Source organism: Helianthus annuus, chromosome 1 (assembly GCF_002127325.2).
Source record: "Helianthus annuus cultivar XRQ/B chromosome 1, HanXRQr2.0-SUNRISE, whole genome shotgun sequence".
NCBI lineage: Eukaryota > Viridiplantae > Streptophyta > Magnoliopsida > Asterales > Asteraceae > Helianthus > Helianthus annuus.
Window position 1 is genome coordinate 63,319,928 of NC_035433.2, and position 70,584 is coordinate 63,390,511.

Consider the following 70,584-nt stretch of genomic DNA (forward strand, 5'->3'; position numbering starts at 1 on the left):
CTTAGATGTCAAGTGGTTGAGGCTGAGAGAAAGTTGCAAGAGGAGAAGGTATATAGCCTTTCTCCCCCCCCCCCCCTTCCTTTTTTATTTTTTTATTTTTCAAACCGTTTTTTGGATTTTTTGTAATGTTTCCTGCCCAGGGGGCTGGAGCCATGTTGGAGTGGAAGGAGCAAGCTTGGGAGAGGGAGATGGCAGTGCTGGTGGAGGAGAAGGAGGAGTTGGTCGCTGAGTTAAAGCATTTGAAGGAAGTTGGCTCCGTTTCCTAGGAGTAGTTGAATACTATGTATGCAGATTATGGGATAACTTCTGATGATAACCAGCGGTTGGCTAGGGAGAAACATTGGTTAATCACTGAGGGTTTTGGGGCCTTCCTTTCTGTCGTTTCTCAGTCAGAGGAGTTTAAGAGTGGCTTGGAAGAGGTGTATAGGGTATACCGGGATGTTGGCTACAAGGTTGGGCTGAAGGATGGCTATGCTTATTCTGCTCAGGGTCTTGGTAGAAAAGAGACTCCGCTTTACAACTCCAAAGCTAAGAAGAGACTATCCAAGCTGGATGAGGAGTTTGGGAGTAAGACCACGGCCATTCTCAAGAAGATCCTGGAGCATCCCATGATATCGATAGATGAATTGAAAGCCCTGTTTTCCTCTACTGGTCATTCGTCTCCACCCTCTTTGTTTGGGGATGCCCCCTAGTGATTTCTAAACATTTGCTTCTTTCGATATGGTTGTAGCCTGGATAATTACTTTCCCTAGAATACTTTAAACTTTTTGGTGTTTGGAGGGGGAAACTTTGTGTAGGGGTTCTCCTTAGTATCTAATCATATAACTTATGACTGTATGCTGCTATCCTGCCTCTTGCTTGCTTTTTGGTGTGTTTTTTGTTTTGCATGAACCTTTGCCGAGGATCAAGTCGGTGCTTCCCTAAGGACCTTTGGGCCGTTTTGCAGGAAGCTGTGCTTTGGTCTTTTTTGTTGAGTTTGTTGTGTTTGTTGTCTTGTATGCTAGCTGCTTTTGCGAAAGTAATTAAGGCCTTTCCTTGTACATTTGTTTTGCAAATAAATACAGAAAGATTTCTTTCTGTAGTTTGTTTACAGAAGTGTGTTGCACTTATGGTTTGTCTGGTAAACCAGGATTGTCTGTTCGAGGCCAATCGCTGGACAAGTTTATAACGTGAGATTATGTTTTTGGTTTGTTTTGTCCGCTTTCTTTGGGTTAGCTAGACCCTATTTTGCCCCACGGCCGGCTTTTGGTATGTTTGATATACCTTGTACACGTGTGTTCATTTTTAGTTAGGCTTTTATAGTGTTTCTGGGCACGTCTGCCTAGATATAATATCTGTTATTTTGTCAAAAGAGGACGAGTTAGTTGTCCGTTTGTCATTCATTTCTTGGGGATTAAACTTCCCAGCATAAGTTGTTACAAAAGGTCTGTCCTTGGGGGCAAACCCTAGACTAATAGTTAAATATTACAAAAGTGGCTCCTTGGCCATTTTTCCCGGGGGTTCACCCCTCATATGTGGTACTTTCTAAGTTGCATGAGGTTCCATGTCCTGGGGACCTCCTTGCCTTGGAGTGTTTCCAATTTGCAGCTTCCTTTGCCGTTTGTCCATATGACTCGGTAGAGCCCTTCCCAATTGGGACCTAGTTTTCCGGTGCTCTCCTGTAGGCTGGCTTCGTTTGCTCTTAGGACCAAATCCCCCAGGACGAGGCTAAGTTTTTTCATCTTGGCATTGTAATAGCTTTCCAGCTGTTTCTTGTACTTGGCCTCCCTGACTGCTGCCACCTCTCTCCTTTCCTCCAGCAGGTTCAGGTTCATCCGGAGGTCTTGCTCGTTTTCCGCCTCCCTGAGCTTCATCCTTGCAGTCGGGGATCCTATTTCGACTGGGATGACTGCCTCCGTCCCATATGTTAAGCTGAAAGGAGTTTCCCCGTTGCAGTCCTTGGGGGTGGTCCTGTATGCCCATAGTACAAATGGTAGCTCTTCCAACCATCCTTTTTGTTTCCTCCCGAGTCTCCCTTTCATTCCCTTAATAACGCTTTGATTGGCTCTTTCCACCAGTCCGTTGCTTTGGGCATGAGTGACGGAAGTAAACACCTGTTGTATGTGCATCTGTTCGCACCAGGGTCTGAAGGGCCTTCCAGCAAATTGGACGCCGTTGTCACTTACCAGCTCCTTTGGAACCCCGTATCTACAGATGATGTTGTCTAGTACAAATTGCCTCATCTGTTCCCCGGTTATCTTTGCCAATGGACTTGCTTCTATCCACTTGGTAAAATAATCGATGGCGACCACCACATACTTGACCCCTCCTGGACCCTCCGGGAATGGCCCTATTATGTCGATGGCCCATTTTTGGAAAGGCCAGGACGTTGAGACGGGTATCATTGGGTGTTTGTGTCGATGAGTCATAGGTGCATGTACCTGGCAATTGTCACATTTCTTAATCTCTTCGGATGTTGTCTCCTACATTCGAGGCTAATAGAATCCCGCATTCATTGCCTTTGCTACTACCGTCCTTGGCCCCGAATGCATTCCACAAATCCCCTCATGTATCTCTTTGATCACATACTCAGCTTCCTCCATGTCAACACACTTCAGGGATGGGCCCAGGTATGATCTTCGATACAGTTTCCCATCAACCAACTCATATTGCAAGGCCTTTACCCTCACCTTCCTGGCTGCCCAAGCTCCCTCGGGTAGAGTTCCGTCTCTGAGGAACTTTACAATTGGTTTCATCCACATTTCTTGTGCGTTTTCAACTGTAGCTACCTCCTCTGTTCCGAGGGAGGGGGAGGTCAGGACTTCCACTTTGACTTCTCTTGCTAGGTGATCAAATGCTACTGAGGCCAGCTTGCTGAGGGCATCAGACTTTCTGTTTCTCCCGCGGGGGATGTATTTCAGCTTGAAAGTTTTGAACATTTCGGCCATTTCTTTTACTTTTGCCACATATTGAGCCATGGTGCTGTCTTTGGCCTCATACTCTCCTTGGTACTGCTTGACCACCAGTTGTGAGTCGGTGCTAGCTTCCACGTGCTTTGCTTTCATCTTTCTTGCCAGCCTCATCCCCGCTAAAATGGCTTCATATTCCACGGTATTATTGGTGTTCTCAAAGTCCAGTCTTATGGCATAGGTTAACTCAACTCATTCAGGGCTTATCAAGGTAGCGCCTGCTCCACTCCCTTCTTCACTAGAGGCTCCATCTGTGAGCAATTTCCACACAGCCTCGTCTTCTTCTCTTTCCAAGGCTTCCCATTTTAGGAGTTCTTTTTCCTCATCCTCCGGGACTTCTGCTAAGAAATCGGCCAGTATTTGTCCTTTCATGGTTGTCCTGGGTTTGAACTCCAAGGAATGTTCTCCCAGTTCGACGGCCCATTTAGCCAATCGTCCTGACAGCTCCGGCCTCCTAAGTACCTTTTGGAGGGGCTGATCTGTCATCAAGGTGATCTTGTGTCCCTGGAAATACCTCCTGAGTCTTCGGGATGCAAAAACAAGGGCCAACGCTAACTTTTCCAGGGGCATGTAACGTTCTTTGGGGCCTTTGAGTGTCCTACTGACGAAGTATATTGGTATCTGCTTTCCCTCCCGTTCCACCATCATAACCGCACTTATGGTTGTTTTCGAGGCGGATAGATACAAGAGCAGATGCTCCCCGGGTACTGGGGTGGCCAGGGTTGGGAGCTGACAGATGTAGGCCTTCATTTCTTGAAAAGCGACTTCCGCCTTAGAGGTCCATTTAAACCTATCTGTTTGAAGGCAGTCCTTCAGCACCTTCATGAAGGGAAGGGTCCTGTCAGACACTTTTGATAAAAGAAATGGTTTAATGCGATTAGCCTTCCGTTCAGCCGCTGGATGTCTATCAGGGACTTGGGGGATCTCATTTCGGCCACGGCTTGGGTCTTTTCCGGGTTAGCTTTGATTCCGCCATTAGTAACCACTGCCCCCAGGAATTTCCCTTCTTCTACCCTAAAACAACACTTCCCAGGGTTCAACTTCATATTCACATCTTGCATGGTTCGGATGGTCTCGGCTATGTCATCTATCATAGCCATTTCAGTCAAGCTTTTGATAACAATGTCGTCCACATATACCTCCAGGTTTCGTCCCCGTTGTTCCCTGAAAAGGGCATTCATGAACCTCTGATAGGTTGCACCCGCGTTCTTGAGTTCGAAGGGCATTTTGGTATAGCAAAATGTCCCCTCGTCTGTGATGAAGGCGGTCTTCTCCTGTACGTCTATCTCTGGGAGGGGGTAGCAGTCCTTGGGACATGCTTTGTTTAGATCTTGAAAGTCGATACACATCCTCCATCCCCCGTCTTTCTTTTGGACCATAACCGGGTTCGCGACCCAGGATGGGTACTTCACTTCCCTAACTACTCCGGCTCTGAGCAGTTTCCTGGTTTCCTCACAGGCTGCCCTCCTTTTGCTGGGGCCCATGCTCCGCTTCTTCTGCTTGATTGGCTTTGCCCAGGTGTATGTATTGAGTCGGTGTTCAGTTAAGCTCCTTGGGATTCCTGTCATATCCACGTGCTGGAACGCGAATACATCTATGTTGAGAAGGAGCAATTCCTTAAGGGCACTCTTACACTTGTCACTCAGGTGACTCCCTACTTTAACCGTCTGCTCTGGGAACCTGTCACAAAGGACCCGTTCTTCGACCCCCTCCATCCGGGGCTTCTCGGATGCTTCCCCCTCAGACACAGAAGAAATTACTTCATATGCGGACTTTACCCAAGCCAAGCCCTTTGGCGTCTGGAACACTAAAGCTCCGTGTGGGGTGGATGCATGTACTTGCAAATCCCCAATTCCAGGTCTTCCCAGGATTGCGTTGTATTTTGAGGGTACTCGGACCACTGTGAAAGTTAGGTTTATATGTCGAACGCGATCCCCTACACCAACTATGAATGGGAGTCTGATTTTTCCCAAGGGGTGTGACACACTGTTGTTGAATCCTACAAGGGGGATAGAATCTTCCTCAAGTCGATCTCTTACGTCCCTGCCAAATCTGAGGAAACAATGCTCGTATATAACTTCTACCCCTGATCCCCCATCCACGTGTATTCTGGCCACCTTGTGGCCGGCTATTATGGCGGAGATGTTCAGTGGGAGCCGCTGTACCTCGTTTTCCTCCAAGTGTGGCATAAGGATGGGAGCTTTCATGCAGTCCGGGGAGCCCATGATTCTGGCCTTTACACTTCTGGTGGTATCAAACTCGTTCCTCCTTCTGATCATGTCTACATCTACCCTCCCAGGCTCCCTTGCGTCTTTCCCTTTGAGGTCCCCCCTCCTTCCTTAATTTCCTTAACCAAATGGGCCAGTCTTCCCGTTTTCACTGCGGCCTCTATTTCTCTCTTTAGATACATGCAATCATCAGTTCTATGGCCAAACCCTTTGTGAAAGTCACAATACTCACTTGGTTGTGCCTTTGGCCCAGGTTTTATGAGTGGTGGCCTTGGGAAGGAGTTCTTCACCCTCTCAGTGGTTAATATTTCGCTTGGGGTTTTGGTGAGAGGGGTGAAACTGTCAGAGTAGGGGGCGGGCCTCTCCCCCAAGGCCTATATGGGGAGTACGAGGGCCTTGTTCTATCATGCAACATTCTATCAAAAGCAGGTTTTCTGGAGTAAGGTGTACCTTTATCAAGAGGTTTTGCAGCCGGGGTGACCCTTCGGGGCAGGGTGTCCGTCTCCTTAGCTTTGTTGATGGTGTCTTTGCCCCTGACAAAGGCTCTGACCCTATGCATGAGACTGTTAAATGAGTGTGGGAACCCTTCCCCCAGTTTCTCACATAGTTGTGCATGCTTTAATCCGTTTATGAAACTGTTGATCTTCATGACCTCCGGGACATCCTTAATGTTCATGCTTTCCTTGATAAATCTCTCCATGTATTGGTCTATCCGCTCGTTGTCCTTCAGCCTTATGTGCAGAATTTCGTTTGGATTTTTGACCACTTTTCTCTGCTGACCAAAGTTTCTCAAGAACTTTTCACTTAGCTCTTCATAGCTGTCAATCCCTCTTGGAGGGAGGCTGTCAAACCAGAGCCGGGCTCCCACCGTCATGGTTTGTACGAACATATGGCACCAAACCGGCATGGGCCGCTGCCCTAGTTGTCTCGCACCCCTGAAGGCATGAAGATGATCTTCAAGGTCTCTCGTCCCATCGTACCGGTCAAAGTTTGGAGGTAGCTTCGTTTTGGGGGGCATCGGTGCTTCTGCAATCCTCCGGGTGAATTTTGAGACTTCAGCTAAGTCCCGTGGAAGGTAGGGTTGATCTAGGCCATCATCGTTTTGGTTTTCCTTTTCTTTTTCTATTCCTTTCGGTTTCTTTCTAGTGTTGATATCCTCTCTTTCTTCCGAAGACATTTGTCTAAGGGCTGTCATGAACGTTGATACGTGGTTGAAAACTGGTTATCGTTTGTGCTTAAGCTAATGTTTTTACATAGCTTTTAATCTTGAATATCCTACTTTTAATAGGATTCGTGTTTTACAGGTCTAAAAGAGTTTAAGGAGCTAATCGGGAGCTAAACGGAGCACCGGGACGTGAATCGGATCAACCGGGGATGTGAAATGAACAAAACCGAGTTAATCATGAAGATTTGATGTGTTTTGGGAATGTTAATGGATTTAAAATGAATATATTGGAAGATGGCATGATAGAGGGATAAATTACGAGTACGTGGGAGAAAACGGTAAGTAAAACGGAGCTATAACGAAGACGTTATGAAGAAAACAGTTTCGGACAAAATAGGAAAAACTAGAGGCCGTCGGGGACGGGCTCTAGGTCGTCGCCGACGGGCTCTAGAAAGTCCCGTCGTCAAAAGGTGCTCGTAAACAGCCAAACAAGCCGTCGGATGGATTTCAGAGATCTGGAGGCCGTCGGGGACGGGCTCCAGGCCGTCGGCGACGGGTTGTGGTTTGCTGAAACGCGAAGTTTGGTGTTTGGGTTGTTGGGAACGATTCTAATTGGTTGGGGAGCCATTAAACTCGTAAGTTACAACTTATGAGGGTTTGAATCTTCATCTTGGAGCCATCAAGCACCTATCTTTCATTACCATTCCATCTACCATCATCTCTACAACCCGAATCAAGAAGGATTTCAACATCTCAATCTTGATTCCAAACCCTAGCCATCAATCCATTCATCCATCCATTCATCATCATCCATCACCAAACCTTCATCATTCACCAATCCTCCATTCAAGCTTCAAGATGATCTTCATCAAGTTCCAAACATTCGGTGATCAAGCTTCTTCAACCATGAGCGGCTAATCTTCTCGGTTTCACCCCGGTATAGGTAGTTGTTTAATTTAGGGTTTCGAATTGTTTCTTGCTTCAACTTTGTGACAAATTGTGTTTGATTTTTGAAACCATTGACAATAGTTTACATTTGTTTCGTATTCGTAAATTGTCGAACGATGTTAAAAGTTATGACTTTGCGAAATGGTGATATGTAATTGTGCATTTTCTTGGTTAGGATTTACTTGTGTTGATTACAAAGTGTATTCTTGTGCGTTCTTCGGGACGTTGATAGTTATTAGCACCTAAGTCACGGTACACTAAATCCACTAATCATATGCATTTGAGTTGAATCTACAACATGTAGAAATCCTAGGTTAGCAATTACTGAAACCGGGTGTGATTCTTTTTTCTTATTATTGTTCTAGTAACCAATTTTCTCGTAAGCATTAATCATTAGTTGTTAATCAATTTAATCAATTCATTTAGTTTAAACTCACATCTCTCAGTTAAACAAAATCATAAAGATATTCTAGCAAGCTTCATAAAGTGTGACATTTGTTTTAATTCAATCGAATCCACACACAAACCACATAATCTTCGTGGTTCGACCCCTTGCTACCACTAACACATAGTTAAGGGTAATTTGGGCTTATAAATATTATCTTTGACCGGAGCGCGACACTCCGATCAAATTTTGGCGCTGTTGCCGGGGAGTGCGTGCGCTTTGTGTTTGGATATTGTTTGAATTTGTGTGATCATCTGTTTAAATTGCATAATTTCTTTTCTTGTACTTTGTCTTTTTCCTTGTTACTTGGGGTGTGTTACTTGTGCAGGTTACAGGTAGTGCATGCATACGCGGAACTCCGGGAGGACTTCACCTTTAGTCTACGAACCGGAAATAGAAAGAGTAGCAAGAAGAAACCTAGCAAGCCGGTTAGAAGCAACTCTTGCTTCTAATCAAACCAACCAAGAACCACCACTCACACCGACCATTGAAACCGATTTGATGGCAAACCAAAACTATAATAATCCAAACCTCAATCAAAATCAATTCCAATCCCGAGGAACCTTTCATCCCGCCCAAAATGTTCAACCTATACCTCAAGAACGACCGGGTGGTAACAATAACAATGGACCACCCACACCACCTTTCCAAAACCAAAATCCCAACAACAACCAAAGAACACCCCAACACCAAAACCTTTATCGACAACAATCCTTACCCCTAAACTTTGATGACCGGAATGTCAACTCCGACCGTCGAGGCAACCGAGATCGTCGCAATCCCACGAACGAAGACCCATTCTTCAACATAGACGACTTGAGGAACGCCATCCCCGATGACGAACCTTATAGTGTTCCCGGATATCAATCACCGGAGCATGTGAGTCTTCATACAGAAAATTCGGATGACGGGGGCTACTATGATGATCGAGTTAATCATGACGAAGATTGGGGGTACTTGAATCGGTGTAATGGCTACAATGCGAGAAGGTATGAAGATGACGAATTTGGCTACCAAAACACCAATTATGTTGGGGATGATGATTATGGATATGGGGATGGAAGAAATGATGGTTACGAGAACAACCGTCAACCACGAAACAATTATCAACGGAACCGGAACGATGGTTTTTACAACAATAACAACAATGCTAACCATAACCGGATTCCCTGTTTCGTGGGAGGTGGCAATCAAGGAGGTAATCAAGGTAGAAATCAAGGTGGGGATAGGAGGGGTGAGCGAAGGGACAACTGAATACCGGTTGATCAAGAAGTTAACGGTCCGCATCGTCGTCAACAACCTCCACGGGGAGTAAATGACCGTTTTAGGCCGGTGGTCACCGAGAATGATTCACCAATTGTTTGTGAGAGGAGGATGTTTGATTGTAAACCTCATTACATCAACATACTTCCTCATTTCAATGGAAGGTCTAACGACGAACCGTACACGCATTTAGCGGAATTCTCCTCTATATGTAACACAATCGGAGGGCACAATTTTGCATTGGTGGAAGTCAAGCTTCGTCTATTTCAATTCTCATTAAAGGACAAAGCGAAGCAATGGTTCCTTACTCTTCCGGCTAATAGCATTCGCACATGGGGAGAAATGCAACAAGCCTTCCTTGATTAATATTATTCAATGGCAAAGACCGATGATGCTCGTGATGAAATTAGGTCTTTTCGCCAACTATCGAGCGAGCCGTTGCATGAAGCATTTACAAGATTTAAAGAGTTGATGCGAAAGTGCCCACATCAACAAATAGAGAAGTGGGATTTAGTCAAGTGTTTTGTACGGGGTCTAGATGACAACACATATAACCGCCTTGAATCAACGAGCAACGAGACTCTCTTGAGTAATCACGAAGACGATGATTGAAAGTTTTTGGAGCGGATGAGTAAACGGTCAAAAGAGAAAGAATCGGCCGATAGAGCTAAAAAACATCCCATTTCCCGGACGCTTCCCGATCTTGATTCTAAGGATCGAATTTCAACCTTAGAGCGGGAAATGGCTCGCATGAAGAAGAAGGAAGTGAACGCGGTGCAATTTGAGGTGTGTGAAGAGTGTGGCGATATTGGACATAGAGCTGAGCAATGTCCAACGGGGTCGAGTGACTACACGGAGGAAGTAAACTAAGTGTATGGGGATCGGAAGCAATATGACATGAACTCCAACACTTACCATCCAGGTTTGAGAAATCACCCTAACTTCCGGTATGGTAATTCTTCGAATCAAATGAACCCGAATTTTCAATCGGGTAATCAAGGTGGGTCCTCGTATAACAATCGTCATGGTGGTAACCAAGGGGGTTACCAAAGGAATTACAACCAAGGTGGTAACCAAGGGTATCAAAACCGTGAAGGCAACTATCAACGAGGTTACAACCAAGGTGGAAATAGGGGTGGTGCATCTAACTCCCAAGGTGATGATTCGATTAATTCGAAACTAGATGCTATCATGAATACTATGAGCACTCTTACCAACTCGCATCAAGCTCTCATGAATTCAAATCAAGAAATTAAAACTAAAATGCGGAAAGAGTTTGAAGTGAGGGATAAATCCCAAAAGGCATTAGAGAAGCAAGTGGGGCAACTTGCTCAAGAGATGGCTCAAATTCATGGAAGCGGAGGACGACTTCCAAGTGATACTACGATGAACCCGAAGCATCAAAGTTCAAGCACGGGCATTGTGAGGAATGTACACATTAGTGTGGTAAGTCTTCTTTCGAATGATGAAGTTTATAGTAGTGTTGAAAGCATTCCACCACCACAATGCGTTGATGGTGTAGTGGGAAATACAAGAGATGAGTCGGAAAATAAAAATGAACAAGACACGATTTCACTAGTTAAAATTGAGAAAATGAATAAAAAGTCTTTTTGTGAAAATTGTTTAAATCAAATTAAACCAATTAATGCATCACAAGTTGAGAAACAGTACCCACCGAAGGACGAGGGGTGGGAAAATTTTAAACAAGCAAAAATTAATTTACCGTTACTAGATGACATTAAAAAGGTTCTGGCTCATGTGGAATGCTTAAAGGAGTTAAGCATCGAAAAACGGCACGACAAATTACCCGAACAGGTTGATTTGATATCTCATGTGAGTGTCGTTTTATCGAGTGCCCTTCCCCAAAAAGCCCAAGATCCGGGAGACCCTCTTATTCCAATTCAAATTGGAACATTTAAAATCGAGAGGGCGCTCCTCGATCTTGGAGCTTGTGTGAGCATTTTACCCGGGAGTTTGTATGACCAATACGATTTTGGTCCATTAAAAAAATTTGATACTCCCGTGGTATTGGCCGATCAGACTCCCACGCATCCACGGGGGATGGTGGAAGATGTGATTGTTAAGGTAGATGATTGCTACTACCCAGTTGACTTTTTGGTAGTAGATTATGTTGGATGTGTTGAGGACACCCAACCGATAGTCATACTGGGTAGACCGTTCCTTGCAACAACTAATGCCATAATAAATTGTGCAACGGGAACGGTAAGCATGAAGTTTGGGGACCGGGAATTAAATTTAAATGTTTTTCCAAATTTTACTAAGCCACTCGGTGAGGATAAGTGTCCTGAAAAGGACATAAATCCAAACAAAAAGGGGTGTGCTATGGTTGGTAGGTTTGGAGAAACAAAGAAGAAAACGGTCAAGAAGAAAAAGTTGAAAAAGTCACCTCTAGAAAAGAAGAAGGAAGAGGAGGTGAGGAAGTTTGGACCGTTTGGCAACAAATGGTACGAATCACCGATGGGTGATTTCGAGGAGCTCGTGGACGGCAAGCACGCCATTCGACCACCATGAGGTGGTAAGTCAATTGTTGTTGTATATTTTATTTCACATTTCGTTTTAGTTTTCTCTGTAGTCTAGTTAGTATTGTTGTTGTTGTTGTTGTATAATTTTGTTATTTCGTTTTAGTAGTTAAATGAACGTTGTGGGTGTGTTCCCTATATAACCCTCACGAGACCTCTCGTCCTCCCAAGCTATTGGGAGGTTTAAAAGGGCTTGTTTCATAAGCTAAATGCAACCGTGATTCCTACGAAAGTGAGTTAGGCTTGTTATTGTTGTAACTTATTTTTTCACAAAAATCAAGGTAATTTAACGCATGATTTGGTAACACTTTTATAAAAATGGTAGAACTAACCACCTAACAAATTTCAATGGTTGTGAGAAGCATGCTTCTACACAAGGGTTAGAATTTGTAGGTATATGATGTTCGAGAGACAAACGTTTTTATGAAGAGAGAAGAAGATATGGGCATCAAGCGACAAAAATCAGGTGCATGTGTTTCCTTTTTACCTTGATTCTTAGTTTTGTAATAAGTGGATTGTATTTTGTACTTTATTTTTACGGGGTTAAATTTTTGGAAGGTTAGCCATGTCACATCCGTTGTGCGTTTTCAAACTCTAGTTCTTACACATTGAGGACAATGTTTACCTCAAGTGTGGGGATGGGGGAGTAGTAAAAGTTTTCGATTTTGACCCGTTCATTTAAACACTACACATTGAGGACAATGTCTACCTCAAGTGTGGGGATGGGGGAAAATTTCAAAAAAAAAATCAAAATTTTCTTGTTTCAAAAGCGATCTTAAAAGCACAAGTAACTAAGTCAACGAGGGATGGCACAACCCATTTGGTCTTTTGTCATGGTCAAGTTCAAATTAATAAGCATAACGGGTATTTAGCGGGTGGTTATTTGGGAATAATTCGCCTAAGGAACTAGCATTTTATGCATATCACATATCATACCCTTATACGTGAGATTTTGAGCCACTTTTATATCATAGATTTACATATACATGTTTCTTTGTTTGAGTGGACCATTAGTCGCGTATTGTAGAACTTGCAACTTTGGATACGTTCGAGACCATAGACCGAATACAAGCACGTGAATGATTAAGGCATTAGGTAAACCTTTTCCTTTTACACCAATTCTATATCCTTACCCAAAAAAATTATCCCCTGGTAGCCAATTTTGAGCCTAATCCCTTTGTTTGACCACCCTTTAGCCCATAACCTTAAAACCTTTTTCTTTTAAACCCATGTGATGGAAATTCGATTATAGTAGCAAAGTTTGTATAGTTGTATTTGTTTATTTGCAAAAAAAAAACAGAAAATGTACGAAAAGAATAGAAAATCATTGAGAAAAGAAGAAAAAGATGTGTTAGTAGTTGTTGAATAAAAGGTGAAAAGTTGTTGCCTCATAGTTGATGTTTATATTTAGTTTTGTTTAGTTTAGTGGTTTGTAATAAAAATCGAATTTACATTAGCCACTTTAAAATATCCTATTCCCTACCCTTAGCCTTGCCCCGTTACAACCCTTACAAAGACCTTATGACTTGTGCTTACTATTCGTGATCGGTGGTGGAGAATGATTGAGTTGCAAGCCTATGCGGGTACATGTTCTAATCGGTTTTGAGCGATTAATTGATTGAAGTGCTAATACATTATACACATTAGCTAATTTATAAGCCGAGTGGAGAGAACATTGTGAGGGATGTGCATGACTTATTAGTTTACAGGCGGGTTAATCTTGGATAACCATTTTTTTTGTGTGATTAGTCACTTCACCGTTAAATATGTTGAAAATTGTAAGGAGTTTGAACTTTAGTATGACAATTGACCTTAACCTTCGTCTTGGGAATGGGGAGTGTATTCTTTGTTCGACCCACGTGAAAGTGAAAAACAGATTTGCTTGAGGGCAAGCAAAAGACAAGTGTGGGGATGTGATACGTGGTCGAAAACTGGTTATCATTTGTGCTTAAGCTAATGTTTTTACATAGCTTTTAATCTTGAATAGCCTACTTTTAATGGGATTCGTGTTTTACAGGTCTAAAAGAGTTTAAGGAGCTAATCGGGAGCTAAACGGAGCACCGGGACGTGAATCGGATCAACCGGGGATGTGAAATGAACAAAACCGAGTTAATCATGAAGATTGGATGTGTTTTGGGAATGTTAATGGACTTAAAATGAATATATTGGAAGATGGCATGATAGAGGGCTGAATTACGAGTACGTGGGCGAAAACGGTGAGTAAAACGGAGCTATAATGAAGACGTTATGAAGAAAACAGTTTCGGACAAAACAGGAAAAACTAGAGGCCGTCGGGGACGGGCTCTAGGCCGTCGCCGACGGGCTCTAGAAAGTCCCGTCGTCAAAAGGTGCCCGTAAACAGCCAAACAAACCGTCAGATGGATTTCAGAGATCTAGAGGCCGTCGGCGACGGGTTGTCGTTTGCTGAAACGCGAAGTTTGGTGTTTGGGTTGTTGGGAACGATTCTAATTGGTTGGGGAGCCGTTAAACTCGTAAGTTACAACTTATGAGGGTTTGAATCTTCATCTTGGAGCCATCAAGCACCCATCTTTCATTACCATTCCATCTACCATCATCTCTATAACCCGAATCAAGAAGGATTTCAACATCTCAATCTTGATTCCAAACCCTAGCCATCAATCCATTCATCCATCCATTCATCATCATCCATCACCAAACCTTCATCATTAACCAATCCTCCATTCAAGCTTCAAGATGATCTTCATCAAGTTCCAAACATCCGGTGATCAAGCTTCTTCAACCATGAGTGGCTAATCTTCTCGGTTTCACCCCGGTATAGGTAGTTGTTTAATTTAGGGTTTCGAATTGTTTCTTGCTTCAACTTTGTGACAAATTGTGTTTGATTTTTGAAACCATTGACAATAGTTTACATTTGTTTCGTATTCGTAAATTGTCGAATGATGTTAAAAGTTATGACTTTACGAAATGGTGATATGTAATTGTGCATTTTCATGGTTAGGATTTACTTGTGTTGATTACAAAGTGTATTCTTGTCCGTTCTTCGGGACGTTGATAGTTATTAGCACCTAAGTCACGGTACACTAAATCCGCTAATCATATGCATTTGAGTTGAATCTAAAACTTGTAGAAATCCTAGGTTAGCAATTACCGAAACCGGGTGTGATTCCTTTTTCTTGTTATTGTTCTAGTAACCAATTTTCTCGTAAGCGTTAATCATTAGTTGTTAATCAATTTAATCAATTCATTTAGTTTAAACTCACATCTCTCAATTAAACAAAATCATAAAGATATTCTAGCAAGCTTCATAAATTGTGACATTTGTTTTAATTCAATCAAATCCACACACAAACCACATACTCTTCGTGGTTCGACCCCTTGCTACCACTAACACATAGTTAAGGGTAATTTGGGCTTATAAATATTATCTTTGACCGGAGTGCGACACTCCGATCAAACGTTTCCAGTGGGTCACTACCAATGCCCTTGTTTTGAGGGTTTGTCCCCTCCTGGTTGGAAGGTGTGTCGAAGGATAGTCTAGCCCTAAGGCTGTTAAGCTTTTCTTGCCTCTCTAAATCCTCGAGGCACTTTTTTAACTTTTCCCTGTGCATGGCTACGAAATCTGGAGTTATAGGTTCCTCTCTTTCCAGATTCCCCACTTGATTCTCGTTCTCTTCTTCATGAGTTATATCTTCCATCGTGACCTTATCATGATCGTTCTGTACCGTCTGGATGGTACGTGAGTTGGGTGGAGTTGTCATGTTGTTGTTCGCGAAACGGGCTACCCTTAACGTCGGAGTTCAGTATGGAGACACCGATCAGGCTGATGTCCCACGGATGGCGCTAATGTCGAATACCCAAATCCCGGCTGACGTTCAATGGATCTTCGCTGACGTCAAGGTATCCCTGCCTTCGTTGCTACAAGAGAATAAACCGTTAGCCTCGCCACGGAGGACCCCGGGAGGGGGATCCGTGACCAAGCTCTGGCGTGAGAGTAAGTAAACTTGCCGGAGAATGAGAGGAGCCTATTCCGATGAGTGTGATCACCGGAATATTTCCTCTAAGGTGTGAATCCAATAAATGTTCGTGCGTGTTTAGTGTATAAGAATATTGGTCGGAATCAATGAAAGGAGAGTAAATGAGAGAGTATTAAATGTGATACCTTCCGATGCCTCTCATTACCGTTTCCTTCTTCTTATATAAATATATGACCTTATCCTGCACGTGGGATATTTGTTAAGGTGATCTAACGGATTCTGACAATCTTCGGGGGGCTCAGACACGTGTCTGACCCCCAACGGTGGGATGGTGGCCTCATTTAATATTTCTGGCTGGAGAAGTACAATGCCAGCCAAGATGTTCTTCACATCGGACATTAAATACTTCTTCCCTTTTCTGAATCCTCGTTTCCCGCCCATACTCATATGAGGGAAACCTTAATGGGGAAGTAAGCTTATCTGTGGGCCTTGTCTATGGGCCTTGTCTGTTGGGCTTTTGTGGCATCAGCCCAAGTCGGGTAAATGGAGCAATCCATTGGGCCGTCGTCAATGGTCAAGGGGAATGGTGATGGTGATGATGGTGGTGGTGGTGAGGGTTGTTGATCTAGAGGGGGCGGCCGCGGGTATGTGCGTATAGTAGGTTGTGGTCATGGGTTGATGAGGTTTGTTGTTTTTTGTATTCAGTCGATCGAGGCAGTCGCTAGTTAGTTCGGTGAGTAGTTGTTGTAGTTTGTAGTTTTGTGTTCGTTGTTTTTTGTATTCAGTCAATCGAGGCAATCGCTAGTTAGTTCGGTGAGTAGTTGTTGTTTTAGGCCGGATTTCGTAGTTTGTAATTTTGTGGTTCGTATATTAGAAACCGTGTGAGTAGTTGTTTTGGGCCGCGTTTCGTAGTTTGTAATTTTGTGGTTGCTATATTAGAAATCCGTGAATTTCGTGCTAGTTTCTTGTGAAATTGACATTAGTGTTACTCTTTTTTCATTGTTTCATATGGTGCTAATATTAGTGACAAAACTGAAGAGGTAATGAAATTATAACTAAAAAAAGAAAATAATAATAATAATAATAATAATAATAATAATAATAATAATAATAATAATAATAAAGAATGGGAAAAGAAATATTATTACCTATAAATAATCAACTACAATTGGCTTTGATAAGTTGTACCATATGCTTGGGGTGTGTTTCAAAAAAAAAATTGTGGTTCTCATTGATCCATTTGTGACCCCATCATACAATCATCTTTATCAATATCTGCTTATGCCCTGTCTCTTTCACCACTCTCTCGATCTCCATCTCCATCTGAGCATTCTCTCCATCTCCCCATGTGAGCACTCTCCCCATCAGGTAATGTTTGAGTTCTTTATATTTATTTCTGGTATATAAATTTGAAATCAAAAGAAACCCCTTCTTCTTCATTGAAAGTTGAAAGCATATATACAAACAGACTAACAAAACCCCTGATTGCTTCTAAAGTTATAAAGCCCTAAAACTAAAAGATTAAAGAACCAACAAAATTAGCCACTGTAAATGTAAATATACTAAATATATACTAAACAACTTAAACCCATGATAGAAAAAAAAACAAGAATTTATCACAATGTAGCAACAACTGCATACATCTATGAACTCAAACTGTAGAATAATAATACTGTCTAAATATTAAAGAAACTTTTTAAAGATTCCCTGAAGAAATGTGGGAAACAAAACAATGAAAACGTTAAACCACATGATAAAAATTGAGGATTTGAAAAGAAAAAATATAAATTGTTTATTTGTTGGAAGTGAGAATTACCTGAAGAAGAAGATATCCCAAAATACCCTTAACCTTTCCCTCTGATTCCTTCGTGAAATGTTTTGTGGTTATTCGATTTTAGAAGTTCTCTCTTTGAAGAAAAGGAACACAGATCAAAGGAAAAAAGCAAGTATCCTTCGTACCGGAGGGATGATGAAGGTACATATCCTTTTTGCCTTGCATATGCTTCGTTAAATATGTGTGAGATAACATGTGTACATGTTGCAGGAGAATGGAGTTTGTTTGATTTTGTCAACCCCCCGCGGCATGCTGCATTGAAAGCCGCGGACCGCGTGCTTGGTGAACAGGAACCGGATGTCCTGAAGGTTCACGTGGAGCAGTTTGTACTGCCAGCTGTGCCGGCGGATTCGGCTGCTTATATTTCTCAGCCTTCCACCAGCGGAGGAAGTAATGTTTCTGCCATAGAGAAGAAACCGGTCAGGATAAGAGTCACCGGGAGGAAATACATGGCCGCGGGAGCCGCTGCTTCCTCGGTTAGCGTGACTACACCCGCTGGGGGTGCTGCCGTGGAGTTGACAAGTTCGACCAATGTATCGAAAAAACGCAAGACTTTTACTGTTCCTGCCCGGACTGCTTTCGAGGCTATGCAAACTGCTTACGCCCTGTCCCTTGGTAAGTAATTTTGCTTGTGTGTTCGATTGTGGACCTTGTGTTTTATGTTATTGAACTTCTGATTTAATACAGGTTCCACTACTGGGGTCCAGGTTGAGGGTGTGTCCCCTGCCCCATTGACGTCTTTGGGAATTATACCTTCCGTTGTTGGCGAAACCAGCCTATCAAAGCTTATTTTCCAGGAGAGTGTTAACGCCACTGTTAGTTGTACTATGCCGCCACCCCTGCCTACAACTGCTGTGACCGTGACAACTAGTCAAGTATCCACACCACTACCTTCAAGTGTCACGCCCTTCTCCTTGTTTGATTCTCCATTGAGCATATTTTCTGCCACCGAGAAGGAGATGCCCACAGTGGCTGCTGCCCATGAGGCGACTAGTGCAAGAGGTACCGCTGTTAGCGATGCTGGGGGGTCCAGTAGTGGAATTGCTGATGATGGGGCCCGCTTGGGTGATGATCTTTATTTGCCTACCATCAACTGGGATCCCAATATGCAAGATAAATGCTACCAGCCCCAGTGATTCAGCACTAGGTTGAGCAGGCATACCCCCGGCTGAGTCGGCATATGTTGAGGGGTTGAACAATGAGAATTTGATGAATTCCACCATGGTGGACTCCGTTAGTCAGCCCCGGAGGCTTGCAGAGATTCGCCGTAGGTGGATGCATGATAACAACGAGCTCCACCAAGCGCGGGCTGCTATTCAGGAGTTGAAAGATTAGAAATACCTCTTGGAGACTCAGCTCCAAGCTGCTGGCTTGAGGGAGAGCAGGTTCTTGTCAGAGAAAAATAAGGCGGAAGATGACTTGAAACGTGTGACTGCCCACCTGGCTGAGGAGCGGATAATATGGGCCCGCGATATAGCGGAGAAGGATCGGGTCCTTGCTCATGCTAAGAATGTGCAGGAAGCGTTGGAGCGTAAAGCTATTACCGAGGCCCAAAAGGTGAGATCTGAAATGTCTGCCAGGATGGAAAAATTCCGAATTGACACTGACTTTGTGTCTCAGGTGCAGGAGCGATACTAAGCTTTAACTGTTGAGGTGGAAGCATCTAACGCTAAGGCCCGGGCCAAGCAAAAGGAGTTGGAGGAGTGGGAAGAGCACCTTAGAAAACTTCAGAAACATTGTGATTCCCTTGTATCTGAAAGGAATAAGCTTGCCCAATCCTCTGTCACTCATTAGGCGCGCCTTAAAGAGGCGGAAAGTGCCCTGGAGCAATCAAACGTTGAGGTAGACAGCCTGACTAGCCAACTGGCTGCCTTGCGGGGTGACAGGAATTGGCTAATAACCAATGGCCTAGTTGGGGTGTTTGAGTATCTCCGTCAGTCGGGACCTTTTACAGCGTTGATAGATCGCCTTTCTGTCGTAGCTTATCAATCTGGCCATCACGATGGTATTTACAAGGGCTACTTTGAGTGCCAACAATCGGAGAAGATTACTCCCGAGTTCCACACGGCGGGGGGCAAATTTCAGGGTGACATGGCAGATGCACTCGAAGCGGCGTAAAACGAACCGCTGCCCGCGTATGCCGATTTGATGGACAAGGTGAACGAAGATGGCATAGATTCCTTACGCCTAATGTTGGACCCTGCGGAGTAGTCGGAGGAGGAATGAGTGTTTTCGTTTTGTTTATTATGTACACTATTCCTCAAGATATTTTGTATGAACACTGTTTTACTTGGTTTTTGCGCAAATACTTGATTTGTTTGTTAGACATTTAATGCTAATGTCATGATTGACGACGCCGCCGTTCATCTGAAATGTGGCGATTTGACGTGTGATGACTATTTTTCATTAACTGTGTTGTCGCCATCACTTTCAAACTGTTTATACTTCTATAAATTAAGTTTCTTTTTCCAAATTTGGTAATTGATGCGTGCTAGTGTGTATATGTTTTAGATGTATATTTAAGCCCTTTTTACACTTTTAGCCAAGTTTTAAATTTATAAAACACGATATTCACTAACACTAAACACACATATGGGCAAGTGCACCCATCGTGGACGTAGTATAGTGTTGGTAAGATACCGAGGTCGTCCAAGGACACAAGAGCTTTTAGTACCGGTTTATCCTCAACGTCTAATCAAATCAAAAAGTTAGAAAAGATTTTTAAACTAAGAAAATGAAAACTAACTAAATGCTGAAAAATAAAATAAAAATAAAAACAGATAGACAAGATGAATCACTTGGATCCGACTCGTGTATTAGTATAACCTTTGATTATTTTCGCACTTTTGCACTTGTTTAAGAGATTATCTTAGTTATTGTAGTAGGCCCCTCTTTTGAAGGCGACGTTACCCTCAACCCAGTAGTTTGAGTCAGCAAGGATACATTCCTAAAGGGTCGGATTATTGAAAGATAATGAATTAAGTTATTAATGCAAATTATGGTAGGCCCCTCTTTTGGAGGTGACGTTACCCTCGACTAAGTAGTCTGAGTCAGCAGGGATACAGTCCTAAATAGCCGGGTTATAGTATTAATAGTAGTTAACTTATGAGGGGGTCAAAGAGTTTGGATCCCCGCCATCCAATACCTATGGGTATTGAAGGAGATCCTACTAAATTTGACCCAGGTCCCTTGCAGGACCTCTAAACGCTGAACAAGGGCAAGACCCTTACCAAACCGTTCCCTTAACCCCCGACCAGGTAGCCAACATACCTCCATATAGACCGTGGAGATATGAATGGTGAAAATCTTTTATTTTATATAGACAGTAAAATAATGCCAAGACACCACGGACAAACAATAAGGAAAGATCACCTTCAACATAAGCAACTAGTTATTAAAGTCATTAATACAAAACCAAATAAAAAGTGCAAAAGATTGAAAATAAAAAGTATTATACTAAACACTTGTCTTCACCAAGTGATGTAAGAGACTTAGGCAAACATGGCCTTGATTGTCAAGAACTCTTACGATCAATCTTGGATCCCGAGACGACTCACACACTCTATGATGGACAATGGATGATGGTGGTGGATGATGGTGTTATGGTGGTGGTGGGTGGTGGATGAAGTGTGGGAGAGGTGGTGTGCCAAGGGATGAGTTGCAATGAAACCAAGCACTCCTATTTATAGGCTGAACAGAAGGCTGGGCACGGCCCCGTGTCCGCTGGGCACGGCCCCGTGCCTGTCTGACACTCTCTCTCTTCATTAATTGTAATTCGCAATTACAATTAATGCGCCTGCTGTACTTTCGCCACGCCCCCGTGTTCACTGGGCACGGCCCCGTGGTGGGCAATAGAAGCTTCTATAAGTTTGTCTTTTCTGCTGCTTCTTGGGCACGGCCCCGTGCTGGCTGAGCACGGGGCGTGTTCAGTTTTCTGCCTTCTCTATTTTGCTTAGGAGGATGCTGTTGAGGGGTCGGGCAATCCACTTATCTTCCTTTTCTTGTATTTATGTTAGATTTAGCTGTCTTGTTGCTTCTTTTGTGAATTTGAGCTCTTTTAATCCTGAAAATACAAAAGGAAGACAAAAACACTCTTTTTCCAACATTAGTACTTAAAAAGGGTTAGTTTTATGCCTCATTTGATGTAATTTATATGTTGCATTTTACACACATCAAATACCCCCACACTTGAATTTTTGCTTGTCCTCAAGCAAAACTCTTTAATGTGTGGCTTACACTCCCAAATGGAATGGGTAGAAGAGAAGGTTTTGGCTTGTCATAGAGTGTCGGGGAATCCAAGATTTTTTTGGGTTTTATTTTTATTTATTTACAATCCTATTCGTTATGATTTATTTAGAACGTTTCAAAAGAGAAATTACTTATTTGGGCATAACATGCCTTTTTAAAATTCCATTTATATACAAGTTCACATACCTCACGGGAGAAATCACTCACACTCGGCCGAAGGTGTATTTTTTTAGTGAATCACTCGAGAGCGGCGTGGAACTTATCCCTACCATAGGCTTGCCAAGCAATCAATCATCCTCCTTTTTAACTTGTTACCTTTGTAAATATCAAGAGGACTTTTTAGGTAAAGGCTTGGGCTAAAGGTGGGTAGTTGGGTTAGTGGTTAGTAGAAAAGGGCGAAAAGCGTAAAAAGCGTCGGTTTTCGTAAAACATTTTGTTTTAGTGACTTTTTATTTTTAATGAAGTATTTCTTCAAACAAGCTTTTGTTTTAAGAGCTTTGTTTGTTTATTTCTAACTTCATCATTTTTCTCTCTTTTTTTTAGTCACACGAAAACCGAGTTTGTTACTAAAATAAAGGGTAAAAATAAAAAGGGTTTTGGTGGGTAAAAGGGTTTTAGGGTAAAGAAATGAAAGGTTTAGGCTCAAAAGGGGTTAACTAGGGGGAGTTTTTGGGTAGGTGAAAAGAAAAATAAAAATAATGGTTTTGAAAGAAAAAGGGTTAGTCCTAATGCCTCCATCATTTACTTACTTGGGTTTAAGTTGGTAAGGACCGGGAATGAATCGTCGTGGCAAGTTCTAGAGTCGTAAGAACCAAGCGGCTATTCACACAAGAAACGAAAAATGAGCATTTAGTCTAAAGATGTGTATTTGTATGCTCAATAAAGGCTCAAAACTCACTTTTTGTGGAAATGGGTTTTTCTATGTGATCAAGTGTATATAATCGAATTTTAACTAAGCTTGTCATGCCGTTCCATAATTTTCTTATGTTAGTTCTTTTTATCACGACGCTATCGGTTGTAAACTTGTAAAAATATAACCTTATTAATCTTAGAATTCCCAACTTAAACTTTAGACAAGTAAAAAAAATGAAAATTTTGAAAAAATTTGGGGTGATTAGCGGTTCCAATAGAGTTTTGTGTAAGGCTTGTTATTAGGACTTGCAAAATTTCAAGGTTTTAGCATCCCCCCCCCCCACACTTAAATTACACATTGTCCTCAATGTGTCCCAAAAATAAATTTTTAGGTTGATTAAATGTATAACATGGTTTTAAAAGCAAAAATTTATGTTACTGGCAGTCTGGACACGGCCCCGTGGGGACCGGACACGGCCCCGTGTTCAGGTGCCAGTAACGATAATTAAGAAAAAGAAACGGAAGCCTGGACACGGGGGCGTGTCTGGTGAACACGGCCCGTGTCTAGTTACCTGAACTGGGCATTTTTCTGCAGGGGGTTCAGCACGGGGCCGTGTTGGCTGGGCACGGCCCGTGTTGAACCTACTGTAACGGAGAAATTGTCGACGTGTGGCCTTGTTCTTGTGCATGTGGCCATGTTTCTCATTTCCCTTATCATCCTTTATCACCATGAGTGTGTTTTATTTATTATGAACCATTCAAACCATCATTCCATTGAAATCATAGAGAGATCTTGCATAGTCCTAAATTTATATTAAACTAGATAAGAAAACAAAGAAGCATTAAACCATGGAGTTCTAGCCTATACTTTATTTTAATTAGCAAAATTTCCAAAAAGGTAGTAGTCTTGGTTAGATATGGCCTTTATAGAACTCCTTCTTTCGGGTGTGGCTTTCCTCATATGTCGGCGAGCCACTCCTCCACCTCCCTTGGAAGGAGAAAAGAAGGCTCATTAGCATTAGTTTGAGGAGTTTCGATTTCCACCGGGATCTCTTGTTGGTGCTCCATCGGAGGTTCCGCCGGAAAGTCGTCCCACCCGGTAGGGTTAACTCCGAGCGCCAGGTTCCAATCCTGTTGAGGGAGGACCGGTTCCATCGGGGGTGCTACAAGAATATTTAACCTCTGGTGCAAGAGGTTAATCTCTTGGAAGCTACTCTCGAGTCCCACCGTAAGATCGTTAATACGGTCGATTAAGACCTCCTCTACTGACGTCATTTCGTCGATAGCCTCCCTTAATGCTATTACATAATGCACAAGTGTAGCTTCAATGGAGGGCCTCCTTCCTCTTCGGTTGTCTGATGAATGCACGGAAGATGTTTCGCTGTTTTCACTTGACATTCTACGAAAAACAAACTAAAGATAGTTTATTTGCTGAAACAGTAGACCGGACACGGCCCCGTGCTCAATGAGCACGGCCCCGTGTTCATCTTTCTGCAGAGTTTTGGAGCAGGGAAGCTTGAATTTTTAAGTTATTTTCTGAACTTGTGGGGTCTTTTTAAAAATTAGTAACTTAAAACAATGTTATACAACATATTTTTACTAAGATTCCCTGATCAAAACTCATCAATCCCTACCACAAAGCTTGTAAAATTCAAACTTTAATGGAGGTTCTTGGAGAAAGATGAAGAAGAAGGAAATGGTTAAGAGAGGAAAGGACAAGATGGGTTGTTGGAACCTTCTTTTAGAACTTACCTAGGATAGTTGAGAGAAGATTCCTTCAAATCTCTGTCCCAAGTTGGTCCAAATGTGCAGAATTCTTGGCTGCATTTATAGAAAACGACAGCATCATGGACACGACCCCGTGTTCAGTGGGCACGGCCCCGTGTGTAGATGGAATTCTGACACAGTTTGTCCGTATTCTGACGTAAGGATCAGAAGGGAATCTTTTGGTGGGCACGGGGGCGTGTTGGCTGGACACGGCCCCGTGTCGAGAGACTGTTTTATGAAGTTTGTCTAATTTTTAAGGAACTTAATAGTATCGGGTGGCTCCTGACTGGTTGGAACAACCCCAAAGTGCCTAATATACCTTAATTGTCCTAGACTAAGGCAAGAACGCAAGAGGTTGTCGGTGAGGGTAATTCCTATTTTCATTCTAGGTGGACAAGTCCAACCCTTTCCCGGGCTCTCATCAAAGAAGGTGTATGCCGAATCGCTCAGGTCTATGTATGCACCGAACGAAGTCGATGGAGAGTCCTTCATGGCACAATCGGCACAGGGACGACTATCGTCCAAGTCTTCGCTAGGTATGAAGGTATTTTTGGGAGCAACGAGGTTGTCGGAATGCGATCCCAACATTTCTTCATGGTCATTGTCTTGGGGTGGATCAATAAAATCCTTCCTAAGCTCTTTTGACCAATTTAAGATTAGCTCTTCTAGTTGAAATAACTCGTCAAGGAGCATTTCTCCTAGAATATCTGGTTGGGCGCATTCGAGGGAGAGATAGTGATTATTTTTACTTTCGCCCCTCTTAAGGTTATAAGGAATCGGTGGGTCTATGTAGTGGGGCCTATAATTTAGAAAGTAACATTCTAATTCTTTATGTTCGCCTCCACATAATTGACACCACGTACCATAAGAGTGCCGAAAGTAAAAAGAATTACTATCACTCATGTTTATGTCAGAAATTACCAACCGCCGGGATCTAACGGTTCTGTTTTCAGTAAATGAATCTTGGGCACGGGGGCGTCTTGAGTGAGCACGGCCCCGTGTTCAGCTTACTGTCTGACTTAAAACAGGATTGCCAGTTCCAATAATTGAGCACGGGGGCGTGTTCAGCGGGCACGGCCCGTGCTGAGCTCTGCAGAAGCTGAAAAACTAAGAAAATCCTAAAAAAATTAAAAAGAAAAGTAAAAATATGATTAGGCCGTTGATTCCTAACTTTCATAAAATCCTTCTGTCCCCGGCAACGGCGCTAAAAACTTGATGCGTGCTAGTGTGTATATGTTTTAGATGTATATTTAAGCCCTTTTTACACTTTTAGCCAAGTTTTAAATTTATAAAACACGATATTCACTAACACTAAACACACATATGGGCAAGTGCACCCATCGTGGACGTAGTATAGTGTTGCTAAAATACCGAGGTCGTCCAAGGACACAAGAGCTTTTAGTACCGGTTTATCCTCAACGTCTAATCAAATCAAAAAGTTAGAAAAGATTTTTAAACTAAGAAAATGAAAACTAACTAAATGCTGAAAAATAAAATAACAATAAAAACAGATAGACAAGATGAATCACTTGGATCCGACTCGTGTATTAGTATAACCTTTGATTATTTTCGCACTTTTGCACTTGTTTAAGAGATTATCTTAGTTATTGTAGTAGGCCCCTCTTTTGAAGGCGACGTTACCATCAACCCAGTAGTTTAAGTCAGCAAGGATACAATCCTAAAGGGTCGGATTATTGAAAGATAATGAATTAAGTTATTAATGCAAATTATGGTAGGCCCCTCTTTTGGAGGTGACGTTACCCTCGACTAAGTAGTCTGAGTCAGCAGGGATACAGTCCTAAATAGCCGGGTTATATGATTAATAGTAGTTAACTTATGAGGGGGTCAAAGAGTTTGGATTCCCGCCATCCAATACCTATGGGTATTGAAGGAGATCCTACTAAATTTGACCCAGGTCCCTTGCAGGACCTCTAAACGCTGAACAAGGGCAAGACCCTTACCAAACCGTTCCCTTAACCCCCGACCAGGTAGCCAACATACCTCCATATAGACCGTGGAGATATGAATGGTGAAAATCTTTTATTTTATATAGACAGTAAAATAATGCCAAGACACCACGGACAAACGATAAGGAAAGATCACCTTCAACATAAGCAACTAGTTATTAAAGTCATTAATACAAAACCAAATAAAAAGTGCAAAAGATTGAAAATAAAAAGTATTATACTAAACACTTGTCTTCACCAAGTGATGTAAGAGACTTAGGCAAACATGGCCTTGATTGTCAAGAACTCTTACGATCAATCTTGGATCCCGAGACGACTCACACACTCTATGATGGACAATGGATGATGGTGGTGGATGATGGTGTTATGGTGGTGGTGGGTGGTGGATGAAGTGTGAGAGAGGTGGTGTGCCAAGGGATGAGTTGCAATGAAACCAAGCACTCCTATTTATAGGCTGAACAGAAGGCTGGGCACGGCCCCGTGTCCGCTGGGCACGGCCCCGTGCCTGTCTGACACTCTCTCTCTTCATTAATTGTAATTCGCAATTACAATTAATGCGCCTGCTATACTTTCGCCACGCCCCCGTGTTCACTGAGCACGGCCCCGTGGTGGGCAATAGAAGCTTCTATAAGTTTGTCTTTTCTGCTGCTTCTTGGGCACGGCCCCGTGCTGGCTGAGCACGGGGCGTGTTCAGTCTTCTGCCTTCTCTATTTTGCTTGGGAGGATGCTGTTGAGGGGTCGGGCAATCCACTTATGTTCCTTTTCTTGTATTTATGTTAGATTTAGCTGTCTTTTTGCTTTTTTTGTGAATTTGAGCTCTTTTAATCCTGAAAATACAAAAGGAAGACAAAAACACTCTTTTTCCAACATTAGTACTTAAAAAGGGTTAGTTTTATGCCTCATTTGATGTAATTTATATGTTGTATTTTACACACATCAGTAATTCGAAAAGATGAGCCGGGGGAGCTATAAACAGAGACTTTCCGACATTTTCCAAATTCCGGTGATGGAGGAGATGATCAGAGGAGAAAGAGTGCCTTCTAATGATGTCTTACCCCGGGTTAGTCGGTCTTGTAAGAGCATCATATACGAGGATCCTTCCCAAGCTGAGGTAAGTGCAGCTTCTCTATCAGTTGATACTCTTATGGGAGCCGTTCCACCTGATCATGTTCAACGCTGTGGATTGTTGTACGAACGGCGTCGCAGTGGCCGTTCCGGCAGGAAACTGGTTGGTGATCAGGAAGTGGTGGCCCTTCCGGTGAGTGAGGGGAATGTCGATGAGTTGATCATTGATCCTCATTCGTTGGAAGATTATGGTGTAGCGTTGCACACCCCTGCAGAGGTGAGAGCAACGCTTTCCCAGAAGTAGATGTTTTGAACATGTTCGTTTTTGGTTCACATATGTTGGTATTTAGCAACAGGGACAAGTACTTGGTTTTTTGTAAGATAGTTGTATGTATTTATTACCAAAATACCTATCTTTTTGTAGTGGTTAATGTATCTATTAGCAAGATACCCACTCTTAGCGCTGTATATTTTTGACCCTTTGACTTATATATGAAAAATATTTCGTGTCAAGGATGCTTATTTACCGTTATGTGCAGTTAAAATGCGATGGTAATTGTTAGTACCGTAAAGTGCAGTATAAATGAGATGGTGAATGTTATGAGAGATAATTATAAAAAAGAAAAGAACTTTTATTAACTCAATACTTAAAAAGAAACATCGTCGGAGATGGATTACACTTGTTTGCAAATAGGAAAACAATCATACCCGCCGTTAGGGGCAAGGTGTTCATATAACACTTTTTTAGTTGAGCCGCGTTCCAGCTACATGGAACCGCGGTATCGTCTAGCCTTGATAGGCGGTAGGCCCCTTTGCCTAGGTCTTCTTGAATGACGTAGAGGCCTTCCCAGTTGGGTCCCAATTTGCCTGTGGGTTCCACTCTACTTGCCTCATTATCACGCATGACATACTCGCCCTCCTTGAAAGTGTGCTGAGCCACGCGCTGATTATAGTATTTTTCCAGAGTCTTCTTATACTTTGCCTCGCTGATGGCGACTGCCTCACGCCTTTCTTCGAGCATATCCAGGCCTTCCCTTAGGAGCCTGTCATTATCGTCATTAGTAGTAAGACGTCGTAGCGAGGGCAAACCAACTTCCGCGGGTATCATTGCTTTCGTGCCATAGGTGAGGCTGAAGGGGGTTTCATTGTTACTCATCTTAGGCATTGTTCGATGTGCCCAGAGGACATTTGGCAGTTCTTCCACCCAAGCTTCCTTCATAACCTAGCCTTCTTTTTATACCATCCAACAAACTCCAATTTGCCCGCTCCACCTGGCTGTTTCCTTGGGGATGTGCTACAGATGTGAAGATTTGTTGAATCTGAAGTTCTGCACACCAATCTTGCAAGACCCTGTCTGTGAACTGCATTCCGTTGTCACTTACCAAATACAGTGGCAGTCCGAATCGACACAGAATGTACTCCCAGAGAAACTTTTTTGCGTTTTCAGCGGTTATTTTAGCCAGGGGTTTGGCGTCAACCCACTTGGTGAAATAGTCGATTGCCACGATAAGGTATTTTAGCTTCTCGGGGGCCAGCGGGAATGGCCCCATGATGTCAACCGCCCATTTCTAGAAAGGCCAGGACGCTGTGACTGGGATTAAGTTATTCTTGGGACGGAGTGTTTGAGGAGCAAATTTTTGGCAACTACGGCACCTTCGGAGTTCCTCTACCGCGTCCTCATGCATCCCGGGCCAATAGTACCCGGCGCTGTTGATTTTCGCCACAACTGCCCGGGGTCCCGCGTGAATGCCATATATGCCTGAGTGTATTTCTTGGATAAGATGTTTTGCCTCAGCTGGGGATACACACCGCAGTAGTGGTCCCAAGTATGATTTCCTATAGAGGACGGCATTGTTGACTTCATATGGCAATGTCTTGGTTTGGATCTTTTGGGCTTCACCCCTTGCGGGAGGTAATTCACCTTTTGTGAGGAACTTTAGTATTGAAGTGTACCAACAGGGTTCTTCTGCCGTTAGGACGGAAACTTCCCGGGGTTCAATAGAAGGCATTTGCAGCGTTTCTACCTTTACTTCTATTTCCATGCCCGAAGTAGCAAGTTTGCTCAAGGCGTCTGCTATTTGGTTTTTCCCCCTGTGGACGTGATTAAGCGTTACATTATCAAAGGAAGCTATGAGCTCCTTTGTTTTAGCCAAATATTTTGCCATCGATTCATCCTTGGCCTCGTAAGTTTCGTTGACTTGATTATTAACCAACAAAGAGTCAACATACGCGTCAACTCTTGTGGCTCCCATAGATCGGGCCATCCTCAAGCCCGCGAGTAGCGCCTCGTATTCTGCTTCGTTATTAGAGCATTCAAAATCAAAACGTAAGGCGTACATCTGCCTTATTTCATCTGGGCTTATCAGCATGAGACCTGCCCCGGAACCTTTCCCGCTGGATGATCCGTCAGTGTAAAGTTTCCATGTTTGTCTGGTTGTGCTGGATTCCGGGATATCCTGGATAGCGGGATCCTGTATTGTTTCACCCTTAGGAATTTCAGCCAAGAAATCGGCGATCACATGTCCCTTGATTGCTGTTCGCTTTCGATATTCGGTATCCAGGGCTCCCAACTCGATTGCCAACTTAACCAATCTTCCTAAGATCTCTGGCTTGTGCAATATTTGCTGTAGCGGGTAATTTGTTAAGATCTGCATGCGATGCCCTTGAAAATATCTTCTGAGTCGCCGGGTGGCATGAACTAGTGCTAGGACCAACTTTTCAAGTGTTGGATACCGTGTTTCAGGTCCCGCCAGAACTCGGCTGATGTAATATATGGGTGTTTGCTTCCCATCTCTTTCCACCATGAGTACCGCGCTTACCGCGTTATGAGCCGCCGCTAGATACATTATGAGTAGTTCTTCTGGGTATGGCGCTGTCAGCATGGGTAGTTTCTCGATGAAAAGTTTCATGTCTTGCAGGGCTTCTTCCGCTTCGCTGGTCCATTTGAAATTTTTCTTGTTAAGGAAATCTTTTAACGTCTTTATAAATGGCAAAGACCTCTCGGCGTGTCTTGCCAAGAATCTATTTATAGCCATTAGACGCCCATTTAACGCTTGCGCTTCTTGCAAAGTCCTGGGAGAGGGCATCCGCGTTATGGCGGCTACCTTTTCCGGGTTAGCTTTAAAGCCGTCCCGGGTGACCACTACTCCGAAGAACTTGCCTTCCTCTACCCGAAATGAACATTTCTTCAAGTTGAGCTTAATATTGTATTCTCTAAGCTTTTGGACGGTTTCTTCAATGTATTCAAGCATTTGTTTTTCTTCCCTACTCTTGATTACCAAATCGTCAACGTATACTTCTAAGTTCCTGCCAATTTGTTTTTCGAAAGCCTTGTCCATGAGCCGCTGATAAGTGGCTCCGGCGTTTCCCAGGCCGAAAGGCATTTTGGTATAACAAAAAATGCCCACATCGGTATGAAACGCCGTTTTTTCTTCATCTTCCCTGGACATTTTAATCTGGTGATAACCCTTATAGGCGTCTAAGAAGCACTTGTACCTATAAGGGACCAGAGAATCAACCTTAAAGTCCATCTCGGGTAGCGGGTATGCATCTTTGGGACATGCTTTATTCAGATCTTTAAAATCGATGCTCATTCGCCATGTGCCGTCTGGTTTCTTGACCATCACAGGGTTTGATACCCATGTGTGATACTTTGTTTCTCTGAGAATTCCAGCTTCAACCAACTTTCGCGCTTCTTTGACCACTGCTGCTTTTCGATCAGGGGCCATGCTGCGTTTACCCTGTGCAATGAGTTTAATGCCCGGGAGTGTTGCTAGCTTGTGCTCTGCCTTATCCCGGGGTATCCCAGTCATGTCAGAGTGCTCAAAAGCAAAGATGTTGGCATTCCTTCTCAGCAGTTGTTTCAGGTTATTTTTAACTTCAGGGGATAGGCTGTCCCCTATTGTTACTGTCTGATCCGGATGGCATGTGCTTAATACCCACATTTCCGGGCCGATGGCGCCGGTGGGCCCTTGACGGCATCTTTTTTCTCCCAGCTTATCTCGAAATACTGTTGCAATACCCCGCGGGGTGGGGAACTTCAGGAACCCCCGCGATGTAGAGACTATAGCATCCAATTTTCCCAGGGTGAACCTTCCAATGATTACATTGTGGAAAGACTCAGCGCGCATCACAGGGAATGTAAGGAGTATGGTTCTTTCCCAAGGTTCTTGCCCGAATGTAACTGGGAAAGTAATTTGGCCAATTGGATCAACCTTCTCTCTAGTGAAACCTTTAATAGGGGCGTGCACTGACTCAAGCAGCCTTCTGTCTTCTGGTTGCATTCTATTGAAGCAATGCTCGTAGATGATATCTTCAGAACTCTCGGTATCTACAAGGATTCTTCTCATGTTATAGTCACCTACCGCAGCGGATATGATTAAGGCATCAATGGTGAGGTGTAAATCTTCCACGCGTGGCTCGATTGTCATGGTTGCTAGCATCCAGGGTTCGAGCGTGGAGAAACTCCGCTTAGCCCCCTTTCCCTTATCAGCATATACCATGTTTAGCTCTCGTGGCCTCTTACCCGCCCCTTTATCGTTTTCCTCTTTGGCGGGGGCGGGCCCTGTTTGATGTCTCGAACCATATGAGCCAATTTTCCCGCCTTCACGAAATACTCGATCTGCTTCTTCAATTGAAAGCAGTCATTGGTATCATGGTCGCTTCCTTTGTGGTACTCACAATACTTGTTGGTGTCTTTGTTGGGGTTGTCCTTTAGCGGCTTCGGAGGATTAAACTTGAGGTTTTCAGAGGCTAGGATTTCTGCTGGAGTTTTGCTCAAGTTGGGGTAATCGAACCGCGGTTTAGAGGATGATTCATTCCTTGAATAGGTGCTTTTAGACCTATCATACCGCGAGTCCGTTCTGTCACTTCTCTGATATCGGTCTCCTCTACCTTTACCTTTGGAGCCCCGGTGCTCTCTGTTATCCTGGTTTTTCTGAGCCTTTTTCTTTCTGTTGGCTGCGTGACTGGCGGCAACAGCTTTCTCTTGTGTGACGTATACCTTAGCTATCCTCAAGATTTCGTCTATGGTGGGAGGTACACCATCCCTCCCGTGGAGTGTTCTTAATAGCTCATAATCATTTACCCCTTGTAGGAAAGCACCACATGCTAGATCGTTCGTGACACCTGGGATCGCCAGGATTTCTTTGTTGAATCTAACGATGAAACTTTCCACTATTTCATTGTCTCGGCGGCGAATGTGGAGGAGTTCGTTTTGGTCTTTGGTGTGCCTTCTCTGTTGGCTAAACTGCAATATGAACTTGGCCTCTAGATCTTCGAAACTGTCAATTTCCCCGGTGGGTAAACTATCCCACCAGACCTGGGCTGCACCTACAAGTGTTTGGACTAACATCTTGCACCAGAGGGGTATGGGCCAACAGGCTACTTCCCCAGCGCTTTTGAATAGATTGAGATGGTCATCAGGATCGCCTAGACAATCGTACTTGCCCACAGTTTGAGACATCTTGGGTTTTTCCTTAATAGGAGCTTCCGCTATTCTTCTGGTGAACTTGGACTTGAAAGTAGCATCCACTGGTTTGTAAGGTCTAGTAAGTTCGTCTTCTTCTACATTGATGGGTTGTATTGGAGGAGTTGCCCCGCCCTGGCTGGTACCCTGGGTAACAGGGGGTTGAGCCGGGGTGATGTTCAGTGTAGGGCTAGGGCCTCCGCCTAGAGAAAAACGAGGCCTAGATATGTTTCCTCTGTCATACGCAGGTTCCGCTGTTGGCGGGGTCTGACTGTAAACCGGCTGTGATGTTGGAAAAGTCCACCAACGTGGCATATAAGCCGCGTATGGCGACTGCTAAGCATAGCCTTCTGCTGCTCTATGGGGAGTGTACGTTGGAGTGTTATATGGGGGTAAATACCCATATGGGGGTGCGTAATAGTATCCTGGGAAATACGCTTGATTCCCTGGTGTAACCGAGGCATTCATGATTCCTGCAGGCATAACTACTGGTTGATGTGGTGGAGTAGACAACGCCGCCATTAGCGCTGCCGAGTATAGAGGTGGCATGGCGTATGTTACTGATGGCTGATAGTATTGAGGCACGCTCACCTGTGGTATGACAGTGCTTGGGCTTGCAGATGTGATAACCAGCGTAGTGCTATGACGTATAGTCTGTGCACTCGTGGTTGATGCTGGGGTGAAGACGTTGGCGTCTGTTGTAGTTGGTTCTACCGACCGGAGCTGCAATGAAGTATATGAGAAAAGGTCTGCCACTGTCGTTCCAGAAGAGACGGCAGAACTGCCTGCAAAGCCTGGTGGTGGTCCCTCAGCTTCGAATTCCAAGTCGAGAGACCTGGTCACAGCAAGTGAGGCTGGCATGGTGGTAACAGGGTTCGTCTCCAGCAATGGGTTGCTAGTTATCATCGCCTGACTCGGTGTTACTGTCGTGTTCTGATCGCTTGCCATTGGGTCCAGTTTTGTTGTTGTTAACGTTTGGTCCCACGATGGCGCCAATGAAGAAACACTGACCTTCACGGTAGTATCCAACTAGGACTTCAACTCTTGGCGATCCGAACTGCTAACTGCAAAACAGAACACCGTTAGGACTCGTTACAGGAATGGGGTTATTCCTGTAACCACCCTCCAGCGTGAGAATAAGTCTCGGTTTGGGAGAAAGTTTAAGTGTATAGAGAGAAAGAGTGAACGAGAGCAAGATGATCCATACCTTAGATGTTTGCCTTTATTTATAGTTTACCATTAGGGTTTCCCTTAACTTAGGATGGGCTCCGATAAGTTAGGGATTTGCATGATCTTCCCAAAAAGTTGGGGATTTGGTTACGTAGTTTATCCATGCAGAATAGAACATTCTAGAATAAACATGTGTAATTAATTATTTATAATAAAATAATAGGTAATGACCGGGTTGGGTTAGCCGATCCGGGTCATACCTCGTCAGGGCGCAACCACTATCATACACTAAACTTTTCCTCATCCTAATTTATCGAGACCTGTGGTGAACCACTCAGTCCTTTCCAGTAGTCTTCCAATACATCCATTCCCATACTTTTTGTCAAGGACACAGAAAAAGTACCATTCCAAATCTCTGCTCTTTTGACTTGGACAAACCTGAAACAACCAAAGATAGCATAACTCATTCACAAATCACATATATCATCATGATCTATATGTATAACAATCAACAACCAGATAGTCAATTTCATAACAATATGATCCTTAAACTACAGAATCCATAACAACATCGATCATAACGCTTACAATGAGCGTTGTAGCTTTCTTCATCGTCACCGGAATTGATTTAAGTACATCATAAGCTGCCTAATCTATACTCAATTCCATAGTAAACCATTTTGACAAAACTTCCAAAACCAACTTCGCCAATGTATGTCACACATGTCTTGTTGTCGGGCACCTGCGGCATGCCTAAAAAACAAAATCCACATAGTGGTTAATTTTTAAACCATCAATTTTATAATAATAATAATAATAATATCAAACGAAAATAAACAAAACAGCATAGCGAAACTTATACGCCCTCCTACGAAAATACATACAGTTCTTAATTAGCTCAACTCAACTATAAATGAACCACCGAATTACCTACCATAAACTACAGCTGAATAAAACGTATAACAAATCAAAACATTTAAACATGCGAAATGTCACTACATCACCAATTCGAAACAACCCAATGAAACAAAGCAGCTAATTAGACTAAACTGTTTATGGGCAAAGTTTATACATGTAAAGCATACAAATTCGTAGAGGCAAAGTTTATACATGTAAAGCATACAAATTCATGTGGGTCTATGGGCCCCTTTCCCCTGTTCCCTATTAATAAGTTGAATAAATAATACTCCTATAGCCCAAGCAAAACATGAATGAACTCAAAAAAGAATAAATGAACGGAACAATTAAGAATCGAACCCGGGAACCTTACTTCCATTACGAGTTGCGGCATCCAACAAGCTGCAGTCATCGTGTCTTACATTTTTCTAAAATAATATACAATATCTATATATTTTTAAATAAATTTGGGCCCTCTAAGACTTTGGGCCCTATGCGGTGGCACCTCCCGCACAGGCCCAAAGCCGGCCCTGCACCGCCGACACAACCGTCGTCGACACCGCTGTCATCCATTTTGTATACGGTTTGAAAAAACACCACCACCGCTTGACGGCCCAATAACATTACCACCGTCCTCTCCTGCGTGAAACCCCACCGCTGTCACTCCTCTGCTATCCATTGAAAACCACCATTCATCAGAGAGGCCACAAGTGGTTCGGTCGGAGATAGTCATGAAACAACTCCTCCCTCTAAACTCTATCTCTCTGCAATTGTGGTTTAAGGAGGGTGAGGGTTATGCTATGCGTGGAAGGATTAAAATTGATGGTTTGAAAATTAAGCGGATGTTTGGATTAACTTATTATTAACTTCTTAGAAACATCTCTTAAACCCAACAACAATCCTTATATAAAACCAATACATACATGTGTATATATGTATACTCACTTAATTATATACGCACATACGCCATGCATAAATATCAAAAGATCGATGAAGTTGGTCGTGGATCATACGGTGTCGTTTACAAAGCATTGAATCTTCATGATGGTGCACCAGTTGCAATCAAGAAACTTTACACAAGAAAGTACTCAGTAAAAGACTGCATCAATATAAGAGAAATCAACTCACTCATTAACCTACCTAAACAACCATCCAAACATAGTCAAACTTAAAGAAATAATCAATAAACAAGGCATCGTGTTCTTGGTATTCGAATACATGGAATGCAGCCTCTACGATCGTATAATCAACCAAACGAAACCCTTCTTAGAATCTGAGATTCGAAACATGTGTTTTCAAATTCTTCAAGGTGTTGCACACATTCCCCATCAAGGCTACGTTCACCGTGACCTTAAACCTTCAAATCTTCTTGTTTCCAAGAATGTGATAAAGATCGGTGACTTTGGTTTCACCAGCGAGTGTAGTAGTCACTCACCATTCACCCATAATGTTACAACCCCTGCGTATCGTGCCCCAGAGGTTTTTCTTGAATCTCTGGTGTATGATATTGCGGTTGATATATGGGCTATGGGTGTAATCATGGCGGAATTACCCTCAAACCGTTGTTTCAAGGTTGTTCTGGAGCCGATGTAATGTACAAGATATGTAAAGTGTTGGGGACACCAACAGAAACTACATGACTTGGTGGGATTGATCTTGCAAGGAAAATGAAGTATCAGTTTCCTGTTGGGCTTTTTGGTTGCCAGTTTTCTGCATTGATACCGAATGCAAGCGCAGATGCGGCTAATCTGATTGCTTCACTTCTTTCATGGGACCCAGGCCAACGGCGATGGATGCGCTTCAACATCCGTTTTTTGATAGGTTTTACCATGTTCCAATCATAACCTTATGTTTAAACCGCATTTTTGTGTGCCATTAGTTTAATATATATTATGAACACGTTTTCTTTTATGTGGGAACTTACATTTCAGGGGCTCTGTCACATCAGTGAGTCGAGTCCAGATCGGTTGTCAAAACCAGAAGATGTAATTGTTAACACATTGGTTACCGTCTTGTATTCTTTCAATCAGTTGATGGTTATGTTTGTTGATTTGTTTCAGGCTTTCAAGGTTGGAGACCTTGTTGATGTTAAACTAATTGAGGTTTGAAGTTCTTTCCTTGTATGCCTAACTTTTCATTTTCTTTAACAAAAAGGGACTTGTTTCAGTTTTTTGGTAGACTTTTGTTTTCATTGTAATTTACAGATCAATAAGAAAGGACAACTTCGATTAAGCCGAAAAGCACTGCTTCCAGATCAGATCAGGGTACTAATAAACCTAATGAAAAAATTAATATATATTTTTTTATTATAACTCATTTATTTATTAGAATAAAAAATTAGAAAAATGGCAAATTACTCCAGTACACATTAACGTTTCAGTGAGTCATTTTTTTTTTTTTGTTCTTTTATGATTTTTTTTTAATCTTTTTATTTGATTTACCATATATTTATGTTTTTATTTTAGTTTTTCCAATCATGATTTGAACTCCAACAACAATACCGTTTCAGCCATGAATAATCTAAAAATAAATCCAAACAATGAAATAAAAAATATGACAAAACTAATCAAATATTAAACTTGACGCATTACCGGTTACAATATCAGATACAAACAAAACAAAAAATGTCAAATAAAGTCGAGTCACAACCGATCTCAATTTCAAACAGATTAAAAGAAAACATGTCAAAAAATCCAACCAACTTAGTGATCGTTATTCATTCTTCTAGGCTTAGCGGGACATCTTGCCCGGTTATGGGCAAGTCGTCTACAAATACCACAAAGCACGGTCCTTTTCTTCTCTTTAATATCCATTCCATTTCGTAGGCTTGTTGAGCGAGGATGACCCCTTTTATCTCGTTTTAGATCTGAATTGGGAAGTAATTCTCTAATAGATGATTGTTGTGGCCAATATGCTTCATGAGGGAGTGGCGAAAACTCATACGGCCAAGTAGCACAATAATTAACAATTGAGTAGCATTTATGAACATATTGCCAAGTGTTTAAAGAAAGATTGGCACATGCACTCAAAACATGAGAACACGGATACTTGAATATCTCCCACTTACCACATGTGCAAGTTTTTTGTTCCAAATTAACTATTTGAACATTTTTTCCCTTTTGAGTTATTACCTCAAATATTCCTTTTTGTCAGTTAAATGATCTTAAAGAATGTGCACTAGCTTTTGACATCAAAGCTGCTTATTTTGCAGCAACATGAGGAGTATACACATCTCCGTTAGCTTGAGCACTAGATCCCATTGGACGCCTTACATCAAAATAGTTAACCAATCTATAAAATGTAAGTTGAACACATGCTCAGGGGCGGAGCACCCTCGGGGAAAAAAATTTAGTGCTAAGTTCCGTCGAAAATCCCGTCCGCAACCCTTGGAATTTTTCGTCCGCACCCCTTGAAATTTTTCGACCGCACGCCTTATGAAAAAAGTGTTATCAATTTATATTTTAATTTTTTTAGTAAACTCTTATTTTAAAAAAAAAAATACTACCTAAATTATATAACTTACCTAACTAACTAAACCCAAATACCCATACCTTTACCCACTTATAATTCCTAACTAGCTAGCCCACTAAGTCTTAGCCCATTAACCAAACCCAACAATATTTCAAACTATAATAAAATAATTAAAGCCCAAAACCTTTAGAAAATCTCTCCCTCTCTCTCTCTCTCTCTCTCTCTCTCTCTCTCTCTCTCTCTCTCTTGCGTCCCTGCATTGCCAACGAACAACATCACCAAAACGACAACAGTCCAGCAGCCGGCGACCACCGTAATCAGCCACCATACCACCGTTGTTCGACACCAAATCTAACCGGAATCCGAACACGGGTAAGTTTCTTTGTTATTTTGATGATTTTGGTTGATATTATAGGAGAAAAAAGGGTAATAAAGTTGTTAAATAGGTTTGAAATTTTGTGTGTTTTGACGTTGTTTATGGTTGTTTAGATGATTTTTAGAGTGATTATGTTGTTTATATATTTTTAGGGTGATTACAACTTACGTTATGATTTCTAGGGCTTGAATAGTTGAAAATTAAAATTGAAATATTATGTTATGGAGCGACGAACTTATGTTATATAGAGAAAGGATTGCTTAAGAAATTAACTTTAGATTATGTTTTGGATAGATTTTAAAAAATGAAAACCCGTAGGACGTCGACGTTTTAATTATGTTTGTAGCAAAGTTTGACATGTTTTTGATGATTATATAATGGGTGGTGACAATACGAAGCCAAGGGCATTTATTACGAGAACATAGAATCAATGTAAAGAGAATGCCAATATGAAGCCATTAATAAGAGAATCAATGTCAATATAAACTTACAAAAATTGTGGTTTGAATGTCACAGAATCAATGTCAATATGAAGCCATTAACAATCAATGTCAATATGAAGCCATTAATACCCATGGCATTATAGCCTAGTGGTATCTTGGTGGTGGAATAAGGCTTATGACCATTAGGTCATGGGTTCGATTCCCACAAAGGGGGTTTTTCCCAGATTTATTGGGTTTCCTCCTGAATTGGTGTATAGGCATTATTGCCTACTGGAGATGGATATGATCGGGTGGTTCTGCTGGTGGCACGATAATACTCCAGTGGTCCGTCAGTGATCCAAATTTGCCGTTCAAAAAAAAATATGAAGCCATTAATAAACGGAGAATCGTATCAATATAAACTTTCAAAAATTGTGGTTTCAACTAAACCCTAATGCAAGATTGTTTCAGATGAGATGATTATGGAGATACCTATTTCGCGATCGATGATCTATGCTCTCGTAATGAATGATTTAGTTGGCTTTGATGGAGTTCCGCGATGGGGCAGAGAACATGGAGGGTTCAATAGTAGATGGAGGTATGGAACTGATAACTGAAACGTCCGAGGGAGTTTACCCCTTTTCTAATTTTTTATTCTAATAAATAAATGAGTTATAATAAAAAAAATATATATATGGAAACACTATTTTGGTAAATAGTTTTGAAGGAACGCTAAAATGGTAAATATTTTTTCCCCTAACACCACTTTGGGAAAAAAACTCGACAAAGATCAAGCAAACCAAAGGGTGATGTTTACCAAGAGATATGTAGGCCCCCGTAAAAATGAGTCAAAAACGAGCAGCAGCAAACCTGATACTGATGCATCTAGTGCACTAGTTAATGGAGAGGCTCAAGTTGGTTGAAGGAACATTGAAAAATATAGTGCACTAGTGCACTAGTTATGATTCTACAATGTAAGTAATTTGATTATTCTTCTGGAGGCCAGTCAAAGAAAAATATAGTTATAAGGACTAGCTGATGCTGCATTGTAAATTTGATTTTTCTATAATAAATTGTGTTTGTTAACATTTTAAACTCAAATAACTTGTGTTGGTTAGCTTTTTCTTTTTTTAAAAGCCAAATACGTAGTTATATTATTTTGTTAACGTTCCAATATAAGATTTATTAAAATGGAGTTGCGTTCAAAGTAAAGTAACGACAAGCGTCATGTTTTCTGCTATCGATAATATTTCATTTATCATTGAATTTGATTTTCTTCTAATAATTAGCTTGTGTTTATTATCCTTTAACAAAATATCTAAATACATAATCATGTCTGTTTTCAACATTCCAATACAAATTTTGTTGAAAACAACGATATCGGCCATACTGTAGCGAGCAAACTGAACCGAACCGAACCAATGCCGACCTAGCAACAATGTTACAGTTATGAATATTTATTTTTATATTTTTGATTGATTTTCTACTAGTAATTAAAAATCATATCATTGAAAGTTAGGGTGTTTATCAGGCTGGTTTTCGGTTATTTAAATGTGTAGCTTTTGGAATTAATTTCCAATTCGAACTCGAACCTATTTTAACTTCGTAAATTTGAATTTGGGTTATATACGGTTTGTTAAAATACCTCAAAGAGTAAAACTTGCAGCCTAAGATACTCGTATAAAGATAACAATCCTTATATAAAACCAATACATACATGTATATATATGTATATTCACTTAATAATTCAACTCTCTTCTATCCATCTTTGTATCCATAATATTGTCATTCTTCTTTGTGTGGTACGTACGTACATCATGGATAAATATCAAAAGATCGATGAAGTTGGTCGTGGATTATACGGTGTCGTCTACAAAGCATTGAATCTGCATGATGGTGAAACCGTTGCGATCAAGAAACTGTACACAAGAAAGTACTCGGTAAAAGACTGCAAGAATATTAGAGAAATCAACTCACTCATCAACCTAAACAACCATGCAAACATAGTGAAACTTCAAGAAATAATTAATAAACAAGGCATCGTATTCTTGGTATTCGAATACATGGAATGCAGCCTCTACGATCGTATAATCAACCAAACGAAACCCTTCTCAGAATCTGAGTTTCGAAACATGTGTTTTCAAATTCTTCAAGGTGTTGCACACATTCACCGTCAAGGCTACGTTCACCGTGACCTTAAACCTTCAAATATTCTTGTTTCCAAGAATGCGATAAAGATCGGTGACTTTGGTTTCACCCGCGAGTGTAGTAGTCACCCACCGTTCACCCATAATGTTACCACCCCCGCGTATCGTGCCCTGGAGGTTTTTCTTGAATCTCTGGTGTATGATATTGCGGTGGATATATGGGCTGTGGGTGTAATCATGGCGGAATTGTTTACCCTCAAACCGTTGTTTCAAGGTTGTTCTGGAGCCGATGTAATGTACAAGATGTGTAAAGTGTTGGGTACACCAACAGAAACTACATGGCCTGGTGAGATTGATCTTGCAAGGAAAATGAAGTATCAGTTTCCAGATGGGCTTTTTGGTTACCAGTTTTCTACTTTGTTGCCGAATGCAAGCGCGGATGCGGTTAATCTGATTGCTTCACTTCTTTCGTGGGACCCGTCTATGAGGCCCACAGCCATCGATGCGCTTCAGCATCCGTTTTTTGATAGGTGTTACCATATTCCGCGTTCAGTTTGTCATGAACCGCCTATTGTTACGCTGTCGTTGATCAAAGTGCCGATATTGTTTCGCATGGCGATGGAGCGTGAGTTGTTGAAGAAGGAAGCGTGTTTGAGAAGTTGCATAGTTGATGAAGAAAAGGGTTCAAAAGAAGAGTTGGTTCATATGCTCCCAGAATATTTGTTTGATTATGAGATGGAAAAGGTAAGTTTGTTTATAACTCTATTCAATATATAATGTATAACAAATATTTAGCTTATTCAAATTGTTTATTACAGGAGTCCAAATGTAGGTTCACTGAGTTGGCACCAACGGTTGTTATGGAGCGAACGCATGGGTTGCAATCTTCTGCAGAAAGTACCTTAAACTTGATAACAGTATTATATAAGTGGTTAATGTACCAATGTTTGTGTGCGAATGAAGAAATTTCGGAGAATTTGAATTTAATTTGTAAACTTTGTTTCTTTTATACTAGTATTATATAAGTGGTTAATGCAGAAAAAAACATCGATCATCATTGAAGAAATTGGCGGAAACCCCGATGATCATACGATGAAGTCCGAAACCGTTGATGAAATCCAAGAATACGTAGGTTTAAGTAGGGAAGACTTGAAGTATATCGCGACAAGCAGGATGAGTCTCGGTGATCACGAGACCAATAATAAGGGTACTACTGATGATGGGGGGGAACACTTAGAAGAAGAACAAGACCCATGACGAAGAGGATGGGGAGAAGAAGCAGAAGGGCACTACTGATAATCATGGTGGCGACTATAAGACCTTCAAGGACGAAACTATAAAGGCGATGGGGACGGCCATGGGGAAGCGGTTCATTAAGGTGCTCGGAAAGCTAGAAGAATGGGTGGAAGAAAAGGTCAAGGGCATAGTCACATGGTTTGTGGTACGCTCTGGTACGAGAACGTGAAATGGGGTCGCAATTCGCTAGGTCTCTAAAATTCGGTACGAGCGGGGGTAGGCTCATTCTGGATCGCTTCGGTACGATTTACCATATAATATGGTATGATGTACATGTTGAAGTTAACTATAAATAAGTTGGAGGTTCTTAAAAGCAAGATCTTGACATAGTTTGGATAAGCAATACCAACATCCTTCAAAGCAAGATCTTGACATACATGAAGAGAAAACTTGAAAACAAACTTGACAGAATTTGGTCGGATTCTCTTCAAATTCTCTACGGCACAAACCACTCTGAATTAAAGAAAATGGACCTCACCATGGTGTTCGGAACCTCGAAATTAGTAGAAAATGTACCTTTGGCCGGAAAACGGTCGCCGAAAGGTTCGCTGGAAAACCGCCGTCGGCATGTGCCGCCGTGGTCGGCAGCCGCCGTCGCCACGGCTCCGCCGTGTGGTGGCTGGATTCTGGTCGACGGATCTTGTGTTCTAGAGAGAGAATGTAGAGAGAGGTTAGAGAGAAATGAGGCAGAAAGATAAAATGTTTGTGAATAATGAAGGATGTGGAGGTATATAGGGGTTTATATACCTAAGTTTTGGTGGAGTGGGTTTGAACTTTGAAGCCCATCAGCCAAGCTCATCCTTCTTCAGCCCACCATTGTCTGCACACAACTCCGTTCCAGCTTGTTCTTGCGTCAGAATTCTCGTTTTCTCACGTAAATTTCAATACAAATTAGTTTATAAATTAAAATAATTATTTTTATGCTCAAAATATTAGTATTTTGCTGATATGGCATTAAATGTCGTGCACACGCGCTACGTGTTGAAATCGAGTAAGTTGATCTACTTGCTGATTCTTGTCGTTTCAATGACCCGAAAGTTACTGTAACTTATAAACATACTTTTTCAATAATACATAAGTATTCTAAACATATTTATTACGATTAACGCACGAACTCTTATTATCCCATGCGCAGTGTTGACCGTATACACGTCAAAACACTATGTATCTCTCCTAAATGCTAACTTTTAAATCTTAAAGATACAATTTCTTTCTTAATCATAAAGTTTAAAATAGAGAGTCAAACATTTGTCTTGAGTTATATTTTCGGTTGAGTCTTTGTTTTCTTGTACACTAATCGGGTTTTTCAATGTTAGTGTGTTCTTAAATAATCATTAGTTTTTGTCTACATCTTAATTTAAGATGGTGTTTGTTTTTCTAAAAAAAAATATCTACATAGGCTTTTCTGTCTGTTCCATGCACATTGTCACCTGCAGACTGTTAGTTTTTTCAAATATGTTTCATTAAAAAACATTTTCGCGAGCACATGTTTTCTGCTATCGATAATATTTCATTTATCATTGAATTTGATTTTCTTCTAATAATTAGCTTGTGTTTATTAACCTTTAAAAAAATCTAAATACATAATCATGTCTGTTTTCAACATTCCAATATAAATTTTGTTGAAAACAACGATATCGGCCATACTGTAGCGAGCGAACTGAACCGAACCGAACCAATGCCGACCTAGCAACAATGTTACAGTTATGAATATGCTTTTTTATATTTTTGATTGATTTTCTACTAGTAATTAAAAAATCATATCATTGAAAGTTAGGGTGTTTATCAGGCTGGTTTTCCGGTTATTTAAATGTGTAGCTTTTGGAATTAAATTCCAATTCCAACTGGAACCTATTTTGACTTCGTAAATTTGAATTTGGGTTATATACGGTTTGTTAAAATACCTCAAAGAGTAAAACTTGCAGCCTAAGATACTCGTATTATAAAGATAACAATCCTTATATAAAACCAATACATACATGTATATATATGTATGTATACTCACTTAATAATTCAACTCTCTTCTATCCGTCTTTGATCCATAATATTCTGTCATTCTTCTTTGTGTGGTACGTACGTACATCATGGATAAATATCAAAAGATCGATGAAGTTGGTCGTGGATCATACGGTGTCGTCTACAAAGCATTGAATCTGCATGATGGTGAAACCGTTGCGATCAGAAACTGTACACAAGAAAGTATTCAGTAAAAGACTGCATGAATATAAGAGAAATCAACTCACTCATCAACCTAAAAAACCATGCAAACATAGTGAAACTTAAAGAAATAATCAATAAACAAGGCATCGTATTCTTGGTATTCTAATACATGGAATGCAGCCTCTACGATCGTATAATCAACCAAACGAAACCCTTCTCAGAATCTGAGATTCGAAACATGTGTTTTCAAATCTTTCAAGGTGGTGCACACATTCACCATCAAGGCTACGTTCACCGTGACCTTAAACCTTCAAATCTTCTTGTATTCCAAGAATGCGATAAAGATCGGTGACTTTGGTTTTACCCGTGAGTGTAGTAGTCACCCACCGTTGACCCAAAATGTTACAACCCCCGCGTATCGTGCCCCAGAGGTTTTTCTTGAAACTCTGGTGTATGATACTGCGGTTGATATATGGGCTGTGGGTGTAATCCTGGCGGAATTGTTTACCCGCAAACCATTGTTTCAAGGTTGTTCTGGAGCCGATGTAATGTACAAGATGTGTAAAGTGTTGGGTACACCAACAGAAACTACATGGCCTGGTGGTCTTGATCTTGCAAGGAAAATGAAGTATCAGTTTCCTGTTGGGCTTTTTGGTTACCAGTTTTCTGCATTGTTGCTGATGTGCGTGTAGTGTAATATATTTTTAATGTATATTTAAGCCCTTTTTACACTTTTAGCCAAGTTTTAAATTTATAAAACACGATATTCACTAACACTAAACACACATATGGGCAAGTGCACCCATCGTGGACGTAGTATAGTGTTGGTAAGATACCGAGGTCGTCCAAGGACACAAGAGCTTTTAGTACCGGTTTATCCTCAACGTCTAATCAAATCAAAAAGGTTAGAAAAGGTTTTTAAACTAAGAAAATAAAAACTAACTAAATGCTGAAAAATAAAATAAAAACAGATAGACAAGATGAATCACTTGGATCCGACTCGTGTATTAGTATAACCTTTGATTATTTTCGCACTTTTGCACTTGTTTAAGAGATTATCTTAGTTATTGTAGTAGGCCCCTCTTTTGAAGGCGACGTTACCCTCAACCCAGTAGTTTGAGTCAGCAAGGATACAATCCTAAAGGGTTGGATAATTGGAAGATAATGAATTAAGTTATTAATGCAAATTATGGTAGGCCCCGCTTTTGGCGGTGACGTTACCCTCGACTAAGTAGTCTGAGTCAGCAGGGATACAGTCCTAAATAGCCGGGTTATAGTATTAATAGTAGTTAACTTATGAGGGGGTTAAAGAGTTTGGATCCCCGCCATCCAATACCTATGGGCATTGAAGGAGATCCTACTAAATTTGACCCAGGTCCCTTGCAGGACCTCTAAACGCTGAACAAGGGCAAGACCCTTACCAAACCGTTCCCTTAACCCCCGACCAGGTAGCCAACATACCTCCATATAGACCGTGGAGATATGAATGGTGAAAATCTTTTATTTTATATAGACAGTAAAATAATGCCAAGACACCACGGACAAACGATAAGGAAAGATCACCTTCAACATAAGCAACTAGTTATTAAAGTCATTAATACAAAACCAAATAAAAAGTGCAAAAGATTAAAAATAAAAGGTATTATACTAAACACTTGTCTTCACCAAGTGATGTAAGAGACTTAGGCAAACATGGCCTTGATTGTCAAGAACTCTTACGATCAATCTTGGATCCCGAGACGACTCACACACTCTATGATGGACAATGGATGATGGTGGTGGATGATGGTGTTGTGATGGTGGTGGGTGGTGGATGAAGTGTGAGAGAGGTGGTCTGCCAAAGGATGAGTTGAAATGAAACCAAGCACTCCTATTTATAGGCTGAACAGAAGGCTGGGCACGGCCCCGTGTCCGCTGGACACGCCCCCGTGCCCGTCTGACACCCTCTCTCTTCATTATTTGTAGTTCGCAAATACAATTAATGCGCCTGCTGTACTTTCGCCACGCCCCCGTGCTCACTGGACACGGCCCCGTGGTGGGCAATAGAAGCTTCTATAGGTTTGTCTTTTCTGCTGCTTCTTGGGCACGGCCCCGTGCTGGCTGAGCACGGGGCGTGTTCAGTCTTCTGCCTTCTCTTTTATGCTTGGGAGGATGCCGTTGAGGGGTCGGGCAATCCACTTTTGTTCGTTTTCTTGTATTTATGCGAGAATTAGCTGTCTTTTTGCTTCTTTTGTGAATTTGAGCTCATTTTATCCTGGAAATACAAAAGGAAGAGAAAAACACTCTTTTTCCAACATTAGTACTTAAAAAGGGTTAGTTTTATGCCTCAATTGATGTGATTTATATGTTGCATTTTACACACATCAAATACCCCCACACTTGAACTTTTGCTTTTCCTCAAGCAAAACTCTTTAATATGTGGCTTACACTCCCAAATGGAATGGGTAGAAGAGAAGGTTTTTGGCCTGTCATAGAGTGTCGGGAATCCAAGATCTTTTTGGGTTTTATTTTTATTTATTTACAATCCTATTCGTTATGATTTATTTAGAACGTTTCATAAGAGAAATTACTTATTTGGGCATAACATGCCTCTTTAAAATTTCATTTATATACAAGTTCACATACCTCACGGGGGATCACTCAACACTCGGCCGAAGGTGTATTTTTTAGTGAATCACTCGAAAGCGGCATGGAACTTATTTCTACCATAAGCTTGCCAAGCAATCAATCCTCCTCCTTTTTAACTATATACCTTTGTAAATATCAAGAGGACTTTTTTGGGTGAAGGGTTAAGCTTGGGCTAAAGGTGGCTGGTTGGGTTAGTGGTTAGTAAAAGGGCGAAAAGCGTAAAAAGCGTCGGTTTTCGTAAAACACTTTGTTTTAGTGACTTTTTATTTTGAAGTATTTCCTCAAACAAGCTTTTGTTTTAATAGCTTTGTTTGTTTATTTCTAACTTCATCATTTTTTTTTTTAGTCACACGAAAAATCGAGCTTGTTACTAAAATAAAGGGTGAAAATAAAAAGGTTTTTGGTGGGTGAAAAGGTTTTATGGTAAAGAAATGAAAGGTTTAGGCTCAAAGGGGTTAACTAGGGGGATTTTGGGTAGGTGGTAAAAAAATTGAAAAATAATGGTGTAGAAAGAAAAATGGTTAGTCCTAATGCCTCCATCATTTACTTACTTGGGTTTAAGTTGGTAAGGACCGGGAATGAATCGTCGTGGCAAGTGCTAGAGTCGTAAGAACCAAGCGGCTGTTCACACAAGAAACGAAAAATGAGCATTTAGTCTAAAGATGTAAATTTGTATGCTCAAATAAAGGCTCAAAACTCACTTTTGTGGGAATGGGTTTTTATGTGATCAAGTATATACAATCAAATTTTAACTAAGCTCGTCATGCCGTTTCATAATTTTCTTATGTTGGTTCTTGTTATCACGACGCTCTCGGTTGTAAAATTGTAAAAATATAACCTTATTAATCTTAGGATTCCTAACTTAAACTTTAGACAAGTAAAAAAAATGAAAATTTTTGAAAAAATTTGGGGTGTTTAGCGGTTCCAAAAGAGTTTTGTGTAAGGCTTGTTTTTTTAGGACTTGCAAAATTTCAAGGTTTTAGCTTCCCCCCCCCCCCCCACACTTAAATTACACATTGTCCTCAATGTGTCCCAAAAATAAATTTTTAGGTTGATTGGATGTGTAATGTGGTGTTAAAAAGCAAAGATTTATGTTACTGGCAGTCTGGACACGGCCCCGTGGGGACCGGACACGGCCCCGTGTTCAGGTGCCAGTAACAAAAATTTAAGAAATGAGACAGAAGCCTGGACACGGGGGCGTGTCTCATGAACACGGCCCGTGTCCAGTTACCTGAACTGGGCATCTTCCTGCAGGGGGTTCAGCACGGGGCCGTGTTGGTTGGGCACGGCCCGTGTTGAACCTTCTATAACGGAGAAATTTGTGTCGGGTTGCCTTGTTCTTGTGCATGGGTCCATTTTTCCCGTTCCCCTTTTCATCCCTTACCACCATGAGTGTGTTTTATTCCTGCAAATTAAAACTAAAAGATTAAACTAAACTAAGGATAGTTCCGCGGAATACCTCCGTGGTGCGCCACGTTTATAAGGGTCCTTGGCTAGACCCAATGTGAGGTTCTATATTTTCTGAGTGGGATGGTTGGCATCCCATGTTACACCGTCGGAGAGCAGCATCCAAACTCGAATCAATAACCTTCATGTAGTTGACCGGGTCGTCGTCTTCTATTCTCTTCCCAACTCCGAATTTTACTTCATCATCCCCGTACCTCAAGGTGAGTGTCCCGTCATTCATATCGACCACTGCTTGTGCGGTGGCAAGAAATGGTCTCCCTAGTATGAGGGGGACCTCCGTGTCTTCCTCCATATCAAGTATGACAAAGCCGGCTGGATAGACGAATTTCCTTACCTTTACCAAGACATTTTCGATGACACCTTGCGGGAATTTGACGGATCGATCAGCAAGTTGTATGCTCATTTTTGTAGGACTCGTTGTTCCTAGGCCGAGTCTTTTAAACATTGATGAGGGCATGAGGTTAATGCTAGCCCCAAGGTCGGCTAGTGCATTACGAACGGGGGAGTCCCCGATTGAGCAGGGAATCGTGAAGCTTCCGGGATCGATTTTCTTTTGGGGAAGTTTGTTGAGTACGAGGGCAGAGCATTCTTCGCCTAAGTTAACTAATTGCAAAGTTTCAATTTTCTTTTTATGAGTGAGGAAGTCCCTCATGAACTTAGAGTATTTCGGCATTTGGGTTAGGACATCAATAAAAGGAATATTGACATGCAATTGTTTTAATAGACTTTCGAATTTTGCGAATTGCTCATTGGTCTTTTGACGAATTAACCTACCGGGGTATGGAACTCGAGGAGCCTTGGTAGGCTCTGATCACGGAGGGGAGTTCTTTTCCTGCAGAGGCGGGGGTACCGTTTCTTCTGTCGGTGGTGGCGCTTCTGCAGGCCCCACGGTGCGGTTTCGTAGCGTGATGAGATGAACTTGTGCTTTTGGGTTTGTTTCGGTATTGCTTGGTAATGCACCTTGTGGTATCTCGGAAAAATTTTGAGCTATTTGATTTAGTTTTTTTTCTATGTTTTGAATACTAGCTTGTTGATTTCTAAAATTTGATTCTAATTGTAGAAACCTTTCCGAGTTTTTCTTTTCAGTGTCGGAGATGAGGCGAGATACAGTATCTTCAAGCCTTTCTCGTCCACCTTGTTGTTGAGTGAAATTTTGTGACTCATTTCTTGGTTGTTGAAAGTTTGTTCGTTGGGTTAGTTGGTTACTACTATTGCCGGGCTCTCTCCAACCAAGGTTTGGGTGGTTTCGCAATCCTTGGTTGTAAGTGCCCGTTGGAGGACCCGACGGCCTAGGTCTATTATCAAAGTAGCTTACCGACTCTTGTTGATTGTCTGTTTCTTTCATACAACTCCAATTTTCATGTGGCCCACCACACCCTTCACAAGCCATAACCGAGACTGTTTTTGTCATTTCTAATTTTTTTATTTTTGAAGAAAGGGCCTCGATTTGGGCTTGTAAAGAAGTGCTTTCATCAACCTTATGGGCGTCCGGGGCAATAGATTTATTGCCTCGGGGGGTGTGCCACTGAAAATTGGTTTGAGCAATTTCTTCAATTTGGTTATATATTTCATGCGGGCGGCAATTACCTAAAAGTCCCCCGGAGCTAGAGTCAAGTGTCTGCCGTGTGTGTGGCAACAGTCCATTATAGAAAGTGGATACTTGTTGCCATATCGCAAGGCCATGATGTGGACACTTGCGTAATAGCTCCTTGAACCTTTCCCAAGTTTCATATAAGGATTCCCCGTCCTCTTGTGAATATGTATTAATTTCAGTCATTAATTTAGCTGTTTTAGCGGGAGGGAAATACTTATATAGAAATTTTTGGGCTAGTTCATCCCAGGTGTTTACCGATCCAGCTGGGAGGGCGTTGAGCCAAGCTTTTGCTCGGTCTTTTAGTGAAAAAGGAAACATTCGGAGGCGGATGGCGTCATTTGATGCTCCATTGATCCGAAAGGTATCACATATTTCTAAGAAATTAGTAATATGTAGATGGGGATCCTCGTCCGCAAGCCCATGGAAGGTTGCGGAGTTTTGGAGCATTTGTATCAAATGCGGTCGAAGTTCGAAGTTATTGGCTTCAACATTCGGTGCATTGATAGCGGCGCCTAGGTTACCTACGGTGGGTCGTAGATAATCCATGAGGGTACGTTGGTCCGCCATTGGAGGTGGATTCCCCGAAACTTTCTCTTGGTTTTTAGCTTTCAGTCTTTTTCTGAGAAAGCGTTCGGGTTCTTCTAGAGGTTCTTTTATGTCCTTATTAGAACTGGAGCTCATACACTATGTAGGATGGCGTCTGGTTCCAAGTCCTGCAATAAAAACAGAAAAGAATGCTGGTCAGAAGGTTCACCACGGCCCCGTGCTCAGTGAACACGGCCCGTGGTCGGAGTTACAGTGATTGTTTTCCAGATCCCAGTTACTGGAAAGTTGGACACGGCCCCGTGTTGCACCGACACGGCCCCGTGGTCAGCCTTCTGTAACTTGGAAAACTAAAAACTGTCAGTAACGATGCTGGGCACGGCCCGTGTCCGACCAGGCACGGCCCGTGCTGAGCTCTGCAGAAGCTGAAAAACTTAAAAAATCCTAAAAAATAAAAAGAAAAATAAAAATATGATTAGGCCGTTGATTCCTAACTTTCTTAAAATCCTTGTGTCCCCGGCAGCGGCGCCAAAAACTTGATGTGCGTGTAGTGTAATATATTTTTAATGTATATTTAAGCCCTTTTTACACTTTTAGCCAAGTTTTAAATTTATAAAACACGATATTCACTAACACTAAACACACATATGGGCAAGTGCACCCATCGTGGACGTAGTATAGTGTTGGTAAGATACCGAGGTCGTCCAAGGACACAAGAGCTTTTAGTACCGGTTTATCCTCAACGTCTAATCAAATCAAAAAGGTTAGAAAAGGTTTTTAAACTAAGAAAATAAAAACTAACTAAATGCAGAAAAATAAAAATAAAATAAAAACAGATAGACAAGATGAATCACTTGGATCCGACTCGTGTATTAGTATAACCTTTGATTATTTTCGCACTTTTGCACTTGTTTAAGAGATTATCTTAGTTATTGTAGTAGGCCCCTCTTTTGAAGGCGACGTTACCCTCAACCCAGTAGTTTGAGTCAGCAAGGATACAATCCTAAAGGGTTGGATTATTGGAAGATAATGAATTAAGTTATTAATGCAAATTATGGTAGGCCCCGCTTTTGGCGGTGACGTTACCCTCGACTAAGTAGTCTGAGTCAGCAGGGATACAGTCCTAAATAGCCGGGTTATAGTATTAATAGTAGTTAACTTATGAGGGGGTTAAAGAGTTTGGATCCCCGCCATCCAATACCTATGGGCATTGAAGGAGATCCTACTAAATTTGACCCAGGTCCCTTGCAGGACCTCTAAACGCTGAACAAGGGCAAGACCCTTACCAAACCGTTCCCTTAACCCCCGATCAGGTAGCCAACATACCTCCATATAGACCGTGGAGATATGAATGGTGAAAATCTTTTATTTTATATAGACAGTAAAATAATGCCAAGACACCACGGACAAACGATAAGGAAAGATCACATTCAACATAAGCAACTAGTTATTAAAGTCATTAATACAAAACCAAATAAAAAGTGCAAAAGATTAAAAATAAAAAGTATTATACTAAACACTTGTCTTCACCAAGTGATGTAAGAGACTTAGGCAAACATGGCCTTGATTGTCAAGAATTCTTACGATCAATCTTAGATCCCGAGACGACTCACACACTCTATGATGGACAATGGATGATGGTGGTGGATGATGGTGTTGTGATGGTGGTGGGTGGTGGATGAAGTGTGAGAGAGGTGGTCTGCCAAGGGATGAGTTGAAATGAAACCAAGCACTCCTATTTATAGGCTGAACAGAAGGCTGGGGACGGCCCCGTGTCCGCTGGACACGCCCCCGTGCCGGTCTGACACCCTCTCTCTTCATTAATTGTAATTCGCAATTACAATTAATGCGCCTGCTGTACTTTCGCCACGCCCCCGTGCTCACTGGACACAGCCCCGTGGTGGGCAATAGAAGCTTCTATAGGTTTGTCTTTTCTGCTGCTTCTTGGGCACGGCCCCGCGCTGGCTGAGCACGGGGCGTGTTCAGTCTTCTGCCTTCTCTTTTATGCTTGGGAGGATGCCGTTGAGGGGTCGGGCAATCCACTTTTGTTCCTTTTCTTGTATTTATGCTAGAATTAGCTGTCTTTTTGCTTCTTTTGTGAATTTGAGCTCATTTTATCCTGGAAATACAAAAGGAAGACAAAAACACTCTTTTTCCAACATTAGTACTTAAAAAGGGTTAGTTTTATGCCTCAATTGATGTGATTTATATGTTGCATTTTACACACATCATTGCCGAATGTAAGCGCGGATGCGGTTAATCTGATTGTTTCACTTCTTTCGTGGGACCCGTCTATGAGGCCCACAGCTATCGATGCGCTTCAGCATCCGTTTTTAATAGGTGTTACCATATTCTGCGTTCAGTTTGTCATGAACCGCTGATTGTTACCCTGTCTTTGATCAGAACGCCGATATTGTTTCGAATGGCGATGGAGTGTGAGTTGTTGAAGAAGGAAGCATGTTTGAGAAGTTGCATAGTTGATGAAGAAAAGGATTCGAAAGAAGAGCTGGTTCGTATGCTCCCAGAATATTTGTTTGATTATGAGATGGAAAAGGTAAGTTTATTTATAACTATATTCAATATATAATGTACAACAAATATTTAGCTTATTCAAATTGTTTACTACAGGAGTCCAAATGTAGGTTCACTGAGTTGGCACCAACGTTTCTTATGGGGTGGTTCTCCGAACGCATGGGTTGCAATCTACTGCAGAAAGTACCTTAAACTTGATAACAGTATTATATAAGTGGTTAATGTACCAATGTTTGTGTGCGAATGAAGAAATGTCGGAGAATTTGGATTTAATTTGTAAACTTTGTTTCTTTTATACTAGCAAAAGTCATCAAAAGTGTATAAACAACAACAACAAAACAAAAAAACAAAAAAAAAAAAAAAAAAACAAACTGCAAGATAAAAGGAATGGTTTTCAAGCACAACTAAACTCAAATGTTTATTCTGGTATGTATATAGAACATAAACAATATAAATTCAAAAAAAATGTGGCGGAAAATAAAGAAATAAAATGTTCCTTATGTTTGTTAGGCAGAAATACACGACTTACAACTTCAAACGGGTTGTGTATTAAGATACAAACAAACGAAAACATAACGAGTACTCTGGAGAAATGAAACATGTTATGAGACAGAGAGAGACTCGAGTTTTGGAAGAAGACTTCGCCAAGCATCAGCAATAGCATTGGCTAAACGGGCTTGGCCCTTTGCAAATTCATGAAAAGCCCGACCCATGTCTTGTGTCTTTTGCTCTTGAAAACGCACAATCTCTTCACTCATTAACCGTACAATCGTCTCAAATCTCCTGGTTGCTTCCAGACTATTGCCTTTTAGCTGCATTCCGTTTATAATTGCATATACGAAGAAATGAAAATTCTATACTTTGGGAATACTTGTTCTAGAGTTTATACTCATATATATACTCTTTATATTATTAAAAAAATGCAGCATAGAAATAAATAAATAGCAGACTTACCTCCTCATATTCACGCTCTGCATCGTACAACTTCTCAGATCGAATTAGCCTCATTTTGTTGCTGAAACATATACGTAAAACAAATATGTACTTATGTACCATCACTACAAAAATAATAATAATCTAAATTTCTAAAAATAAATTAATGGAAGTCGTACAGATCAATTTCCTTTAGCTTTATCGTTTCAGCCAATTCACACTGCTGCTTAAACGCATTTGCCCTCTCTGCTATCGTACCCTGTGTCACATATCACAAGCAAGAAAATGATTTAACAATTAAAAAAATGTATGTGGTCAATGTATTTGGTCAAAGACAGGATTCGGAACCCAAACACTTGCCTTGATTGATTGCACAGAACGCACATAGTCTTTCAAAGGTTCTTCAAAATTCATTAAAAGATGTTGGGCCTTAACAATAGAGCACATAGAGAATTTAAAATTCTATTTTATTATTTCAAAACTGATGTAAACTTTTAAAATAATAAATAGAAACTGACTTCTCGTTGCAGTTTGATAGATAGCATCTCTGATTTTGCTCCAACTTCAGAAAACGCAGTCCCAAGAGCATCTCCTTCACATGCACCGAGAAGCTTAATTGCCTTACCGAAATCTGCTAGCGATTGCCCCAATTCTGTAGCAATAACACAAGTTCTGATTACAAAATATATAGTATTTTATTAATAATCTATTAAAAAAATCAGGATGTTACGTTCCGTGTCTTACCATACACAATAGTACACTCTATGGTTCTCATACGACTATCACTATAATCCCGTGTGCACCCGCGATTACATTGATCGTCACATGATCCGCATAACTTGTACTAGTTGTGTATGAATTAAGGTATAAATAAATTCAAAAAAAATAAGATTGCGTGCATAGAGGCATAGCATATAAGCATGCTTGTGTTCCAAATAGTATGACAACGTAAGCGAATCTCTCGGGTTTCGCCCGCGTATAGTGCGAAAGTATAAATTTTGTGTAAAAAAAAGCATGAGTCTAGGATAAGTTTAAATACGAACACGCACGAGAGCATAAACACAAAACGCATGCCAGGAGTATGAGTAAAAATATGAGTATATATATATGTGAGTGCAATTTTGAGCATAAACGAATGAGCGTGAGCATGAACGTAAGTCGTATAAATGAGAGTATATGTATAAGTATGAGTCTATCATAAATTGTATAAATGCGAGTATAACTATAAATTTACGTATAAACATAATTGTATTGGTATGAGGAAAATATATGGATGTGAATATAAGTTTAAGCATAGTTGTATAGGTACAGGTACAAGTAGGATATATGAGTATAAACACGAATATGAATATTAGTGTAGACGTAATTGTATAAATGTGAGTGTAAGTATAATCGTATTAATATGAATATAAACTTGGACATAAGTATAATGTAAATGTATAATTTGGGAACACGAGTATAATATAAAACGTATGAATATAGATATGATTATGAAAATTAACATAAATGTGTAAATATAAATATAGGTGCAGACATAAGATGTAGAAATACGAATATGGATATGAGTGTAATACGTAATGATTTTGTTTATGATATGAATCGTAATATACGAATTTAAACATGAAGCGAAAGGCCAAGAAGTTTTGAGTATGAAGGTAAAAATGAGGGTATAAGTGTAATTGTCACGAGATATAAACCTAAGCACATAAAATGATATACATATATAGTTGTTTTGAGCAAAGCGTGACGTTTAATTAAAATCAAAATAGATTGAGTTGACATGACATATAGAATCTAGTTCATAAATGTAAAGAGAGCATAAAATATTTATTAGTTACGCGTGTTATACTTTGTGAAAGAAAGGGATTGCTACTCTTGCTTTAAAAAGGATTTACATTCGTTGAAGATGGTTGGTTCTTATGAAGTTTCCTTGCCCACACATTTTAAATTGACGTATTGAATAATGGTTGAGAAGGTTCTAGAAGTAAATAAGTTTGCATCGTTTTAAATGATCTTGCATTAAAGAAGAAATTCGTACGAGAGTTTGGTAACATGGTGAAAACACTTATATATAGGAAGTACCAGCGGCGTATCCACCATGTTTTGACCATGTGACGTCCGTTTCGTATTCGGTGTCATGTTACGTTCCGTGTCTTACCATACACAATAGTACACTCTATGGTTCTCATACGACTATCACTATAATCCCGTGTGCACCCGCGATTACATTGATCGTCACATGATCCGCATAACTTGTACTAGTTGTGTATGAATTAAGGTATAAATAAATTCAAAAAAAATAAGATTGCGTGCATAGAGGCATAGCATATAAGCATGCTTGTGTTCCAAATAGTATGACAACGTAAGCGAATCTCTCGGGTTTCGCCCGCGTATAGTGCGAAAGTATAAATTTTGTGTAAAAAAAAGCATGAGTCTAGGATAAGTTTAAATACGAACACGCACGAGAGCATAAACACAAAACGCATGCCAGGAGTATGAGTAAAAATATGAGTATATATATATGTGAGTGCAATTTTGAGCATAAACGAATGAGCGTGAGCATGAACGTAAGTCGTATAAATGAGAGTATATGTATAAGTATGAGTCTATCATAAATTGTATAAATGCGAGTATAACTATAAATTTACGTATAAACATAATTGTATTGGTATGAGGAAAATATATGGATGTGAATATAAGTTTAAGCATAGTTGTATAGGTACAGGTACAAGTAGGATATATGAGTATAAACACGAATATGAATATTAGTGTAGACGTAATTGTATAAATGTGAGTGTAAGTATAATCGTATTAATATGAATATAAACTTGGACATAAGTATAATGTAAATGTATAATTTGGGAACACGAGTATAATATAAAACGTATGAATATAGATATGATTATGAAAATTAACATAAATGTGTAAATATAAATATAGGTGTAGACATAAGATGTAGAAATACGAATATGGATATGAGTGTAATACGTAATGATTTTGTTTATGATATGAATCGTAATATACGAATTTAAACATGAAGCGAAAGGCCAAGAAGTTTTGAGTATGAAGGTAAAAATGAGGGTATAAGTGTAATTGTCACGAGATATAAACCTAAGCACATAAAATGATATACATATATAGTTGTTTTGAGCAAAGCGTGACGTTTAATTAAAATCAAAATAGATTGAGTTGACATGACATATAGAATCTAGTTCATAAATGTAAAGAGAGCATAAAATATTTATTAGTTACGCGTGTTATACTTTGTGAAAGAAAGGGATTGCTACTCTTGCTTTAAAAAGGATTTACATTCGTTGAAGATGGTTGGTTCTTATGAAGTTTCCTTGCCCACACATTTTAAATTGACGTATTGAATAATGGTTGAGAAGGTTCTAGAAGTAAATAAGTTTGCATCGTTTTAAATGATCTTGCATTAAAGAAGAAATTCGTACGAGAGTTTGGTAACATGGTGAAAACACTTATATATAGGAAGTACCAGCGGCGTATCCACCATGTTTTGACCATGTGACGTCCGTTTCGTATTCGGTGTCATGTTACGTTCCGTGTCTTACCATACACAATAGTACACTCTATGGTTCTCATACGACTATCACTATAATCCCGTGTGCACCCGCGATTACATTGATCGTCACATGATCCGCATAACTTGTACTAGTTGTGTATGAATTAAGGTATAAATAAATTCAAAAAAAAATAAGATTGCGTGCATAGAGGCATAGCATATAAGCATGCTTGTGTTCCAAATAGTATGACAACGTAAGCGAATCTCTCGGGTTTCGCCCGCGTATAGTGCGAAAGTATAAATTTTGTGTAAAAAAAAGCATGAGTCTAGGATAAGTTTAAATACGAACACGCACGAGAGCATAAACACAAAACGCATGCCAGGAGTATGAGTAAAAATATGAGTATATATATATGTGAGTGCAATTTTGAGCATAAACGAATGAGCGTGAGCATGAACGTAAGTCGTATAAATGAGAGTATATGTATAAGTATGAGTCTATCATAAATTGTATAAATGCGAGTATAACTATAAATTTACGTATAAACATAATTGTATTGGTATGAGGAAAATATATGGATGTGAATATAAGTTTAAGCATAGTTGTATAGGTACAGGTACAAGTAGGATATATGAGTATAAACACGAATATGAATATTAGTGTAGACGTAATTGTATAAATGTGAGTGTAAGTATAATCGTATTAATATGAATATAAACTTGGACATAAGTATAATGTAAATGTATAATTTGGGAACACGAGTATAATATAAAACGTATGAATATAGATATGATTATGAAAATTAACATAAATGTGTAAATATAAATATAGGTGTAGACATAAGATGTAGAAATACGAATATGGATATGAGTGTAATACGTAATGATTTTGTTTATGATATGAATCGTAATATACGAATTTAAACATGAAGCGAAAGGCCAAGAAGTTTTGAGTATGAAGGTAAAAATGAGGGTATAAGTGTAATTGTCACGAGATATAAACCTAAGCACATAAAATGATATACATATATAGTTGTTTTGAGCAAAGCGTGATGTTTAATTAAAATCAAAATAGATTGAGTTGACATGACATATAGAATCTAGTTCATAAATGTAAAGAGAGCATAAAATATTTATTAGTTACGCGTGTTATACTTTGTGAAAGAAAGGGATTGCTACTCTTGCTTTAAAAAGGATTTACATTCGTTGAAGATGGTTGGTTCTTATGAAGTTTCCTTGCCCACACATTTTAAATTGACGTATTGAATAATGGTTGAGAAGGTTCTAGAAGTAAATAAGTTTGCATCGTTTTAAATGATCTTGCATTAAAGAAGAAATTCGAATTTTAGACATTTTTGTGACAACGTTGATTCGTAAGAAAAGGATTTTGGTATACGATCTTAGTGATTGTTGAAAAAGCGTTTTTAATAAAACATTTTACTGGTTTTGAAAGAAATTTTAGTAAATGATTGAATAACATTGGTAGTATTTTATAGGTGTGCGGGAAAAGTTGATTTGATTCCTAATTGAAAATAGAAGATCTATAGTTTAAGGATATAAGATGAGTCTTTTTCAGTAGTTACGTTGAATATAAAATTTCGTGGGCAATGGATTTATTAAACCAACTAGGTTGTAAATTTTGAAAATCGAGAAATAAGCGGTTATGGTAAAGGTTAAGAATTTCGTGTGTGTGAGCTATATAAAAAAAATATATATTGTAGGATAAGGAATTCGTTCATATAAACAATGCATGCTGAAATAAATAGGGATTTGGCTAATGATAAAAGATTTAGATATAAACGTGATCATGTTTACGTAATATAGTCTATTAAGGAAAATATCGGTAACGATCACCTAGGTAAGGGAATCACCCCTAATTCATTGGCGAGGTCGTTGTAAGATGAGAAAAGAAACGGAGTTAGTCGTCAAGGTAAGGAAATCACTCCCATCTTGATTATATGTCTCCATTTATTGTTACAAGGGGGTATAAATAACATTATGTGAAATCATGTATGCGGATAATGTATAAATGTATGATAAAGTATTTGTACGTGATATGAGTAAAAGCGAAATTTCAAAAATAATTCGAATTTGAAAAGAGGGAGTAGATGAGACTTGGTCGTAATGTTTGTTTAAGAAAATGAAATTGATCACATAGCATAAAGGGTCACATAGCGTAAAGATTCAAGTTGATTTGCATAGTATAAAAGTTTAAACGTCTCATATAGCATAATCATGAATTCCACATAACATAACATAACATGAATAAATGAAAGCATTGTAAATTTAGTTTGTTCACGAGGGATTATTATTGTTTGTGATTGCGATAACGTGCGAAATGATTAAAACGACATTTTGAAATGAACGAACGTTCAAGTATAAAAAAAATCATATATAAATTGAGATACATAAAAGAGAGGCTCAATAAAACATTGGAGTGTTTCGGGTAGAGAAACGTCGACTATTCCAAAGTGGGTCGAAAGTTCTTTCGAATTAGAGATATTGTGCTTTGGCCTATAAGTAAGATACTCTCGTCGAGAAGCGATTAACGGTATCTTACCCTTCCGGTTACTACACATCTCTAAATGATTGAAACATTCGGGACTTTGGCGAGAATAAAAATCAAGGAATGGGACTTAATCGACAAGATGCGGGTTTCACCCCTAACTTGACGATTTCGTACCCTAAATGTGGTTGGTACTCGTCGGCCAAAATAAATTTTGACACTTTGACGAGGGTCCACTAGAGTTGAAATGGAAATTACCATTAAGTTGTGGATGTCACTCCTAGCTTAATGGTGAAATTTCATGCAAAATTAGATTAAAGATAGAATGAGAGTCGTTTACCAAATTGTGGGTTTCACGCCTATTTTGGTAAATTCTTCTCGTTGGTGTTACAAGAGTATAAAAATAGCATATGTGTATTCGTGTTAGCCTTAGGAAAGGCACATAAATTTAATCAAAAGTATAGCTAGGAAGCATGCATGGTAGAGTACAAAGTTTTAAACAACAAATAAGAGGCAAAATTCCTAGAACTATAGATTAGGGCAAAAGCATGGCAATTTTCCTAATTCCCTATAGTTATGGCTCTGATACCAATCTGTCACACCCCAACCGATGGCGGAAACATCGGGATGAGACGAAGTGTGTAGATTGCTCAAAACGTCATAACACTATGTGACAATAATTAATTTAAATTCAAATTTCATTTCAAAACTAAATGTCATACATAATTCAAAAGGAAATAACAACTTTGTTTCATAACATAACATAACAAACAAAATGATAGATTAATCTAGGTGTGTATCTAGTCCACCCTAAACTTGTTTCATGAATCATCCATACTTCAATAATCAACCTGCAACATGTATTAAAATAGAGTTTCAATGCAAAAGCAAAGAGCGAGTATACAAGTTTGTTTACATAGCATAATAGAATAAAAACTCATATCCAACATGAACATAACAAAATAGTTTCAATGTGCTAGTTTACGTAGTCCAAGTGATAGCCCAAGTTTCCTAATGCGTTTAAAGTACCTAACCCAAAGTTTAACGGGAGGTTGTTATGTCTCCTCCTAACAATACCCCAAAGACTAACGGGGAGGTGCATTACTCCTATAGCGCTACTATTGTTAAGGCGGAACTACACACAAGAATTAAACGTTCACATTGCACAAAAAGTCTCAAGATTCACAAGTTTCATGTTTCATGTTTAAATGGATAGAGTAAGTTTCAAATAAGTTTCAAGTGTCGTGTGCGTTTAATATAGAATACATGTTGCACCCAAAGTGTTAAAAGTAGAAATGGGTTCGAGTATACTCACGGTTTACAAGTGGTGACTTGAAGTTCCGAGAGCAAGTTTGTAGATGAGTTAGTTTGGAGCACCTTGTCCTTCTACACAAGGAAACGTAGGTGTGTGAGTTTGGCGTATACGGAAGATTATAGATTCGGAGTTTTTTTAAAATATAAAGAAAGTAACATAGGTGAAAATAATCATCTTGTACACATAACTCTTGTTCTTGACGCTATTGAAACTCAAAAGAGTTGGTATGATTTCATGGATTCTAAGATCCATTAGAGTCGTAACAAGGGCATGGTCATAGATGATGTAACGTCCACTTAACAAATAACTATTAAGTCATCATCAAGTCTTAGTTACTTAGATGTATACGTATAGAATAACTTAGATATTATATAGTTTTACAAGTCTTAAGATTCAAGCATGAGGTAGGAGATTAATGTCTCCATTTAGGTACCTCTTTGTGTCATAGAATACATACATGAGGTAGGAAGAACAAGCTTCCATTTAGGCACATCTATTGTTCACCACTACACTTGTTGTTATAAACAACAAGGAGGGTCATGAACATACAAGTATCAAAGTATTAACAACAACTAATCTATAGTAAAACATCAAGTAATGAGTGGATTCTTATGAAGGATAGCCCAAGCTAATCCAACCATCACACATTCAACAAGTTTCACACTTGAACATTACTTGTGGGTAAAACCCTAATTAAAACAGAAGGTTTATGAGGTTTTAACCTCTGATTTAGATGTCTCAACCATGTTTTTAAGCTTAACCAACCATGAGAGGGGTTGTAAGCATTAGGACATTGGTTTGAGATGTGTTTCACACAAGTTAGATGAAGTTTGCATAAGTTTGAAACAAAACAGAAAGTTTTAGTCCATTTTAGGGCAAATCCAAGCCTGATTCTTCCAAGGAAAAACCAAGGATTCAAACCCAAGGAAATAACAAAGCAATAGGAAGAAGAACCAAGTGATTTGGTTGAGAAATGAGCTAGTTACACTCACTTTAGTAAAGCTTCACGAATCTGTCCAAAACTCAGATTCTCAGCTGATTAGAGAGCAATTTAGTGAAGATTTAGGAGTTGTGAAAGTGTAAAATGGGTTGGAGAAGGTGGGTATTTATAATGAATGAGTTAGAAGGTGATTGGAGGTGATTAGAGGTGGATTAAAGGTGATTGGGTGAGGTTGGAGAGTTGGATTTCGTGCAAAATTTGAAAGAAAACACAAGTCTGCCGAAACAAGGCGCTCGCGTAGCGCTAGCAACCAGGCCTTACCCGTCGCGCTACGCTAGCACATGGGTTCTGAAATAAAGTTTGATATCTTGACATTTAGGCCCCTGAAGTTCATAGTTTAGGGTTTTTAAGAGTTTTAGGGGATGTTCTTGTCATATAAGCATTGTTTAAGGGCAAGACAAGTATGATTATCATAAACCAAGTATAATTGAGTGCATGAATGTCGAAATTAAGTATCGTTCTCGTTCAAAACACGTTCAATGCATAAGTTTAGTTTAATTATAAGTTTCGCACATAGTTTCCAAGAATAACAATTAGACATTGATTGATTCACGAAGTCGAACATACGAGCATACATAGAGTGTGTATAACATAAGTGTAACAAAATACAAGCTTCATTAATGATCCAAGTCTCGGTTTGATAATGATTACAAAGAAAGGAACGATTACAAGAATACAAAGTTTCCAAAAATAGAAATCCAAGCAATGGTTTCTAAATAGGGAAATTATGAAAACGCAGGGCGTTACATAAATGCTGAAAAATAAAAATAAAATAAAAACAGATAGACAAGATGAATCACTTGGATCCGACTCGTGTATTAGTATAACCTTTGATTATTTTCGCACTTTTGCACTTGTTTAAGAGATTATCTTAGTTATTGTAGTAGGCCCCTCTTTTGAAGGCGACGTTACCCTCAACCCAGTAGTTTGAGTCAGCAAGGATACAATCCTAAAGAGTTGGATTATTGGAAGATAATGAATTAAGTTATTAATGCAAATTATCGTAGGCCCCGCTTTTGGCGGTGACGTTACCCTCGACTAAGTAGTCTGAGTCAGCAGGGATACAGTCCTAAATAGCCGGGTTATAGTATTAATAGTAGTTAACTTATGAGGGGGTCAAAGAGTTTGGATCCCCGCCATCCAATACCTATGGGCATTGAAGGAGATCCTACTAAATTTGACCCAGGTCCCTTGCAGGACCTCTAAACGCTGAACAAGGGCAAGACCCTTACCAAACCGTTCCCTTAACCCCCGATCAGGTAGCCAACATACCTCCATATAGACCGTGGAGATATGAATGGTGAAAATCTTTTATTTTATATAGACAGTAAAATAATGCCAAGACACCACGGACAAACGATAAGGAAAGATCACATTCAACATAAGCAACTAGTTATTAAAGTCATTAATACAAAACCAAATAAAAAGTGCAAAAGATTAAAAATAAAAAGTATTATACTAAACACTTGTCTTCACCAAGTGATGTAAGAGACTTAGGCAAACATGGCCTTGATTGTCAAGAATTCTTATGATCAATCTTAGATCCCGAGACGACTCACACACTCTATGATGGACAATGGATGATGGTGGTGGATGATGGTGTTGTGATGGTGGTGGGTGGTGGATGAAGTGTGAGAGAGGTGGTCTGCCAAGGGATGAGTTGAAATGAAACCAAGCACTCCTATTTATAGGCTGAACAGAAGGCTGGGGACGGCCCCGTGTCCGCTGGACACGCCCCCGTGCCGGTCTGACACCCTCTCTCTTCATTAATTGTAATTCGCAATTACAATTAATGCGTCTGCTGTACTTTCGCCACGCCCCCGTGCTCACTGGACACAGCCCCGTGGTGGGCAATAGAAGCTTCTATAGGTTTGTCTTTTCTGCTGCTTCTTGGGCACGGCCCCGCGCTGGCTGAGCACGGGGCGTGTTCAGTCTTCTGCCTTCTCTTTTATGCTTGGGAGGATGCCGTTGAGGGGTCGGGCAATCCACTTTTGTTCCTTTTCTTGTATTTATGCTAGAATTAGCTGTCTTTTTGCTTCTTTTGTGAATTTGAGCTCATTTTATCCTGGAAATACAAAAGGAAGACAAAAACACTCTTTTTCCAACATTAGTACTTAAAAAGGGTTAGTTTTATGCCTCAATTGATGTGATTTATATGTTGCATTTTACACACATCATTGCCGAATGTAAGCGCGGATGCGGTTAATCTGATTGTTTCACTTCTTTCGTGGGACCCGTCTATGAGGCCCACAGCTATCGATGCGCTTCAGCATCCGTTTTTAATAGGTGTTACCATATTCTGCGTTCAGTTTGTCATGAACCGCTGATTGTTACCCCGTCTTTGATCAGAACGCCGATATTGTTTCGAATGGCGATGGAGTGTGAGTTGTTGAAGAAGGAAGCATGTTTGAGAAGTTGCATAGTTGATGAAGAAAAGGATTCGAAAGAAGAGCTGGTTCGTATGCTCCCAGAATATTTGTTTGATTATGAGATGGAAAAGGTAAGTTTATTTATAACTATATTCAATATATAATGTACAACAAATATTTAGCTTATTCAAATTGTTTACTACAGGAGTCCAAATGTAGGTTCACTGAGTTGGCACCAACGTTTCTTATGGGGTGGTTCTCCGAACGCATGGGTTGCAATCTACTGCAGAAAGTACCTTAAACTTGATAACAGTATTATATAAGTGGTTAATGTACCAATGTTTGTGTGCGAATGAAGAAATGTCGGAGAATTTGGATTTAATTTGTAAACTTTGTTTCTTTTATACTAGCAAAAGTCATCAAAAGTGTATAAACAACAACAACAAAACAAAAAAACAAAAAAAAAAAAAAAAAAAAACAAACTGCAAGATAAAAGGAATGGTTTTCAAGCACAACTAAACTCAAATGTTTATTCTGGTATGTATATAGAACATAAACAATATAAATTCAAAAAAAATGTGGCGGAAAATAAAGAAATAAAATGTTCCTTATGTTTGTTAGGCAGAAATACACGACTTACAACTTCAAACGGGTTGTGTATTAAGATACAAACAAACGAAAACATAACGAGTACTCTGGAGAAATGAAACATGTTATGAGACAGAGAGAGACTCAAGTTTTGGAAGAAGACTTCGCCAAGCATCAGCAATAGCATTGGCTAAACGGGCTTGGCCCTTTGCAAATTCATGAAAAGCCCGACCCATGTCTTGTGTCTTTTGCTCTTGAAAACGCACAATCTCTTCACTCATTAACCGTACAATCGTCTCAAATCTCCTGGTTGCTTCCAGACTATTTCCTTTTAGCTGCATTCCGTTTATAATGAAAATTCTATACTTTGGGAGTACTTGTTCTAGAGTTTATACTCATATATATACTCTTTATATTATTAAAAAAATGCAGCATAGAAATAAATAAATAGCAGACTTACCTCCTCATATTCACGTTCTGCATCGTACAACTTCTCAGATCGAATTAGCCTCATTTTGTTGCTGAAACATATACGTAAAACAAATATGTACCATCACTACAAAAATAATAACAATCTAAATTTCTAAAATATAAATTAATGGAAGTCGTACAGATCAATTTCCTTTAGCTTTATGGTTTCAGCCAATTCACACTGCTGCTTAAACGCATTTGCCCTCTCTGCTATCGTACCCTGTGTCACATATCACAAGCAAGAAAATGATTTAACAATTAAAATAAAAGTATGTGGTCAATGTATTTGGTCAAAGACAGGATTCGGAACCCAAACACTTGCCTTGATTGATTGCACAGAACGCACATAGTCTTTCAAAGGTTCTTCAAAATTCATTAAGAGATGTTGGGCCTTAACAATAGAGCACATAAAGAATTTAAAATTCTATTTTATTATTTCAAAACTGATGTAAACTTTTAAAATAATAAATAGAAACTGACTTCTCGTTGCAGTTTGATAGATAGCATCTCTGATTTTGCTCCAACTTCAGAAAACGCAGTCCCAAGAGCATCTCCTTCACATGCACCGAGAAGCTTAATTGCCTTACCGAAATCTGCTAGCGATTGCCCCAATTCTGTAGCAATAACAACACAAATTCTGATTACAAAATATATAGTATTTTATTAATAATCTATTAAAAAAATCAGGATGTTTAGACATAGGGCTGCAAACGAACCAAACGTTCAATGAACAGTTCATGAACCGTTCAACGAGAAGTTTGTTTGTGTTCATACGTTTAATTAATGAACGAACACGAACAAGAAATTTCGTTCGTTTAGTTAAATGAACGAACATGAATAGAGACCGCGTTTGTTCAATTATATTCGTGAATGTTCGGTAAGGTGTTCGTTTATGTTCGTTTGGGTTCGATAGTTTATTAGTGCTTTTAATTTTTAAATTTTATATAAATACTTCAATTCTAACAAATATAATATTTAATAAGTATCAATGTATTATATATTTTGTTCAACATTCGGTAATGTGTTCGTTTATGTTCGTTCGTGTTCGATAGTTTATTAGTGCTTTTAATTTTTAAATTTTCAATAAATACTTCAATTCTAACAAATAAAATATTTAATAAGTATCAGTGTATTTTATATTTTGTTCATGAACGCTTGTTTGTGTTCGTTTGTTTTCATGTGTGTTCATGAACATTAGTTTGTGTCCGTTTGTCTTGATGAACGTCTGTTACCTAAAATTAATAAACAGACACAAACGAACATGAACACGTTCATTTCCTTGACGATCGAACACGGACAAAAAAATCTCGTTCACTAAGTGTTTCATGAACAGTTCGTGAACATATATATTTCTTAACAAACGTACACGAACAAAGTCTTGTTCGTGATCGTTCAGTTCGTTTGCAGCCCTACTTACACGGTTAAAGGAATACACTCAGGTCAACTTTCTACCCATTTGACCAGTTTCCTTTTGATCTATACTTTTTTTATTCTACCCCTTTCACAGACGAAAAAGGATACCTCTATGTCGCTTTACTAGACGATACGCGTGTTTTTGGGCTTCGGCTAGGTGATCTTCAAGCTCGAATATATAGTTTTTAAATTTCTCGTATTCTGGATTTGATTCTTCCACTGGTTTTTCTTTCCCAAGAACTACATCGGTAACTTTAGATTGAACACCCTGTCACATTTATAACATGATACTGAAACATTAAATATCAAGTAAAAAACTTTCAGTTGTTATCAATTCAATATTATGTTTTACCCAGAAAATCTGCATTAAATCAGATGGTTTCTTCTTGAAGATTCCAGTATCTTGCGACCTTGCTCTTTCCATTGTCTGTAAAAGCAGCCAAACACGTAGCATAAAATAAATTATTTTAACTACTGAAAATATCAACATGTTTTGCAAAGAACTGCATTGAAAGACACTAAAGGGCTGTTTGTTTACCTCTTAATGAGGCTCTTAATGGTTCAGACCTCTTACTGGTTCAACACTTAATGGTTCAGACTGTTTGTTTCACGAGCAGATGTCTGAATGGTTCAGACATTTGCCTCTGAATGGTTAAGCATTATACAGAGTCTGAATGGTTAAGACCTCTAATCTGAATTGGTCAGACATTTGCCTCTGAACGGTTAAGCATTATACAGGCTCTTAATGGTTCAGACCTCTTACTGGTTCAGCACGTAACCATTCAGATGTTGCCAAACAGCCCCTAACTAAACTATACTACTATACATAAAAAGGAAAACAAATATCATGCACGAGAACAGAAAAGGTTGAATTAAACGATTTTGTAGTGTAGTTATGGTCCTATGGAGCAGATAAAGACTTTTAAAAATGTTAACTGCGTATAAAGGTAACTAAGGTTACCGTCTTATGCATTGAACCCTTTTTTAACTAAGCGGTCAAAAGTCAAAACCGTAGCTTTTACCTGTTCATCAGCCTCCAAAAAGGTTCTGAGGTCCTCACTTTGTTGGAGTTCATGATGTAACGCAATCCTATTGACAAATGTATCCAATGCTTGACGTCTCATTTCAATGAACTCAGCACTGAATCTAAATTTCTCTGCGTTAATGATGTCATAATCAGTCATAAAAAAAAGCAATATGTATAAAGTAGAAAATTAAATAAATTCGATCTTATTTCTATTAACCACAATCATCATTACATTTCCTTTTCTATAAGTATTGTTTATGCTTAAATGCCTATTTGCCCATTAGCATTGTTACAAATTGATTTTTATAGATTTGGGTCCACAAGATTCTTCAATTTATCTACACTGAAGGGAACTTCTTATATTTGACAACATTATATACCCCCATGCATACATATCTGTACAAAGTTACATACATACAGAGTTACACACACGCGTATGCAATAACACACCCCAAGAAAATCAATATAGATATGTATTTAATTTTGCTTTCATAGGAACTTTTTTACGCAGAGCTGTATAAATCCCAAATTCCCAATAATCACTACACCGCGAATGGATAAGAGCTCCAAGTAAACTAGTACCGGAGCATTGGAGGTTTGGAGCAATAAGAACGATGATTCGAGTAAAACATATAAGCATAGAGTGATGAATGTAAGAATACAATTATACATCAACATCAACCAAAGATGCTTATATAACTACACGATCGGAAAAATTAGAACAAAGTACTAACTGCATAATTTCCAAAAGGATAGACTATAAAGCATAAATCACTAAACAAATGTAACGTCAATGAATTATTGATCAAGTAAGTAGGTAAAATATCTTACCTACAGTGCTCTTCTCGGGGAGCGGAGGAATGAAGACACCTTTATACTTGTCAAAGAGACGATCACGCAACCAAACAAAATCAGTATAACGTCGAATGACAATCTTTTCGGAGCCCTGATATTCTGGTAAATTTGTCTGCAAAATAAGCATTTGGCTGTTGTTACAAGAGTAATATGATATTTTGAGATTCCTAACAAGTAACTACTTACTAGTGCTGAATTCATTCAACAAACACTAGGGCTTATAAAGTGGAAGAGAAACCCTAACTACAAATAATGAGTGCAATAATCCATGATTAAACTTCACCTCTGAATTAAATTCTAAATTAGGTTAACTAATCCAATGATTACATAAACAGCATCTTAAATAATAATCGATGAATAGAGGAATAGTGAAAGTACCTTAGTGATGACTTTATAGGAGATATAAGCTTGAACACCGTTGCCCATTTTAGCAGGATCAGTGACGGATACCGATAGAAAGGGAGGTTGTGAAGAAGGGGATCTAGGGCTCTGTAAACCCCCAGGACTTCTTTGCTGCTGCATGTTTGTCAGATTGTAGTCAAATTCACATCAATTGATTACATATTATTCATCAATATGAGATTGCTATTACCGTTGTGATCATGATTTTGATAGCGATCAGATGTCAGATGCCTGAAATTGATGATATGTTACCGTCCAGAGTGAAGAATACGCTTTGATACGGAAGAGTGCTATCTATCTTGCTTGGATGATCGATAAACATTTGATCTCTCACGTTTTTAGTGTATATATCCATGAAATTTACTACTTGAAATAAACTAGTAAATAAACCTGCGCGTTGTAGCGGAAATTCGCATTAATCGATTTAGTTTATTATGACTCTGGTACTCGTGATAGTAACCGAAAAAGAAAACATAAAAACTAAAGCACCGAAAAGATAATGGCATTTATTTTACATAGATCGAAAGCTATAATATTGGTACTTGTATGATAGCAGCACTCGTATAGATTAATATTGGTACTTGTATGATACACAGTTGCGTTTGAAATTTTTCTCGACTTGTGATGTAAATTTTATTTGAGAAAGAGTTGTATTTAAAATAACGATATGATGATGAACTGAGTCGGTATAGTAATATTTACAATAGTTGTATTACACAAAGTTTTGTGTGATGTAACTCAAAAAATAAAGTCGTCTTTTACATTGATCAAAAATCATAAAAATGA

At 39.9% G+C, this 70,584-nt stretch overlaps 7 protein-coding genes, 1 long non-coding RNA gene and 1 other non-coding gene across 10 annotated transcripts; 6 read left to right on the plus strand and 3 right to left on the minus strand.

Moving 5' to 3' along the window:
- Positions 1–8,235: 8,235 nt before the first annotated feature.
- On the plus strand, positions 8,236–8,988 carry LOC110900445 (translation initiation factor IF-2-like). The gene has a single exon (XM_022147354.1). It carries the CDS (start codon positions 8,236–8,238, stop codon positions 8,986–8,988), a length of 753 nt encoding a protein of 250 aa, XP_022003046.1.
- Positions 8,989–27,866: 18,878 nt separating this feature from the next.
- On the minus strand, positions 27,867–28,382 carry LOC110900387. Its single transcript, XM_022147296.1, has one exon. The coding sequence runs from the start codon at positions 28,380–28,382 to the stop codon at positions 27,867–27,869; it is 516 nt and encodes a 171-aa protein (XP_022002988.1).
- A 7,596-nt stretch (positions 28,383–35,978) lies between these two features.
- Positions 35,979–36,353, plus strand: LOC110900211 (cyclin-dependent kinase F-4). The gene has a single exon (XM_022147150.1). It carries the CDS (start codon positions 35,979–35,981, stop codon positions 36,351–36,353), a length of 375 nt encoding a protein of 124 aa, XP_022002842.1.
- A 336-nt stretch (positions 36,354–36,689) lies between these two features.
- Positions 36,690–37,017, plus strand: LOC118481662. The gene is made up of 3 exons (XR_004865855.1): positions 36,690–36,745; positions 36,821–36,862; positions 36,965–37,017. It is a non-coding gene; the product is annotated as an uncharacterized LOC118481662 (long non-coding RNA).
- Positions 37,018–40,846: 3,829 nt separating this feature from the next.
- LOC110900136 (cyclin-dependent kinase F-4) lies at positions 40,847–42,433 on the plus strand. Its single transcript, XM_022147060.1, has 3 exons — positions 40,847–41,920; positions 41,995–42,073; positions 42,192–42,433. The coding sequence occupies exons 1-3, from the start codon at positions 40,847–40,849 to the stop codon at positions 42,431–42,433; spliced, it is 1,395 nt and encodes a 464-aa protein (XP_022002752.1).
- Positions 42,434–44,556: 2,123 nt separating this feature from the next.
- Positions 44,557–53,588, plus strand: LOC110900045 (cyclin-dependent kinase 10-like). The gene is made up of 4 exons (XM_022146977.2): positions 44,557–44,678; positions 45,009–45,314; positions 53,268–53,418; positions 53,493–53,588. Exons 1-4 carry the CDS (start codon positions 44,557–44,559, stop codon positions 53,586–53,588), a joined length of 675 nt encoding a protein of 224 aa, XP_022002669.2.
- Positions 50,404–50,510, plus strand: LOC118482853. The gene has a single exon (XR_004869033.1). It is a non-coding gene; the product is annotated as a small nucleolar RNA R71 (small nucleolar RNA).
- A 213-nt stretch (positions 53,589–53,801) lies between the features above and the next one.
- LOC110899970 (sorting nexin 1) lies at positions 53,802–55,076 on the minus strand. The gene is made up of 6 exons (XM_022146897.2): positions 55,060–55,076; positions 54,848–55,001; positions 54,690–54,758; positions 54,509–54,588; positions 54,351–54,411; positions 53,802–54,208 (listed from the first exon to the last, which is right to left on the minus strand). Exons 1-6 carry the CDS (start codon positions 55,074–55,076, stop codon positions 53,999–54,001), a joined length of 591 nt encoding a protein of 196 aa, XP_022002589.1. The 3' UTR covers positions 53,802–53,998.
- A 10,482-nt stretch (positions 55,077–65,558) lies between these two features.
- On the minus strand, positions 65,559–70,149 carry LOC110868059 (sorting nexin 1). Of its 2 annotated transcripts, none has more exons than XM_022117149.2 (11): positions 69,989–70,149; positions 69,775–69,912; positions 69,373–69,508; positions 68,537–68,670; positions 67,867–67,941; positions 67,623–67,782; positions 66,582–66,715; positions 66,424–66,492; positions 66,242–66,321; positions 66,091–66,151; positions 65,559–65,965 (listed from the first exon to the last, which is right to left on the minus strand). In XM_022117149.2, the coding sequence occupies exons 1-11, from the start codon at positions 69,998–70,000 to the stop codon at positions 65,756–65,758; spliced, it is 1,209 nt and encodes a 402-aa protein (XP_021972841.1). In that variant the 5' UTR covers positions 70,001–70,149; the 3' UTR covers positions 65,559–65,755. The 2 variants fall into 2 exon arrangements, with proteins under 2 accessions (XP_021972841.1, XP_021972848.1); XM_022117156.2 differs by having other exon boundaries at positions 69,775–69,909; positions 69,989–70,143.
- Positions 70,150–70,584: the final 435 nt, after the last annotated feature.

What these genes read in the sequence shown, in the direction of transcription:
- LOC110900211 (XM_022147150.1), top strand. Translation starts at nt 35,979, where the DNA reads ATGGAATGCAGCCTCTACGATCGTATAATCAACCAAACGAAACCCTTC.
- LOC110900045 (XM_022146977.2), top strand. Translation starts at nt 44,557, where the DNA reads ATGGATAAATATCAAAAGATCGATGAAGTTGGTCGTGGATCATACGGT. An exon ending in TGTACACAAGAAAGTATTCA is followed by an intron (nt 44,679 to 45,008) that starts GTAAAAGACTGC and finishes CCGTGAGTGTAG; the next exon opens with TAGTCACCCACCGTTGACCC. An exon ending in TTGATTATGAGATGGAAAAG is followed by an intron (nt 53,419 to 53,492) that starts GTAAGTTTATTT and finishes TGTTTACTACAG; the next exon opens with GAGTCCAAATGTAGGTTCAC.
- LOC110900136 (XM_022147060.1), top strand. Translation starts at nt 40,847, where the DNA reads ATGGATAAATATCAAAAGATCGATGAAGTTGGTCGTGGATTATACGGT. An exon ending in TTGATTATGAGATGGAAAAG is followed by an intron (nt 41,921 to 41,994) that starts GTAAGTTTGTTT and finishes TGTTTATTACAG; the next exon opens with GAGTCCAAATGTAGGTTCAC. An exon ending in GTTGCAATCTTCTGCAGAAA is followed by an intron (nt 42,074 to 42,191) that starts GTACCTTAAACT and finishes CTTTTATACTAG; the next exon opens with TATTATATAAGTGGTTAATG.
- LOC110900387 (XM_022147296.1), bottom strand. Translation starts at nt 28,382, where the DNA reads ATGAGTAACAATGAAACCCCCTTCAGCCTCACCTATGGCACGAAAGCA.
- LOC110868059 (XM_022117149.2), bottom strand. An exon ending in CCTATAAAGTCATCACTAAG is followed by an intron (nt 69,509 to 69,774) that starts GTACTTTCACTA and finishes CTTATTTTGCAG; the next exon opens with ACAAATTTACCAGAATATCA. An exon ending in CTATCAAACTGCAACGAGAA is followed by an intron (nt 66,493 to 66,581) that starts GTCAGTTTCTAT and finishes TCTATTGTTAAG; the next exon opens with GCCCAACATCTCTTAATGAA.
- LOC110899970 (XM_022146897.2), bottom strand. An exon ending in AAGCTAAAGGAAATTGATCT is followed by an intron (nt 54,412 to 54,508) that starts GTACGACTTCCA and finishes TATATGTTTCAG; the next exon opens with CAACAAAATGAGGCTAATTC. An exon ending in CAGAGCGTGAATATGAGGAG is followed by an intron (nt 54,209 to 54,350) that starts GTAAGTCTGCTA and finishes AACGGAATGCAG; the next exon opens with CTAAAAGGCAATAGTCTGGA.
- LOC110900445 (XM_022147354.1), top strand. Translation starts at nt 8,236, where the DNA reads ATGGCAAACCAAAACTATAATAATCCAAACCTCAATCAAAATCAATTC.